Genomic DNA, 72,089 nt, shown 5'->3' on the forward strand with positions numbered 1-72,089 from the left:
GGAGCAAGGAAGCCAGTAATGGCTCAGTCCGAGTCCCTAAACCTCAAAAGTAGGGAAGCTGACAGTGCAGCCTTCAGTCTGTGGCCAAAGGCTGAAAGTCCCTGCCTGGTAAACCATTGATGTAAGTCCAAAAGTTCAAAAGCTGAAGAATTTAGAGTCTGATGTTCAAGGGCAGGAAGCATCCAGCATGGGAGAAAGATGAAGGTGGGAAAACTAGGCAAGTCAGCTTCTTCCTGTTTTTCTAGCTGCACTGGCAGCTGATTTTATGGTGCCCACCCACATTGAGGGTGGGTCTGCTTCTCCCATCCACTGGCTCAAATGTTAATCTCTTCCAGCAATGCCCAGAAACACCCAGATACATCCAGAAACAATACTTTCCATGCTTCAATCCAATCAAGTTGATACTTAACCATCATAGCACCTATTAAAAATGACAAGTCATGTCAAAGAAATGGAGAATTTTTATATAAAAGGCTTCCCAAATAGTAACTCTTCTTGAATAGGAAACATTTTGTTCTCTTTTATAGCAGAGTTCATTTAGGATGAATATGAGGATGTATGTGAGAAACAGACAAAAACTCAAAAATGAGTTTTTAACCTATGAGCTGCCCAGCTGTGGAACAGGGACAGCCATGGGAAAAACATGACCATCCGTTCAGAATTCTGTAGAAGAGGATTGTTTGTCTGTATCTGAGCAACTTGTTGTCAGGGAACTCCCAAGTTGTAAAGTTCAGTGATTCTGCTAACTGGTAATAGTGTTTCCCAAGCTTGGGAGATTTTATTTGCCTGCCCTCCAACTTCCAAGCTAATGTCAAATTTACTCTGAGTGCATTAAATAACTTTTGTGTTGCAGATTTCATGCTTGCTATTTTACAGTTAAATAGTAATGAATCCATATTTTTTTTTTGAGTATTTTTGTAAGAAGCATTTGAGAAGCCCTTGGGGCAGTATAGTATGTGCTTCTGTGGTCACAGTGATAATATTATAATCATTGCTTTGAGATCAGAACTTTAATCAATAAAATGAGTGCTCTTGAAAAATTTAAAATAAGAGATGTATAAACCACCAGAATCGTCAAGTCTTTAGCATGCGATATTCCATGACTGTTACAGGAAAGGGGTCCACATCCAGACCCCAAGAGTGGGTTCTTGGATCTTGCACAAGAAAGAATTTAGGGCAAGCCCATAGAGTAAACTGAAAGCAAGTTTATTAAGAAAGTAGAGGAATAAAAGAATGGCTACTTTACCGGCGTGGTGGTGCATGCCTATAATCCCAGCTACTCAGGAGGCTAAGGCAGGAGAATCGCTTGAACCCAGAAGGCAGAGGTTGCGGTGAGCTGAGATTGAGCCATTGCACTTCCACCTGGGCAACAAAAGCGAAACTCCATCTCAAAAAAAAAAAAAAAAAAAAAAAAAAAAAAAAAAAAAAAATGGCTACTTTATAGATGGAGAAGCCCCAAGGGCTGCTGGTTGCCCATTTATATGGTTATTTCTTGATATTGTATAAACAAGGACCGGATTATTCATGCTTCCCTTTTAGACCACATAAGGTAACTTCCTGATGTTTCCATGGCATTTGCAAACTGTCATGGTACTGGTGGGAGTGTAGCAGTGAGACTGACCAGAGGTCACTCTCGTGGTCATCTTGGTTTTGGTGGGTTTTAGCCAGCTTCTTTACAGCAACCTGTTTTATCAGCAAGGTCTTTATGACTATATTTTGTGCCAACTTCATATCTCATCCTGTGACTTAGAATGCCTAACTGCTTGGGAATGTAGCCCATTGGGTGTCTGCCTCATTTTACTCAGCCCCTATTCAAGATGGAGGTGCTCTGGTTCACACACCTCTGACATGACCTCCAACAAGTTGTGAACATTGGTAAGAATGAGGTCTAGCTTGTTATAAGAAATATCTTGAATTTAGTGCACTTTGGGTCAGATGTCACAAAAATAATCAGAGATTTGGACGAAACAATGTCTTTTATCCAGGAACCATAAGTTTACCTTAGGAGTTCATTTAGAACTTATAAAGACCATAGAGTTCATTACCTTCTTTATCTCCTTTATTTGTACACACATACACAACAGCATTTTACTAGTTTCATATAACACATTCCTCATCTCTATTTTGCATACATTCTGGTATATTCCCATAAGATTAAATTATTTGAAATGTTGTGCTATTTGTCAATATTAAACACTATTAGGCTCATTTTGGTTCTCAGTAACAGAAAATTAGCTGAAGCAAAATAGGGAGATTAAATTTAGGATATGTGTGTGATTCAATGACCCACAAAGACATGACCTCAAAAGTGAGCTTAGGACCTTCAATGTTGTGAGGAAGATCTCTCTTTTTCTGTTGTTTTTTAGTGTGATTGGTTGGTTGGTTGGTTGGTTGATTTTGCTTTGATCTCATAGGTATGTCTACTTCATCCATGTCATACTTTCTTCAGGTCAGTTTTATATATCTCCAATTCACTTGGAAACAAACAAAAAAATAAAAACCACTGCCAACAGGCCACAAATCTACTCATACAAATCTAACAATTCAAAGAGAGCCTTACCTCTCTCAGACTCAATTGCAAAGTTTCAGGAAAGAAAAGCAGATGGGCTAGATTGGGAGAAGCCAAATTGATTCTGGCCAGAATGATTCATGTTTTGCAAAGATGGCTTCTAGGAGCTACAAAGTAAGTACGTGGGTTGGAAAATAAGGCACAATTCCCCGAAGACCCACAGAGGTCTGTCTAGACAAACCAAGAATGACAGACAGACAGCATAGTGCAGTAGTCTTAAGCAAGGGTTGTATAGACATACTGCTTGAGTTAAAGTCCCAGATCTGCTACTTAATAACTGTTGTTATGGACAAGTTATATAATCCCTTTCTTCCTAGCTTCTACCACTTGTCATATGCAAATAATAAATATCTACCTCATAAGGTTAAATTAATGAATATATGTAGAATGCTTTGAAGAGTGCCTTTCATATAGTACAGACATAGTGAACACAGGGTAATGTTAGCTGTGATTCATCCCAACTTCTGATGGAGAGAACACATCCAGAGATTGTCTTGCTTCCCATAAGATTGGGTCTGCTGGTAAATAGTAGGCCCCCCCCAAAATAAACAGATTCTAATGTTAAAAACTGTATTTAAATATAAATATCTCAGTCATTCTTTGCTCCCTCTCCCCTTCCTTTTTTTATCTCAAGTATAAATTAAAGCAAATCCAAGAAAAAAATTCACAATAAATCTGGCACACAAACATTCCCAAAATGCTCATTTTCAATGTTCCCTGCTGTAATTCAACCATAGATTGAAATAATTTATGTGGCTTTAATTCCAGGATAAATATAATTGTTTATTCAGCTTCTCTTCCACTTACATCAAACATTTTTTTCATGTTACTTCATTTTAAGGTTGTTTTAATGGTTAAATGATATTTTAAAATGTTAATTTATCATAATTTTATTCCATTTTTCATTCCCCTATTGGAATATTGCTGGATATGTGTACATTTCTTTTTGTTATAATGAAGATATAATGGTCAAATTGTTTTCTAAGACAGGGTAGGAACTGTATAAATAATCATTGACTCAAAATCAATCAGTTTTTGCTAATTAAAATGTTGCTTTCACAAGTAAATTGAAGAATCAGCTAAGAACAGAAAATTTGAGGAACAATACAGACAATAATGTAAATGATAAAGTTTTTTTTAGAGAATTCACAGAATTTTTATGTAAATGTGAGATGTCATAAAATGCTCCATATTATAAATATCTGCTGAAATTTATTATTATATAAAAAACATGAGCTTTAAACATCAGTTTCACTGATGTGGATTTGTGTGAGTAAGCCTAAATAATATTTATAAAATACGTTTTAACTAAATTTATTGCTTTCAGATACCTATAGCAACCAATTATAAATAGTGCTTCGGAGCAAAAACATGGTGGACCATAATTACTTGATAACTAGTTATAAATAAAAGTCCTTTGCATACAACCAATTAATGAACTTAAGTCCTTAGAACAGTTGATTCTTTTTAGTAGGTTACATATATTTTTATACAATGCCATTTATACTAGGCAAAACTTAGCAAAGCTTTTCTTCTTATTGAGAGTCAAAAGTAAATTTAAGCCCAAGCTAAATCAAATGAGGACTAACTTCCCAATTATTACAGTGTGAATTAATGTAAATTTTTTGTGTGGTACCATAGGTGGAGAAAGAATGTATAATTATTTGCTTCTGAAGGCACTTTTCCTTTTTAAAAATAAGTAGTAAGTACAAGGTCTGATGCTGACTTGAACCCTATTGGGGTTGGCAATGACTCAGATAGCCTCTGCTTCTAAAATCTAGACTCATCAGGTCATCTTTATATAATTATCATCTCATAAATGAATATAAATATTTCTTATTAGAGTCAATGAAGTTACAAACAGATATTGGGGAAAAGACAGTTGGGTTTAAACTCACAGGGTCTCTTAATAAATCTAGAGGTAGTCTTTATTCTCTTGTTAATTCGAAGCAGTGATAAAGATTTTCTTATTGAGGCTATTGAACATTCTCAGCCCTGACCTTCTTGGGTAGTGATGCTAACATGTTTTGAAAATGTGGCCCTTTTTTTGCACATAGATACATTATGCCATAGTAAAACGGATCCAGGAGTAAAAAGTAGTCTCAAAATGTGTGCCACACCTTCCCAATGATGATGAAAATGATGATGATACAAACAATACTATTATTATGTGCTTACTGTCTTCACTGACATTCATCTAATGGCATTGTATGTTTTTCGTTCCGTCAATGAGGTTAATAATGTTTTTATTCTCATTCTACAGATGAGGAAACAAGCTTAACCTCATGATTATCCAGATATTATGTATTAGAGACTGGATTGGCTCCAAGGCAGTCTGGTTTCAGTGTCTACTCTGCTTTTCTGCTATTGGTAGAAATTAACCATGAAACTACCAAGTTGTCTGAAAGTGCTGAAAAAAAGTCATTTCACTTAGCACTTATCAACTACTTATAGGCTCAGCATTCAGTGTATATGTATAGAAGTCTTAGAGAGACAAGTCAAGCCACAACACCTGGTTTTGTTTATACAACTGTCTTAGTCTGCTTGGGATGCCATAACAAAATATCATAGGCTGTGTGGCACAAACAGCAGAACTTTATTTCTTACAGTTCTGGAGGCTGTAAAGTCCAAGATTAAAGTACTGCTAATTCAGTTCTTGGGAAGGCTCTTTCTCTGGCTTGCAGATGGCTGCTTTCTCTCTATATGCCTGTATTAGTCCATTTTCACACTGCTGATAAAGACATACCTGAGACTGGGCAATTTACAAAAGAAAGAGGTTTAATGGATTTACAGTTCCACATGGCTGGGGAGGCCTCACAATCATGGCAGAAGGCAAGGAGGAGCAAGTCATGTCTTGCATGGATAGCAGCAGGCAAAGAGGGAGCTGGAGCTTATGCAGGGAAACTCCCATTTATAAAACCAACAGATCACGTGAGACCCACTAAACACCACGAGAACAGCATGGGAAAGACATGCCCCCACAATTCAGTTATCTCCCACTGTGTCCCTCCCACAACACGTGGGGATCATTGGAGCCATAAGATGAGATTTGGGTGGGGACACAGAGCCAAACCACATCAGTGCCCATATATCTTTTCCTTGTTGGATAAATGTGTTTTGTCTCATCTTATAAGGGCACTAAACCTATCATTAGAGCCCTACCATGGTAACTTCATCTAAACTTCATTACCTCCCACAGGCCCCGTCTCCAAATACTATCACTTTGGGAGTTAGAGCTTTAACATATGGATTTGGGGAGGGACACAATTCAGTTGATAGCAACAACATTTGAAACTGTAAACTTCTGTTCTCTTTCTGTCATCATCTCCCAGTAAATTAATCATCTTATCAAGGATGTAATAGAAGATAGTCTGATTTGGAAGGAGTTGGACTCTTTTTTCTCCAAAGTCCTTTTTAATTCTAGAATGTTGTAATTCCATCAAGTTACCTCTCTATAGTCAGCACCTGTGGAAGTTCACCCTTTTGGAGATGTAGATGATTATAACTCTAGATTCTTCTAAAAATATGAGCCTGATGTAGTAACTTGGATCTCTGAAGCCTTTTTGCCATATCTTAGAATCATGTGCAAGCACATGCCTTCTTACTAACATTGCCACTGGTTGATTCTCCAGGAATACCTACTTGTTGGTATATTGGCAAAATCTGTGTACCATTATTTTATTAATTTATTGGTGCAGGGCTTCTTTAAGGGTTCCATGGCACAGTTGAATGTAGGATTAAAGACTATTAGCTCTTTAATAAAATGGTGAAATGCGAACCATAGAAACATAGCACAGGTTAGGATATCTTTTGTGGACATATGAGATGAAAATGTCATTCTTGAACTTCTATTGCAAATTAGTGCACAAAACAGTTTCAATTTGTAGAAATTAGATTTATATGTGTCCCTTCAAGAGTACAGATGCTGCAAAAAGTGAAATATGCCTATGTCAATAAGGCAATGGTTGCAGAAGAATTTAATGATGTCAAAATCTTGTTGTGCTTTGAAAGTCTTCATGATGATTTGATGTCAGTTTCTCAATACAGGCCTGCCCAGAGACTCAGATTCTGAATAGGCATAATCAAGAGTCCAAGGGAACATGACCTTTGGCACATTTTTTTACTTCCTTTAAGTCCCCTTATATTTTTATGTAAAATAGACAAATATTGTTACCTTCTTGTTGCACCAGCCACAAACCTTAGGTTCTTTTTTCTTAGATTAAAAATAACCCTCTAAGAAATGTGAAATAGCAGAGATCAAGGAACTAAGCCAACCTAAACTAATACCTCTGTGTGAATTAGAAAAGATACCCCCTTCTGGCCGGACAAAGTGAAAAACAAAAAAACAAAACAAAAGGTATTCTCTTGGAGTTTTTACTGCCCTGACTGGAACAGGGCTATTGGAGAACAAGGCTGGATTCACCTTCTACATGCTATCTTGGTCTGAAAGCGCAAGCAAAACATACACTTTACAAACAAATGTTATGGCTTTATACAGGATTACAATCTTGCTACTGGGCTATAATGAAGCCAGTTCAGAGGAAATTCTACTACATATAGTGACATGTACTGAGTATTCCATAGTAATTAGGAAAAACAACTATTCTGTAAACTCAAAGTTCACCTCTGTCTCCTTTTAGATGTTCCAACTACTCCTTGCATGAAATGTTCATGCAAGACAGAAGAAACAATTGTCCAGAGGCAGGGTACTGTTTTTCTAGTGATTGGCATAAGGCAGTTAGAAATTCTCCAAACCAATGGTACAGGTCTGTTTAAGAATAGAGTCTCAAGTGCCAGCTCCAGAAACAGAGCAGGCTCTACCAGGTTCTTATATTCTGTTTTGCAAGAGACGGGGAGAATCTCTGTATTTTAGCTATTGCATCTATTGAAAATTTTCATGGCATTGATGAAAGCCTACTTCTAACATTTGTTATGTCATTTAATAAACTTATAATTTTGTCAACAAAGTCTACTTCTGAAATTGCTAATTAATGAAGCATTTAGTGTTTTATTGGATATGAATAACAAAAATGTTTGGAGTAGTTGCCTCTGAAGCATAAGCTTCCTGATTAGATGGCTAGCTCACTACTGCCAGAGTATGTATTCCCATTAAAACCAACTAAACCTAAGTTGCTGCTTAAGAAATAACCATAGACACATAAAATCAAAAACATTCATGCACACATAACGCACTGTCATACTCAACGACACAAACTACAAAGCAAGTGATACCACTCAGACTGTCCTAGAGGCAGAATTTCATATCATTTATGCAAAGGTTTACCATGGTTGCTAGTAAAAATAAGAACTTGAACTTGAGATGTTTTCATATTTCACTGAATAGAAAACATTTATTGTAAGATGCACCATTATTTTATATATTTTAGAGAGAAAACCCAAACTGCCCAAGATGAGGAAGTTAGTGAGAAAGTGGTACCTGAAGCCATGATACCAAAGAGCTCTATGCTTCTTGAAAGGGTAAGCAGAAATAAACCCACCATGCAGAAAGGGATCACAAGAAAACATGCATATCTCAAACTTGACACCAAGTAGAAGGAGCGGAAAGAAAAATCTCCACTGAGTATTTTTTTTAACGAAGCGTGTACTCATGCAGGTTTAAAGTCTGAATGCAAACTACCAGTACAGTTCCAAAACCTTAATTTAATTTAAAGTGATCTCAACTGAGCAGTGCCCCTAGCTAACTGACAGCAGCCAATGTAAATTCTCTCTGTAAAAAACAATTTCTGTCCCAGCAATAGAAACAGAATTGATTTTTTTCCTTTCTTTCTTTCTTTTTTTTTTTGAGACAGGGTCTTGCTCTGTTGCTCAGGCTGGAGTGCAATAGCATGATCATATTTCTCTGTAGCCTCAAACTCCTGGGCTTAAGCTATCCTCCTGCTTCAGCCTTCCAAGTAGCTGGGACTACAGGCATGCACCATCACTATACATGTAGTGGTACGGCTGTATACCTACAGCCTGGAGTGGTGATGCACACCTGCATTCCAGCTACCTGGGAGGCTGAGGCAGGAGGATTTCAGAGATATTAACATCCTAATTTCAGAGATATTAACATATAAAAAAAGTGCATATTATAGCCAATGAAGATATGGTTTATTTATTTATTCCTTTGTATACTTACTGCATTGAAGAGTCTGTAGACAATGGGTTTCCTTTACAATGGCCATTGAAATGCTACAGAGTAGTTTTCTGGGTGCAGTTAAATATTATTGGCTATACTATAGTGCCAAAGGAATTATGATGAGTGTTGTGGACGGAGATAATTTCAAAGCTGTATTCTATCATCTCAGTGGCATTAAAAGTCACCTGGCTCAAAGAGAAAGACTTTCCTTTTGCTGACTTCTCATCAGTCTTCTCTAATGGAAAAGAAACCCTTTGGAGAGAAGGCCTGTAGGAAGCCTCTTTTATAATATTAAGTTCTTTTAGGCTCATCCTTTGATTTTTTCAGTAGATCTCTAGCAGATAGTTCTGTGCCTCTGAAGTACAGTTGTTGGGAGTTTTAACTTGATTAAGCTGTCACTCAAAATTGTTGTTTATATTATTGATCCAACATCAAAAAGCTGCCACGACATGGATCTGATGTCAAAAAGTTTCAGAGTGACAGCAGGAGCAGATGGAGTGTTAGAGCTTGGATGCTCATTTCTAAACCTCTCTGAGGTTCCCTCAACTACCTGTGGGAAACTCAGATGCTAGATTAACCTCAGGACACGTACAGAGAAAACTGAATGAAGTTTGAGTTGGGAGATCATTTGAACTGGTAGGCTTCTCATCCTTATATTTGAAAAAATAACTGGATATCAAAATATTTTTTGTAATAAACCTTCTATGTTGTAATAATTTTAGATTCAGAGAAAAGTTCCAAAGATGATTGATCTCTCATTTACCCCTCATCTAGTTTCCCCTAATGGTTTCATTACCACGGTACATTTGTCAAAACTACGAAACCAACATCCACACATTTAAAGCCTTTGAAAATAGTACCCACTGTGAAGCTCCACTAATACATAAATACAACAGAAAAGCTATAAAACAGCCAAGCTTCTTATGTATGCTAAGCTCTATTTATTTCTCACTTTGTTTATGCTAGTCCCCTCTCTACCCACTTCCTCCTACCTAACATTTAGATAAAGAATCTTACTAAGGCTCAATTTAAGACTCAGCTCTTCCATGCTCTACTCTTACTATCAGGGACTTACTGTTCCCCAAACTCCTCTTCTGTATATGGAGTCCTACACAAATTCACAACTATTTTATTTTTGATTCATATAAACATGTTTTCATTCACAAATATATTCTAAGCTGGGAGTTTGGGATATATTCTAAACCTGGGTTTTTATCCTGATTCCTCCATCTCCCATAGCTACATAATCTTGAGCAAGTAGGAATAGTATTACTGCCATCTACCTGATAAGAAATGTTAATTTTTAACTCTTACAGTGTTTAGTACTTGGGACATAGGATAGGGCCAATAAATGTTAACTATACCTACTAATACGGTCATTACTACAATAACAGGGTTCAGCAAACTATGATCCGTGGGCCAAAACTTTCCCACTGTTGGCTTTGCAATAGTCCATAAGTTAAAAATGGTTTTACATTTTTAAGTAAATGAAAACAATTTAGAAGAAGAATATTTGGTGACATATTAAAGCTATGTGAAATTCAAATTCAATGTCCACAAATAATTTTATTTCAACAGAACAATGCTCATTGGTTTAGGACATTTTTATTGATGTTTTTGAGCTACAAGGACAGAGCTGACTAGCTGCAACAGATACCACATGGCCTGCAAAACTTAAAATATCTACTATCCAGACCTCTTCAGAAAAAGGTTGCTGCTGCTTGCTTTATAAGCTTTGTTTCCTATGTTCCTCATATTGATATCTGTAGAAGAATAATGATGTCTTATTGGTTTATTTACTTTGTAATCTCTGGACACTACCTGTCTTAGTCTAATGGGGCTTCTATAACAAAATACCATAAACTAGATCACTTAGAAACAACAGAAATTTATTTCTCACAGTTCTGGGGGCCAGGAAGTTCAAGATTGTGGTGTCTATAGATTTGATATCTGGTGAGGGCTCACTTTCACCTTCTGCGGTCTCACATAGTAAAAGGAGCAAAACAGCTCTGTGGGGCCTCTTTTACAAGGGCACTAATCCCATTCTTAAGGGCTCTGCCCTCATGATTTTGTTACTTCCCACAGATCCCACCTCTTAATGCCATCACATTGGTGATTAGGTTTCAATATATGAATTATGGGAGGAAACAAACATTCAAACCATAGCACTACTTAAGGGGAGCATAACTAGATCACAGCACCACTCTGAACCAAAGTTTCTTCATCTTAAAATGGAGGCAATAATAAATATCACCTGTCTCACATAATTAATGAGGATTAAATGAGAATGCACGTGAAGTGCCTTTCAATGTTTCAATCACAAAGTACTCAAGGAAAAGAGTGTTTTTCTTTAAACCTCTCCGGGTGACTTTCCTAGATAATGGAAACCCCTTAGAGCTATTTATGATAAACCCACAGCCAATATAATACTGAATGCGCAAAAGCTGGAAGCGTTACCTTTGAAAACCAGCACAAGACAAGGATGCCCTCTCTCACCACTCCTGTTCAACTATAGTATTTAAAGTTCTTGCCAGGAAAATAAAGCAAGAGAAAGAAAGGATATTCAAATAGGAAGAGAGCAAGTCAAATTGTCTTTGTTTGCAGACAACATGATCCTATATCTAAAAAACCCCATCATCTCAGCCCAAAAGCTCCTTAAGCTGATAAGCAACTTCAGCAAAGTCTCAGGATACAAAATCAATGTGCAAAAATCACAAGCATTCCTATACACCAACGACAGACAAGCAGAGAGCCAAATCATGAATGAACTTCCATTCACAATTGCAACAAAGAGGATAAAATACCTGGGAATACAGCTAACAAGGGAAGTGAAAAACCTCAAGCAGAGCTACAAACCACTGCTCAAGGAAATGAGATGGGACACAAAGAAATGGAAAAATATTCCATCCTCACGGGTAGGAAGAATCAATATCATCAAAATGGCTATACTGCCCAAAGGAATTTATAGATTCAATGCTATTCCCATCAAACTACCATTGACATTCTTCACAGAATTAGAAAAAACTACTTTAAAATTCATATGGAACAAAAAAAGCCTGTACAGCCAAGACAATCCTAAGCAAAAAGAACAAAGCTGGAGGCATCAAGCTACCTGACCTCAAACTATACTACAAGGCTACAGTAAGCAAAACAGCATGCTACTGGTACCAAAACAGACACATAGACCGATGGAATAGAATAGAGAGCTCAGAAATAAGACTGCACATCTACAACCATCTGATCTTTGATAAATCTCACAAAAACAAGCAATGGGGAAAGGATTCCCTATTTAATAAATGGTGCTGGGAAAACTGGCTAGCCATATGCAGAAAACTGAAACTGGACCCTATCCTTTCACCTTATGCTAAAACTAACTTAAGATGGATGAAAGACTTACTATAAAACCCCAAACCATAAAAACCCTAGAAGAAAATCTAGGCAATACCATTCAGAACATAGGCATGGGCAAAAATTTTATGATGAAATCACCAAAAGCAATTGCAACAAAAGCTAAAATTGATCTAATTAAACTAATGAGCTTCGGTACAGCAAAATAATCTATCATCAGAGGGAATAGATAACCTACAGAATGGGAGAAAAATTTTGCAATCTACCCATCTGACAAAGGTCTAATATCCAGAATCTAGGAGGAACTTAAACAAATTTACAAGAAACAAACAACCCCATTAAAAAGTGGGCAAAGAACATGAACAGACACTTCTCAAAATAAGACATTTACGTGGCCAAGAAACATGAAGAAAAGCTCAACATCACTGATCATTAGAGAAATGCAAATCAAAACCACAATGAATACCATCTCACGCCAGTCAGAATGCTGATTATTAAAAAGTCAAGAAACAACAGATGCTGGCAAGGCTGTGGAGAAATAAGAATGCTTTTACATTCTTGGTAGGAATGTAAATTAGTTTAACCAATGTGGAAGACAGTGTGGTGATTCCTCAAGCATCTAGAACCAGAAATGCCACTTGATCCAGCAATCCCATTACTGATGTGATGGGATTCTCAGGAATATAAATCATTCTATTATAAAAATACATGCACACATATGTTTATTGCAGCACTATTCACAATAGCAAAAACTTGGAACCAACCCAAATGCCCATCAATGATAGACTGGATAAAGAAAATGTGGTACAGGCCAGGTGCAGTGGCTCACACCTGCAATCCCAGCACTTTGGGAGGCCAAGGCAGGTGGATCAAGAGGTCAGGAGATTGAGACCATCCTGGCTAATACAGTGAAACCTTGTCTCTACTAAAAATACAAAATATCAGCTGGGCGTGGTTGTGGGCACCTGTAGTCCCAGCTACTTGGGAGGCTGAGGCAGGAGAATGGCGTGAACCCAGGAGGCAGAGCTTGCACTGAGCCGACATCACACCACTGCACTCCAGCCTGGGCGACAGGCGGAGACTCTGTCTCAAAAAAAAAAAAAAAAAAGAAAGAAAGAAAATGTGATACATATACACCGTGGAATACTATGAAGCCATAAAAATGAATGAGATCATGTCCTTTGCAGAGATATGAATGAAGCTGGAAGCCATCATCCTCAGCAAACTAACATGGGAACAGAAAGCCAAACATTGTATGTTCTCACTCATAAGTGGAAGCTGAACAATGAGAACACATGGACCCAGGGAGGGGAACAACACACACCAGGGTCTATCAGGGGTGGTGGGAGGTAGAGCATCAAGATAAATAGCTAATGCATGTGGGGCTTAATACCTAGATAGGGGTTGATAGGTACAGTAAACCACCATGGCACACTTACCTATGTAGCAAACCTGCACGTTTTGCACATGTATCCCAGAACCTAAAATAAAAATAAAAATAAAAGCTCAAATCTCAGACAGTTCTTTCTTAAGCTGATCTCCATAGCATGTCGAATGCCAAATGATCAGTGTTCAGTATGTATAGGGTCCTAATATCTACAAACACTAAAACACATTCAATATAGCTCATAATACAGTACTGCCACTGAGGACTTTTTCAGTTACTGCCCGTTGATTAACATTCTCATTTCCAAGTGGCTTATCAGAGACTAATTGGTAGAAAATAATTACTTTTTATATTAACTGAAGTTAGTATGGTTCTTGTTTAATCTTGATCACACACCTAACACATTTGCATTCATTGAATCCTGGACTTTTCAGAATCAATCACGTGTTTGTTATTTGAAATTATTCAATGAGTGCAACACTAGGCATAGTACTATTTGCAGGGGATAAAATAATGAAACCAAACAGACTCCATAGAATTTACAGTCTAGTGAGGAAACAGGCATTACTGATATGTCATACATGGGCATACTATATCGTCCCTGTGTTAAATGCTATGAAAAAGAAGTATAGGAAGTTATGAAAACCTTTGAATCAGTCAGAGATAGGAATGAAGGATGACTTGGAGTGACTATGCTGCAGGAGATGAGATTTAGAGTAGAAATAGCATTATATACAAAGGCCCAGTGGTTTAAGGGAGGACAGAGAACATGAAAAGTGCCAGGCTGAAGGACAATTAAAAGGGAACAACCTAGCACTTTGTCAAGTCTTCTTTGGTCCAGTCCCTTGTTTCTTCTCCAGTCGCACCAAAGAACTTGACCAAGTGCTAGGTTGTTCTCTTTTTTTTTTTCACTGTACACAGTATGTTTAATCCTTACCACAGCCCAATGAGGAAGGTACAATTATTACTCCATTTATACAAGTGGAAACTGAGGATTAGGGAGATTCAATAATTTGTCCAAAAACTCACAACCAGCAAATGGTGGAGCTTGGGCTGAATATTGTGGAGATAAAGAGATGAAATGAAAAATTATTCTGTTCAAGGTTATAATCGTTTATAAAAGGAGATATTTGTTGGTCTGGAAGAATTGGGAATATTTTTAGAAGTGTGACTTTTACTATCCCTAGAAATGGAAAGTGAAGCTGAAATTTTGCTTTTCTGGCCTTCCTGAGATATTATGTCTCATTCCTAAAGGAGTTGGAGATTTAGTTGTTACTCTGTTAAGTTAATAAGACCCTGAATCTTTAAAAATATCCAAAGCTAATTTACTCATGATAGGAAACTCAAATAATTGAATTATTTCACAAAGGTAAAATTACATTTCCTTTAAGAATACCAGTGTTTATTATTCCTTTTTGGAAAGGAAAATAATTAGATATGTAAGACATCGACTTTAGAAAATAAGATAAAAAATAAATAATACTAGCAAATGTCATTGTTTCATCAGGAAAAATACAAGCCTCCCAGGAAAAAAATAACACAAATTTTTAAATTATCAATAAAATATTAAGTGTAAAGCCTACACATATGCTTAAATATTAAAAAAGCATTTAAAATTGTGTTTATTAAGATTTTTATAAACTTGGGGTAATATGCATTTATGTTTTTTTTTTTATTATACTTTAGGTTTTAGGGTACATGTGCACAATGTGCAGGTTTGTTACATATGTATCCATGTGCCATGTTGATTTCCTGCACCCATTAACTCGTCATTTAGCATTAGGTATATCTCCTAATGCTGTCCCTCCCCCCTCCCCCAACCCCACAACAGTTCCCGGAGTGTGATGTTCCCCTTCCTGTGTCCATAAGTTCTCGTTGTTCAATTCCCACCTATGAGTGAGAACATGCAGTGTTTGTTTTTTTATCCTTGTGATAGTTTACTGAGAATGATGTTTTCCAATTTCATCCATGTCCCTACAAAGGACGTGAACTCATCATATTTTATGGCTGCATAGTATTCCATGGTGTATATGTGCCACATTTTCTTAATCCAGTCTATCGTTGTTGGACATTTGGGTTGGTTCCAACTCTTTGCTATTGTGAATAGTGCCGCAATAAACATACGTGTGCATGTGTCTTTATAGCAGCATGATTTATAGTCCTTTGGGTATATACCCAGTAATGGGATGGCTGGGTCAAATGGTATTTCTAGTTCGAGATCCCTGAGGACTCGCCACACTGACTTCCACAATGGTTGAACTAGTTTACAGTCCCACCAACAGTGTAAAAGTGTTCCTATTTCTCCACATCCTCTCCAGCACCTGTTGTTTCCTGATTTTTTAATGATCGCCATTCTAAGTGGTGTGAGATGGTATCTCACTGTGGTTTTGATTTGCATTTCTCTGATGGCCAGTGATGATGAGCATTTCTTCATGTGTTTTTTGGCTGCATAAATGTCTTCTTTTGAGAAGTGTCTGTTCATGTCCTTTGCCCACTTTTTGATGGGGTTGTTTGTTCTTTTCTTGTAAATTTGTTTGAGTTCATTGTAGATTCTGGATATCAGCCCTTTGTCAGATGAGTAGGTTGCAAAAATTTTCTCCCATTCTGTAGGTTGCCTGTTCACTCTGATGGTAGTTTCTTTTGCTGTGCAGAAGCTCTTTAGTTTAATTAGATCCCATTTGTCAATTTTGGCTTTTGTCGCCATTGCTTTTGGTGTTTTAGACATGAAGTCCTTGCCCACGCCTATGTCCTGAATGGTATTGCCTAGGTTTTCTTGTAGGATTTTAATGGTTTTAGGTCTAACATTTAAGTATTTAATCCATCTTGAATTAATTTTTGTATAAGGTGTAAGGAAGGGATCCAGTTTCAGCTTTCTACATATGGCTAGCCAGTTTTCCCAGCACCATTTATTAAATAGGGAATCCTTTCCCCATTTCTTGTTTTTGTCAGGTTTGTCAAAGATCAGATAGTTGTAGATATGCGGCATCATTTCTGAGGGCTGTGTTCTGCTCCATTGATCTATGTCTCTGTTGTGGTACCAGTACCATGCTGTTTTGGTTACTGTAGCCTTGTAGTATAGTTTGAAGTCAGGTAGCGTGATACCTCCAGCTTTGTTCTTTTGGCTTAGGATTGACTTGGCAATGTGGGCTCTTTTTTGGTTCCATATGAACTTTAAAGTAGTTTTTTCCAATTCTGTGAAGAAAGTCATTGGTAGCTTGATGGGGATGGCATTGAATCTATAAATTACCTTGGGCAGTATGGCCATTTTCACGATATTGATTCTTCCAACCCATGAGCATGGAATGTTCTTCCATTTGTTTGTATCCTCTTTTATTTCATTGAGCAGTGGTTTGTAGTTCTCCTTGAAGAGGTCCTTCACATCCCTTGTAAGTTGGATTCCTAGGTATTTTATTCTCTTTGAAGCAATTGTGAATGGGAGTTCACTCATGATTTGGCTCTCTGTTTGTCTGTGATTGGTGTACAAGAATGCTTGTGATTTTTGTACATTGATTTTGTATCCTGAGACTTCGCTGAAGTTGCTAATCAGCTTAAGGAGATTTTGGGCTGAGACGATGGGGTTTTCTAGATATACAATCATGTTCCCTTTTAATTATAAGAGTAATAGATATCAAGACACTATCACCATCGCTCTGGGTGTCTCTGCTGCAGAGTAAAACAATTCATTTATTTAGTAAATATTTGTTAAGTACCTACTATGTGTCAAGCATGCTCTAAGCACTGAGGGTACAGCAGTGAAAGAAAAAAAAAACAGGCCTAAATTCTTGTGCTTACGGAACTTAAATTCTAGTGGATTCCTACACAAGACTTAGGAAAGGATTATATCGCACCATGTTTGTCAACGTATTTTTTTTATTACTATCCCCTACCCCCAGCACACATACAAGGAGCCCTTGAGACATTTTTTTACCTGATTATTCCCTCCATGAAATTTTAATACCAGAGATATACGGTGTATCTGTTTAGGTATTATATGTGTTTCTGTGTTTATACGAAAAACAAGTAAGAGATTTGGCCCTCCAAGAATCAATTTTTACTCCCTTGAAGGCAGTATCACTTGCATGAAGAAGGCATGATATACAAGTATGGGCTTATGATAAACAAAGAAATTTCTATTTGGTAATAGCTGACCAGAGCTTATCTATGAGGCCACTTGACTAATATTAATTCTGTATATTTGTCACTGCCTTGATTAAAAATGATAAATTAGTAATGTTTGTATTAGCTCCCTGTTATTGCTCAGTTTGTTTTCCTGACCCATTTCCCTATTCTGTGTATGTCTATTTGTCTCAGTATCTCAAAGCATCCCATCATCCTTGCTTCCTTAGTCAAAACCTTTTTACCCTTAGCACTATCTACCTAAAGACCTACTTTCAAATTATTCTTTATTAGGATAAATTTATAAAGTTTAGTGATTCTATAAATAATTTTATGTCACTAGTCTAATTCTATGCCCCAACATCTTCATTTATTTTATTTAGTTTACATTATTATTAATGAAAATAACATGTAAACAACAAGACTATGGGTGGTTTAGGTGATAAAGAAAATTTCAGGACTATGGGTAGTTCATTTGTATGCAAATATGTTAGTCACTGTGCATATTTCAGTGAAAAATTAGTAAATGACTTCATAAAATGCAAGATAATTGGGAAACACCAAAACGGGTGAATTCTAAATTGTTTTGCAAACTTTATATAGATATGTTGAGCAAATCATATTTTAGGCTGCCAGTTTTTAGTGCTGTAAAATGCATTACAAAGTGCTGGCCATATATCTTGGATTTTGTTTTCTCTTTGTAGAATTTAATTCCAGATTTGCTTTGATCTCATTCTTGTATTTACATCTTGCTCCTTTGTTTAAACTGTCTTCTTTTATTTACAATATGCAGACAGGGAAGCACGTTTAAGTCCAATTACCATAATTTCTGCTTGACTTATGTGCACTTAAGCAGTTTAAATCTTGCTTTGGTGACAGGAGACTTTTCCTTCAGGATTCCACAATAAATCCTTCCAAACTGATGAATAATTGGATTCACAGTCCGTCCCTTCAGTGCACAAAATACTTAGGTTCCTGGGTCTCACTAAGTTTGAGGAGCAGGCCTTGCATCTGGAACACAAGTCAACAGTAGAAACATCCCTTGGCTGTGCCAAGTCCCTAACACATCAAACTGCTATGCACAATTCCCTTTCTCTCTGAAAATATCATGAATTCTCAACTGCTGAATCAAGTGCAAATTCCTTAGCTTGAAATTTCTTAAGGTTCTTCATGAAGTGGCTCCTCACTTTTACTGACTCCTGTCGTATTACCCTCAGATCAAATGTTTGGCTTCAGTGGGGTCTTTCTCTATTCCATCTCCACGTGCTTTCCTGTACTGTTCACCCTACTTGGTTTACTATTCTGCATCTCTCTACCCAAATCCTACTCATCATTCAAGGGCAAGCTCACATTTAAATCTCCCTTGGCCACTTCAGCTCCTGTCCATCTAACCCTTCTCTAACTCTTATGGAAGTTTATTGATATTCATTTATTTTCACCAAAATCCTCACATAATTTTGTTTTATTATTATTAGAATGTGCATTGTGAGTCTGTAAAGGCAAGCAGTGCCATTATGCAAACTTGAATCCAAAAAGTCACCTGTCATAGTTTTACTATGTATGCACAATTCTTTGGGGCTCTTGTCTTCAAAAGGTGAAAGTAATTCCCATCCCCTTGAGTATGGCCAGATTAATGACTCATTTCTCATGAGGAGGACATGGTAAAAGTCAGTGTATGTGACTTCTGAGGCTAGTTTATAAAAGGTTACTGCAGGATCTAGGCTAGTTTATAAAAGGTTACTGCAAGATCTAACTTGCTCTGTCTTTTGGATCACTTATTCTGGAAAAAACAGCTGCCATTTTATAAGGACATTCAAGCAGCCCTATGGAGAGGCCCATGCATGGAGAAATAGGAGGCCCCAGCCAGCAGCCATATGAGTGCACCATTTTGGAAACAGATCTTCCAGCCCTAGTCAAGCCTTCAGATGGCTGAAGCTTCAGCTGATGTCTTGAGTGTAACCCAGCTGAGTGCACCCAAAATTCTAACCCATAGAAATTATGATATGATAAATGTTTGTTGTTTTAAACTGCTATGTTAGGGGGTAATTTGTTATGCAGTAATAGATAACAATACAGCATCCTTTACTCTTCCTCTCTTACCTTGCTACATACTTCCTACCCATCATTAAGGCCTGCCTAGTTTTTCTCCAATATATATCTATAAACCGTGAAATTTTCTTCACCTCCACTGCCAGCATCAGCTCTCACTATGGCATTATCTTTCCGACTGTTATTCCTGTTTCACTATTTATTTTCTCTCACTACATTTTACTCCCCAACCCCTAGTAGATCCTTCCTACTGCATTCAGAGAGATCTTTATGCAATCCAGTTGTATAAAGTAGCTGTATTTTGCAATGGCTGAAAAGCATACTGAAATACGTAGGATTCTAAGATGACCCCAAAGATACTTGTCCCCTGGTATATTGCCTTGTATGATCCTTGCGGTTTGAAGGTAGCTAGGACAGTGAATATGAATATGGCTGTCACTCTTGTGATTAAGTTATATTGTAGGAGAAAGGTAAAGGGATTTTGAAAATGTTATTAAGGTCCCAAATTAGTTGAGTTTTCATTAATCAGAGGTAATTATCCTGGGTGGGGCTGCCTGAATCAGGTGAATCCTTAAAAGGTACTGAGTCCCTCCTAAAGGGAGAGATTTGAAGCATGAGAGATTCTTCTGCTCAATTTGAAAAAGTAAGCTACCATATTGTAGAGCGAATCATGTGGCAGGAAACAATGGGTGGCCTCGAGTTGCTGAGGGCCTCCATTCCTACAATTAGAAGAAGCTAAAGGCTGGGTGCAGTGGCTCATGCCTGTAATCCCAGCACTTTTGGAGGCCGAGGTGAGCAGATCCCTGAGGTCAGGAGTTCAAGACCAGCCTTGCTAACATGGTGAAAGCCCGTGTGTACTAAAAATACAAAAATTAGCCTGGCATGATGGTGGGTGCCTGTAATCCCAGCTACTCGGGAGGCTGAAGCAGGAGAATCACTTGAACCCAGTAGGCGGAGGTTGCAGTGAGCCAAGATTGCACCACTATACTCCAGCCTGAGTGACAGAGTGAGACTCCATATCAAAAAAAAAAAAAAAAAAAGAAAGCAGCTAAATTCTGCTAACCAGTGAGCATGACAAGGAACTTATGCTTAACATAAGATCATAGCTCCAGGTGACCTCTCCATTTGAGCCTTCTGAGATCCAGGCAGAGAACCCAGCTGTGCTATACTTAGCCTGCTGACCTATGGAAAATGTGAGACAATAAATTTGTCTTGTGAAGCTGCCAAATTTGTTATGCACCAATAGAAAACTAATGGATGTATAGAACCCATCACCACCCAAAAATACACAAGTACATCAGTAATCCGTTGGCGTAATTCTTGATTCATATATTGGATCCAGCAATTTCTTATTCACATTACTGCACTTAAGTCTAACTTGAAAAGGCATTTATCACTCAATTCTCACATTCTTCACAATAGACTGTATATTTATTTAAGAAGCAATTTTATAGATCTTACTATGTTCTAGGCACTGTCTAAGGGCTTTAGAACTATTACCCCTTTTAGAAGAACTAAACTGCTGAATCAAGTGCAAAGAGATACTATTATTATCCCTATGTCAAAGATGAGGATGCTGCCATACAGCTGTAATCTCAGTTACAAAGCTCTGGGGCTGAAAAGAGGCTCTTGTTCGTTAAGAGCCACTATTTATTTAGGGAATGAGGGTGTCACTCCTTTCTGGTAGTAGGGATGTGGCTGAAGCAGTGAAATAAAGAAAATTGAGAAACCTGGAAGATGTGAATCTAATAAGTTCCCACTTGAAATCTGAAAGTTTTTTTCTTCAATACATTAAAGATAAAATCTGAAATCCTTATTTTGCCTCCATGCCAATGCATAATCTTGTCTTTTCCTCTTCATTACACACAATATAATTAGCAAATTTCCGTGCCTTAGTTATATTGACAGATCTCTGTATACAGAGCAAGTGTATATGGAAAATTTACTATGTGCTAAATCAAAGGAATTCAAGAATTATGACATGGCCCCTACTCTCAAGCCGTCAAGTAGAGTGGATAAGCACATAAATGCTTACGGTATCGATTGATAAGCACAAGCTGGAGAAATGCGAATCTCTGCAGAATCAACTTTGGCACTTTATATTCTTATTGGTCCTAATGCAAAAACAGAAAGTTTGTGATAACTTTTCAATCAGTGTTTTTTATACTCCAAAAAAACCCCATAATTCTCAGTTAAAAAAAAAAAAATAGAGCAGCTATCCTGGTTTCACTGAGAATCAGAGGTTACCCGGGAAGTGGGACTTTCGGGGCTAAAATCAGGATAGTCCTAGGCAAACTGAGATGTTTAGTCATTCTGCATTTATACCACACCGAGTCCATACACATACATTCAAACATATTCCATATGTTTCTACTTACATGGATATAATTGGAATACGTTTTATCAAACTAATTATTCTTACAGCATGTATTAAATTCCAACATTTTCCTTTCCAACATTTTCTTTTTTAAAATGATCTTCATGGCTTACTAAATTAATTTTTATAATATCTTCCTTGATTTTGATTTGAAATTTGAATAAAAGAGTTCTCAAAGTTTTGAATTTGTTATTTTTGTCCCCTAATTTATAAGTTACTTGTACGTACAGACTGAGCATTTCTATTTTATTTTTTTTCCATGGGGCTTGACATTGCAGGGTTGGATTTATTGAGGTATAGTTCACATAGAGTAAAAATCACACTTTTTAGTTAAACTATGAGTTTTAGCAAATACATAACAGTCATGTAAACACCACCTCATATCAAGATATAGCACAGTTCCATCATTCCCCCACCTCCATAAATCCTCTATTTATTTTTTATCTTTCAAATGTATTGCATTATTTTTCTTCATTGCACTATTCTTAATATATATTAAGTGCTCAAGAGATGTTAACTGTTGTCTTTGTTTTTGTTAATTAGCCTTTGTTGTTAATTTTACTGCAAATTACTCTCTGTTGTTAATCTTGCAAAAACAAGGGAATGAATTGTTGGTTGAGCCAGTAGCAGCAATCAGGCGTGTATCACTGTTACGGTCTTTTGTAAAAATTAGGCTTGGTTTTTAGCAGGAAAGAGGCTAGAATTTTGAAACTGCCACCAGAGATTTATTGCTGTGGCACTGCAGGGCATTAGTCCTTCTCCATGTGTTGGTGAATGTCACATTCAGAGAATAGGATCTTCACTAAAAAAATACTAGATTTTGCCGGGCGCGGTGGCTCACGCTTGTAATCCCAGCACTTTGGGAGGCCGAGGCGGGCGGATCACGAGGTCAGGAGATCGAGACCACGGTGAAACCCCGTCTCTACTAAAAATACAAAAAATTAGCCGGGCGTGGTGGCGGGTGCCTGTAGTCCCAGCTACTCGGAGAGGCTGAGGCAGGAGAATGGCGTGAACCCGGGAGGCGGAGCTTGCAGTGAGCCGAGATTGCGCCACTGCACTCCAGCCTGGGCGACAGAGCGAGACTCCGTCTCAAAAAAAAAAAACAAAAAAAAAGAAAATACTAGATTTTTATTTACAGTAGAATCAATCCCAAGTATTTCCTGTGGGGTACTATGGCCCAGCACCTCACCTAGGTGCTCCAGAGCCGCCACAAAATAGCATTACCAATGATATTTTATCCTCAGTTTACAGACACACCAAGAATACAAGGGTAGCATACAAAAGAGCAAATAATATATGGCCCTTAGTTCAAGATGTTCTGAGGAGAAGGAACCATTGAGTATGAGCTGGAAGAATCAGAACAAGCTTCTTTGGAGTGAGGTTGAAACTGACTGCACCAGGCATGGAACCCTTGCCCTCTGCTTGACAACATCCCATTTAATCTTGGTATCAGTAACAATTCTCTTTAGCAGCATACAGCAGCAGACTTTTTAGACGCCTTTTAAATAAGAAAGGGGCTTGTTTTTTTCCTCACATAATAACAAATCCATAAGTAGAAAGTCTAGGCAAGTTGTAGTACCTCTAAGATGTCATGAGGACCCCATCTTCTGTGTTTCTTGCTCTGCTATAATTTACATGAGGCCTTCATCCTCATGTTCTCAAGTTATTTGCTGCTTCCACTCCTAGGTATTTACCCAAGAGAAAGAAAATATATGTCCATGCAAAAACTTGTATACAAATGTTTATAGCAACATCATTTATAATAGCCAAAAAGTGAAAATCAATCAAATGTCCACTAATTGATGAGTGAATAAATAAAATATAAACTATCCACACAATGGAATAGTATTCAGTCATCAAAGAAAATGATGCATTGATGCATGCTACAACATAGATAAATCTTACAAATGTACTTAGGAGGCCAAGCATGTTGGCTCATGCCTGTAATCTCAGCACTTTGGGAGGCTGAGGCGGGAGGATTGCTTGAGGCCAGCAGTTACAGACTAGCATTGGCAATATAGTGAGACCTCACCTCTACAAAAAACATTTTAAAAATTAACTGCATATATGGTGGTGTACACCTGTAGTCCTGGCTACTCAGGAGGCTGAGGCTGAAGGATCACTTAAGCCTAGCAGCTCAAGGCTGCAGTGAGCCATAATAGTGTCATTGCACTCCAGACTGGGTGACAGAGCAAGACCCTACCCTTAAAGAATGAGATCTTCCTTTTTTTTTTTTTTTAATATTACTTTAAGTTCCAGGATGCACGTGCACGTTTGTTACATAGGTAAACATGTGCCATGGTGGTTTGCTGCACCTATCAACCCATCACCTGAGAATTAAGCCCAGCATGCATTAGATATTTTTCCTGATTCTCTCTCTCCCTTCAGGTGTGTTGTTCCCCTCTCTGTATCCGTGTGTTCTCACTGTTCAGCTCCCACTTATAAGTGAATATATGCGGTGTTTGGTTTTCTGTTCCTGTGCTAGTTTGCTGAGGATAATGGCTTCCAGCTTCACCTGTGTCCCTGCAAAGGACATGATCTCATTCTTTTTTATGGCTGCATAGTATTCCATGGTATATATGTACAACATTTTCTTTATCCAGTCTATTACCGATGGAAATTTGGGTTGATTCTACTCTTCACTATTGTGAATAGTGCTGTAATGAACATATACATGCATGTATCCTTATAGAATGATTTATTATTCTACTATATTATAAATATAATATATTCCTTTGGGTATATACCCAGTAATGAGATTGCTGGGTCAAATAGTATTTCTGGGTTCTAGATCTTTGAGGAATTGCCACACTGTCTTCCACAATGGTTGAACTAATTTACATTCCCACCAACAGTGTAAAAGTGTTCCTGTTTCTCCACAGCCTCGCCAGCATCTGTTGTTTCTTGACTTGTTAATAATTGCCATTCTGACTGGTGTGAGATGGTATCTCATTGTGATTTTGATTTGCGTTTCTCTAATGATCAGTGATGTTGAGCTTTTTTTATATGTTTGTTGGCTGCATAAATGTCTTCTTTTGAGAATTGTCTGTTCATGTCCTTTGCCTACTTTTCAATGGGGTTGTTTGTTTTCTCTTGTAAATTTGTTTAAGTTCTTTGTAGATAAACTTATCCACTGTTGCAAACATTTTCTCCTCTTCTGTAGGTTGTCTGTTCACTCTGATGATTTTTCTTTTGCTGTGCAGAAGCTCTTTAGTTTGATTAGATCCCATTTGTCAATTTTTGGTTTTGTTATAATTGCTTTTGACATTTTCATCATGAAATCTTTGCCAGTGCCTATGTCCTGAATGGTATTGCCTAGGTTTTCTTCTAGGGTTTTTATGGTTTTGGGTTTTACATTTAAGCCGTTAATCCATCTTGAGTTAGTTTTTGTGTTAGGTATAAGGAAGGGGTCCAGTTTCAATTTTCTGCATATGGCTAGCCACTTTTCCCAGCACCATTTATTAAATAGGGAATCCTTTCCCCATTGCTTGTTTTTGTGAGGTTTGTCAAAGATCAGGTGGTTGTAGATGTGCAGTCTTATTTCTGAGTTCTCTATTCTGTTCTTAAAAAACACCCAAAAATATGTAAGGGAAAGAAGGTAGACACAAAGGTCATATATTGTGTGATGTGATTCTATTTATAGGAAATGTCCAGAATAGGCAAAGCTATAGAGACAGAAAATACAATAGTTGTTGCCCAGAGTTGGGGTCAGAAGTTGGGGAAATGAAGAGTCACTGCAAATGGGTTCAGGGTTCATTTGGGGGTGATGAACATGTTCCCAAATTGATTACGGTGATGGTTTGCACAACTTGTGAATGCACTAAAAACCATTGAATTGTATGCTTTAAAGGTCAGTAGTATGGTATGTGAATCACAGCTTAATAAAGCTATTACAAATATATGGTAATATGAATAAATATGCACATATATATTAATTGCAAAATTCATTTTCATAATTGAAATAAACAGAATATACAATAGTTTTTTTAAAAAGATATTTGCTGTATCTCTTATCATTATTTTCACCCTCTGGGCAAGTTTAGTGGAGTAAGGGAAAAAGGCACATCCAGCCAAGTCTGACCCTTTAAGAAGCTTTCTGAGAAACCTCACCCAGAATCTTTGACTTATATTTCATTGCCCAGAAGGAGGTCATATGGACACTCCTAGCTGCAAGGGAGTCTGGAGAATGAGTGTTTTAGTTGAGCATACTGTCATCACTTTTCTTTTAAAAGGAAGGAGAGGCCAAGTGTTGTGACTCATGCTTATAATCCCAGCATTTTGGGAGGCTGAGGCAGGAGGATTGCTTGAACCCAGGAATTCTAGACCAGCCTGGACAAGATGGTGACATCCTGCCTCTATTTAAAAAATAATTAAAAAAAAAAAAGAAAAGAGAGAAGAGACATTGAGAAGACAACTAACAGTGTATGCCACAATCCTCTAACCAGATAAAAATCTTGAAAAATGTCACAGCCAGGAAGAGCTAAGGAGACATATGATAATTGAATGTAATGTTGTACCTGGATGAAATCCTGGAACCAAAAAAAAAAAGGCTCTTAGGTAAAAACTAAAAAATTCTGAATAAAATATGGATTTTAGTTAATAATATAATATGTGTGTATGTATATGTATATGGAATAACATATAATATCATAAAACAATATTGGTTCATTAATTGTAAATATGCACTATAGATGTTAATAATCAGGGTACTCTCTGTGGGTATATATGTGAACTCTACTATTTTTGCAACCTTTCTGCAAATCCAAAGCTATTCTAAAATAAAAACTTATTTTTAAAAGCAGTCAGAAACACACTCTGATGTCACTTTTATTGCCTCCATTTTACTGTTGCAAAAACAGACTCCAAACATTGAAGAGGTTTATCAAGGTCAAATAGCATAGTGGCTCATGCCTGTAGTCCCAGCTACTCAAGAGGCTAAGGCAGGATGATCGCTTGATCCCAGGAGTTTGAGGCTGCAGTGAGCTATGATCATACCACTGCACTTCAGCCTGGGCAACAGAGATCCTGACTCCAAAAAGTAAAATAATAATAATAACAATTTTAAAAACAGCAATTAAGAGCAGGATCTAAGCGTAGTCTCAGTGTATTACATTGCTTTATTTTCTTAAGAAGAATCCCTCTTGAGAATCAGGGCAAGTTCTCATCAAATTGCTAGAGTCCTCAGTGGATGAGCTGATTTCTCTTGTGACTGCCCCAAGTGTTTTAGATGGCAAAAGGCCTGTACCAAGCTTGCCTTAGAAACAGGTGCTAAGGAAACCTAGGAAATCCAAGCCAGAGTAATTTATAAGAGAAATAAACATTTACAACAACAAAGTTCAGAGCATTTAAGGCATACTGCCTGCTATTAGATGTTTGCTAACACTGTGAACTCCAGGAGGACTCTGAAATTTGGATCGTGACTTATACTCTTGATAGTACCCACAGCATTTATTACAGATTAGACACACTTAAATGTGCTCATTGATTGAACACATCCGTCCTAAACACCATATCGGTAAATCAAATACTGAAATGTACAGTGAGAGAAAACTCAGACTGAAGTCCAAAGATTTCATGTTCTATCTGAGATACTGAGTGCTTAAACTTCTTTGGCTGCCTGCTTCCTTCATCATACATTTAGGCTGTCACATTACAAATAAAATCTAATTATAATTTTCTCATAAAATAGTGCCTTTTGATTCTTTTCTATAAAGAAGCCAGGATATCAATTTTATTATCTGCTGCAGAGCACCAACTTTTCGTTATGGGGAAATGCCTGTCTGAAGTGGCTGCTCTCTTGAGGTCTCCTTGGCCTTTCCTGTAAAAAGAAGCAAGTTTTTCCATGTATTCTAGCAATGATCATGTTATTAAAAAAAATTAATTAATTTACAGACAGGGTCTTGCTCTATTGCCCAGGCTGGAGTGCAGTGGCATGACCACGGCTAACCACAGCCTTGACTCACTGGGCTCCAGTGATCCTCCCACCTCAGCCTCTTGAGTAGCTGGGACTACAGGATGCACCACCATGCCTGGCTAAATTTTAAATTTTTTGTAGAGATGGGGTCTTGCTATGTTGCCCAAGCTGATCTCGAACTCCTGGCCTTAGGCAATCCTCCCACCCCAGCCACCTAAACCACTAGGATTACAGGTGTGAGCCACTGCACCTGGCCTCGACAATCATTTTCTGACTGCTCATTCTGCGCCAGGCTCCATGCTAGGCAGTAGAGATAGAATGGTGAAAAAGATGAAGACTGCAGCATTTTGCAGGGCAAAGAGACAATTCACATATGTTAGACAAATAATGATATCAGTGTCACTGTGACAAATGCCATGGTTGAGAGGGTACTATGGAAGGCTTTGAAAGCTTGTAGTAGATAGTATAATAGGCTGGCATGTTGTACATTTAGGGAGCACATGGAATGAAACCCTCTCTCTCCTGTGCTCGTGATTAATTGCAACTGAGAGGTAGAAGAGTCATAAAGATGAAGAATTTTTTTAAATTACATTTAGTAATAAAAATATCAGAGCTGATATGTGGCTTCTGCAGAAAGGTAAGTCCCAAGCAGTCAGAGGGGAAAGAACGGTTGAGCCACAAGTGTCCGGTTTCTTTTCCCAACTTTCCCAATCAGATAAGTGCATCCTCCTCTCTTAGGACAGGATGAGTGAGGCCATAGAGAAGTGAAGAACAGAATTCCAGGGAATGAAAGCTGAGGAGAGGGCAGGAGAGAAAAGGCTCACAGGAAACTCAGTTACGTTGTGCATGGGAGCTTGAAAGGCATATGGGCAGCAAGACCTGATCAAACAAGGTTTTAGGTCTTAAGAAAACAAAACAAGGTTTTAGGTCTTCTTCTTAAGAAAATATAATTTTTGACTGGGGAACAGAGTGCACATCTTCAGATTTGCTTTTAAGATGTGGTTCTTTGGTGAAAGAATAGAAAATTTTGACTTTTTTCATGGTACAGTGAGAAATGATGGTGGTTTGAACCAGATGATGACTGTGAAGATCAAGAAAATTTGTCAGCCTTGGAAATTATTTACAAGGAAACTATAAAGAGTAGTTTATTGGATGTCAGTAGACTGGTGAGGACAAGAAATGTACTAAGCATGGCATCTGGGACTTTAAGCAATAAAGGGAAAGGTGTTTCCATTTATCAAGGTGGGGGCCACTGGATGAAGTCTGGGTATAAAGATGTGAGTTTTGATTTTGACTGTTTAGCTTTAAGTGCCTTATGCTATCCAAGGAAGATGAAAGGTAGGCAGTGGGTTATGCCCATCAAGATTTTGGAAGACCCATTGCTGCTTCTTGCTATTGTGAATTTCTGGGTTGCCTTGCTATCCTCTATTTGTGTCCTTTGTGCTTTAAGCACTTGTGTAACAAAATCAATGTATTACTTTTTTTTTGTCCAAAGCTTTTATTGTGGTTTCTGTTTTAATGTTTGGACCCTGGATGAGGTTCAGGTTTGAACACAGAGCTGTCTCCATAAAAAGCACTAGGTGTAGTGGAGAAAGTCAGAAGACACTGAGAAAGTCTAAAAGAAGAGCGAACACTTTGTTTGTTTTCATGGACACTAAGAGAAAGTACTATTTCAATAAGGGAATAGGTAAATGTATTAAAAATGATGATGTAGAATGAAAATGCCCTAAGTTTGGTAAGATGGGTGTCATTGGTGATCTTAGCTGTGACAGATTTGGTATGATGGTGAATGCAGAAGCCAGATTTAGAATGGAAAGAAGGCCATGGGAAAGGAAGTACAGGATGTGTATATTCAACTATTTTGAGTAATTGTGCTATAACAGGAGAGGGAGAGAGACAGAGATTGAGACTGCAGGAGAAATAATGGAGGGAAGGAGAGAGAGGAAGAGAAGCAACGTATAGGGTCTGGGAAGGTTTCTTTTGGTTATATTTGTGTTTGGGTTATTTCGTTTCGTTTGGTTTGTTGGTTTGATTGTTGATTAATTTTCAGTTTTCTGCTGTTACTAATTACCACAAATTCAAACCAATAAATTACCACAAGCTCAATAAACACAAATTATTATGTTACAGTTGTGTAGGTGAGACAACTAATGCGGGTCTCACCAGGCAGAAATCAAGGTATCTCTAGGGCTGCATTTCTTCCTGTAGGCTCTGGGTAGGATGCCTTCTTCCTTGCCAGCTTCCTAAGGCCACCCACGTTCCTTCGCTCGTGGTTCCCTTCCTCTATCTTTGAAGCCAGCAAACTCACGTTGAGTCCTTCTCACAGTGCGTCACCCTGACCTCCTCTGCTACCTTTCTTGTCCACTTTGTAAAGAACCTTTACAGCTATGTTTGGTTCACCTGGATAATCTAGGATAGTCTTCCTATTTCTGGGTGAGCTAATTAGCTAGCAACTTAAATTCTACCCACAACCTCAATTCCCCATTGCTATGTAACTTAATCTATTCACCATTTCCAAAATTATGAGCTAGCTATTTGGCAGATGGGGGGAGGAGAATTATTCTGCCCGCCACAACAATTTTTATGTGCTGGATATAAAAATAAAAATCTCATCTGATCATTTATCTTTTTTCTTTTCATGAACAATGAAGCCAAGCCATTGACTGAAGGAGAAAGGTGGAGGGAGGACTCGGATGTCTGAGGGGTGTAGAGAAAATATGAAGTTGTCATTTAGGAGAAGCTTAAGAGACAGACGGAGAACAAGCTACAAAACACTGAAGTATGCTAAGGGTCAAATAGCCGATTCCAACTAAACCTCAAAACTAGAAAAATAATTTTATAAATTCCTTTTTTATGTTCAATATTTACTTTTGATATGGACCAACCTAAATTATATACAGAGTGCATCTTAATTTTGTGAAATGCTACTAAAATGTAGAAGAAAGAACATTAGAATAAAATGAACCTCAGAAAAAAATAAAAATGAATTATTAGGTAGAAAATGAATATTTCCAGATGTACTAGATAGTTACCTTTCTGGGAAAAGGGAATGAATAAATAGTCCACTGGCATTACAAAAACATATATGATGCCACATAATTATAAAAATTGAAATAAAAAGAAAAAAACACAAATGTATGCAGGAGGGAAGAGGGTGAAACATGAAAAGATTTGAACTTTATTTTTTAATGTTTGCCCTGTCTGAGCAAGTTATGATCCGGAAATCTGATTATCCTCAAATACTATAAAAATGCTTTCTTTAGGAGTCCAAGGAAAGGTGCCAGGATATGCTCCACCAGGATCTCCCCTTATGTGCTCTCTCTAGCATTCTCCTTCTCCTCTAACTGAATTCCCTTATAAGCTTCACTCTCAGTGGTGACTATGGCCCATTCGACTACGCTCACTTGAAAGGAATGGCTGACCTTCTTGATCACTGAAATGAGCGTTGCCTAAAAACCTTGATCTGTAGACAGGCTTGGCCTCAAATCCACATAAATAGCGGTAAGAAACATCAGCTGCACGCCACTGAATCTTTCATCTAAGAGAGAATAAATTGTTTTAATACCAGGAATGCAGAAAAAGGGACAGAAAAAAAGAAGGTATTTGAACAGAAGGCCAACAAAAGTTCCTTTGATGCAGTTCCTGCTGACACCCTGGGCAAGATGCTCACGGTGTAAGATAGATCACAAAATGCATTAAGAGATATTATGCCATACACTCCAGTTAGCATCACCAGTATCCTTTTGCTGGCTCACTGTCCAAAAAATTAATTTTATTCCTTCCAGAACTTTGAACAAACTCATATAATCCTTCAAGCAGATGTACGAGGCATTAAAAACCACAATTACATTACTTCAAAGCCATAATTAAAAAGTTTGGTCCTCGTTCCAGGCCTACCATTGATTTCTAAGAGAAACGTACTTCAGATCTGATGTAAGCCTTAATAAATTACCAGCTTTGAGCAAAATAAGTTTAGCTTCCCATAAAGAATAAAACAGGGTTTTATTGTGGGAAAAGGGGAAGACTAAATGATTGTAAATTTGTATTGCATTTTTATAACCACTTGGGTTTGAAGTCAAATATAATTTGACATTTTATTGATATTTCCAGTGTTTAAAACTGACAAGAAGTACATTAAATTTTACCATGTAAATCTGATATGACAATAAAAATCCTTTTGCACTTCTCATTGGAATTGTTGCAGTAAAAATGAAATAAGAAGCACCATCCAAAAATAATTTTTTTAAAGAAGGTCTGAGCTGTCAGGAGTTCAGGTATCCATTTTTTGGTAGGAATAGACTTTTCCTCCAAAGGTGTGACACTTCCAACACTTATAAGTAGGCCCCACAATTTGCCTTACACCTAGCTCATCCCTCGGTGGCTCTATTCTTCTTCTGATAATAACAATAAAAATTGTAACAAACTGTATTAGTTTCCTAGGGGTGCTGTAATGAAGTGCCACAAACTGGGCAGCTTAAAACAACAGATTTTTTTTTTAGTAATTTCAACTTTTATTTTGGATTTGAGGGGTACATGTGCAGGTTTGTTACATGGGTATATTGTGTGAATGCCAATGTTTGGGGTAAGGATTCTGTCACCCAGCTTGTCAGCATTGTACCCAATAGGTAGTTTTTCAACCCAAACCCGCCTTCCTCCCTCCCCACTCTAGTAATCCCCAGTATTCCCCAGTATGTGTTGTTCATATGTATATATATTTTTGTTTGTTTATTTGTTTGTTTTTTTCCTGAGACAGAGTCTCACTCTGCCGCCAAGGCTGAAGTGAAGTGGCACAATCCCAGCTCAGTGCAAACTCCACCTCCCTGGTTCAAGCGACTCTCGCGCCTCAGCCTCCCAAGTAGCTGGAATTACAGGTGCACGCCACCACGCTCGGCTAATTTTTGTATTTTTAGTAGAGACAGCGTTTTGCCATGTTGGCCAGGCTGGTCTGAAACTCCTGATCTCAAGTGATCCACCCCTGTCGGCCTCCTAAAGTGCTAGGATTACAAGTGTGAGCCACCATGCCTGGCTTATTGTTCCCATCTTTATATTCATGTGTACTCAATGTTTAGTTCATACTTATACGTGCGAACATTCTCTATTTGTTTTTCTGAACAACAGAAACATATTGCCTTACAGTTCTGGAGGCTAGAAGTCTGTAATCAAAGTGTTGGCATGGCCATGCTCTCCCTGACAGAAATGGAACCCTTTCTTGACTCTTCCTAGCTTCTGGTGCTTTGCTGGCAAACTTCAACAATTCTTGGCTCACAGCTGCATAACTCCAATCATTGCCGTTGTTGTCACATGACATTCCCTCTGTATGTCTCTGTCTTCACATTGCTGACCTCTTATGTGGATAACAGTCACATAAGATTAGATCCACCTTATTCCAATATGACTTCATCTCAAGGTAACCAATCACAATCTGCAAAGAAAGACCCTATTTCCAAATAAGGCCACATTATGAGTTACCAGGGCTTAATTTCTCAATATATCTTTTTTGGGGGAAAGTGGGTGTACCACAACCTTTATTGAAAATCAACAATGTAAAGAGATCAACTTCCATTGCAGCACGCAGATATGGTCCTCAGAGAGGTCTCTGCACTACGTATGTGTTGCTGTCAAGCTGTTTTTAAAAGTTATACTCAGTAAAAGGAGAACCTGAGGTTTCTCTTGCCTGGTGTTCACAGCCTGTCACATGGCCACCCATCTGAAGCCACACCAAAAACATCATTTGACACTGATGAAATTAAACATGAAGTAGGAATGTAATGCAATATACCGGGCAGCAGTCTCAACCAGAATTAGCCAGGACGTATTATCTACCAGGGTTGAGCGGGATCAAAAATTAAGCTTATTCCGGAACACAAAGGTAATATTTCCCTCTTACCAAGACTAACAAAAAAAAAATCCTCAATCTATGATTAAGGTTGCCAAATAATATACAGGACATCAGGTTATATTTGAATTTCAGATAAGTATCAAGTAATAGGATTATTTTGTTATCTTTTTTGTGACAGGACATCTTTCTGTCACCAAGACTGCAATCCTCCAAACTCAGCCTCCTAAGTAGCTGGGACTACAGGCACGTACCACCATGCCCAATTTTTGTCGTCATTGTTTTTGTAGAGACAGGGCCTAACTACATTGCCCAGTTTGGTCTCAAACTCCTGGCCTCAAGCCATCCTTTCACCTCAGTCTTCCAAAGTGTTGGTATTACAGGAATGAGCCACCATGGCCAGCCCAAATAATAGGTTTTCAGCGTATCCCAAGCAATATTTGTTTATATAAAATTAAAACTTAAATGGTATTTTTTTTTTAATCTGGCAACCATATCTGTGATGCAATGACTGCCTACTAAGTGTTTTTTAGTTTTTTCCTGGTGTGTATGTAGAGTATGGTGGTGGGTGAGAGGGAGCACATAAAGGAATAAACGTCTGCAGGGTTCACTCATCTTTTGCAATGTTTCACTTCAAAGGTCACACATTTACCAAGGTTGAGGAAAGAAATATAAATGTGCATGTGTGAGTGTGTGTGCGTATGCATTCATATACATGTTACGCACTGAATTGCATCCCCACAAATTCATTTGTTGAAATCCTGACCCCCAATGTGACTACATTTGGAGATAGGGCATTTAAAGATGTAATTAGGTTAAATTAGGTCATATGAGCAAAGCCCTAATCCAACAGGACCAGTGTCCATATAAAAAGAGAAAGAATCACCAGAGAGCTTTCGTTCTCTCTGTGGCACAGGGAAAAGGACAGGACTCCCTAAAAAGAAGCTGTCTGTAAGCTCAACCTCACCAACCCCTGACCACCTTGATCTTGGACTTCCATCCTCCAGAACTCTAAGAAAGTAAATTTCTTTTTTGAGCCACCAAGTCTGTCAGTGGTATTTTTGTTAAGGCAGCCTGAGCAGACTAATACATTAGTGGTAGCCATCAGAAAGACATTATTTCTGGAATACACTGCTTTAAGTTTAAAAAGTACTTATTGATAATCAGTGACATTGGTTTCTGATGTTAACTTGAAATTATTTGTTATATATATGGATAGTTCTTACCTTTTTGTAAGCTGAAGACTTACCTTTTGGGATGGATTAGAATACATATATTTTTGTACTTCCTTATACAATTTTAATATCATCATTTGTCTCCTCACATGAATTTTGTGTTTATTTCACATATGAGATTCATAAAAATATATATTCAGTGGAATGCACACTGGATTAAAGAAGAATTTATTTGTATGTTTAACCGTAAAGATTAGGTATAAAGATTTGGTTTAGTAGCTTTACAGTGGTGGCAATAAGGACCTACTTTTCTTCTGCTAGGTTTTCTCTCATCATTCTTAAACGACTCTCAAAAAATTTTAAGTATAGCCTTCTTCTTCTACAACCCAAGAGAAAGATCAGATGGTTTCAGAAACTCTCCAAAGAGTGAGGAAATTTCCTTCCCCTGAAGAAGTCAACAGACTTCACTCAAATCTTAATAGCCTATCTTTGTATATATCTTCTTACTTGAATCAATAACTATGGCTAAGGGATTGGACTATCTGATTAGCTTAAACTTGAGCTGACTGTCTTGACCTATATCCCTAAGTACAGAAAAATACCAGCTTTGTACAAATGCAAGAGCTATACAAGTAAACTATATGTCCTGGATATTCTCAGCCTTCCTGAGGAGACATATTACATTGTTTTTATTTACCAATATTTTATTGTGAAAATTCTCAAACATAAAGAAAATTTGAAAGAGTTGTATAATGAACACCCATATACCCACTATATAGATTCTGCAATTGATGTTTTGTTATATTTGCTTTATTACATATCTAGCCATTGCTTGAGATTTTGATGATCAAATAAAAGTATTGGTGCTTACAAAATCCAACATATTTCTAAAGTCGATTACATTTATATGAGCTTACGTTTGTTCTCAAACTCCTTTCACAAGATAAGTGAAAGTTAATCATCAAGCTGCACATTTTGCATTCAAAGCTATCTAAACATGTACAGCTTCCAATTTCTCAAGGTTCTGCTTCAAGGTTTGATCACTTTTACTGATTCTAATGGGCTTCAAATATTTGCTCATTCAAAGCTCAATTCAATTTTCACCTCCCCCCATAAAGTTCCCAGCCTTAGGCTAATCTGTCAGCCTGAGTATAATTGTACATTTTGTTATGATAACACTTATTATGTTATAATTATTTGTTTATGAGCCTGTATCCTTGACAAGATACTTTTATTATCTAGCTCTGCCTTTGTGATTCCTGTCACATGGTGGGTTGTCTGTAAATGTTTGTAGAATTAAAGTCAACAGATATATGTTGGATATGGGATTCTTCAACATTTGAAACTAACAAGAAGGAAAGCTTCATACTTAATTACTTTTAAAAATCCCCATTAGATGCTTCACAAATCAAAATCAGTTTGGCAGTATGTCAACTTGTTATAAATATCACTCTTCCTAAAATCATGTAAGAAAAAATTACCCTAGGTATTGTACTTTTTTTAAGCCACAAATGGCATAGAGAATACGATTAATCAACATGGAAAAGTGGTGGGTCCAAGAAATAAAGTTTTAGAGTTCAAGTACAGGCTGTGCTCCTTTTTAGCTGTAAGACCTTGAGCAAATTACTGAAACTTTTGCTGCTCAGTTTCCTCCTCTGTAAAATGAAGATAACAGTATCTACTGCACAGGATTGTTAGGAACGTTAAATTAATTCAGGAGAAATTTACAGTGCCTGACACACAGTAAGTGTCCAGTAGACATTGGGTTTTAAAAGAAAAGGTATGGTAGACAATATCGACTGTTTAAACAACATCCAAACCTCCCAATCCCATTTCTCTCTTCTAACAAAATCCACATTTATTCAGGTGGCAGAGAGCCCTTGAACTCAGGATGGCTGGACTCCTCTCAGAGTATAAACCATGATGGTTCAATCCAGCCTTGCTACCCTCCTAACAGTTGGCTGTGATTTGAGTTGGAGTGGCCAACAGCTAAGTGGGAGGATCTGAGTGTGGCATCAAGGAAAGGTTATTCTTAGTTATTAAAATGGATAGATATGACTGTCCTGGGCCTCTCCCTTTTTCCCTTTCTCCTTGCTGCCTGCATTGCCAAGGGAAGTGACTATGTGGTCACCATGAGGAAGCAAGAAGGAGGAAAAATGTCAGCATTCCAAGAAAGGTGGAGAAGACAAATGGAAAGAGTCTAAGTCCTCAATAACATCGCTGAGCCAGTGCAGCAACACTAGATCACCCACCTCTAGACTTCTTGTTACATGGAAAACAATACCTGTATTTTGTAATCATTGTAGTGGAGTTTTCTAATACTCCTAGTTAATACAGCCTGACTGGTACAATGCTATACAGCCCAGTTTGGTGCTGTGAGACTTTCTGGGTAGTCTATGTATCTTTACATGATAATAACATCCTCAATGATAAGAGATTTTTCAAAAGCTAGACTAGTAAGCCTGGTGCGCTGGCTCACACCTGTAATCCCAGCACTTTGGGAGGCCGAGGCAGGTGGATCACCTGAGGTCAGAAGTTCGAGACAAGCCTGACCAAAATGGAGAAACCCTGTCTCTATAAAAAAATACAAAATTATCCGGGCGTGGTGGTGCATGCCTGTAATAGGAGGCTGAGGCAGGAGAATCTCTTGAACCCGGGAGGCAGAGGTTGCAGTGAGCTGAGATCACGCCATTGCATTCCAGCCTGGGCAACAAGAGCAAAACTCCATCTGAAAAAAAAAAAAAAAAAAAAAAAAAAAAAAAAAAAAAAAGCTATACTGGTAAATACCATGTTTTAAATGCTTTATTTTGATTTTGTTAGAGGTTCATTGGTCATTAAGAGTTCAGTCCCTGCATGATCCCTTAATTTCCCCTCTGCTACAGATAAAAGTGATACCATCAGTCTTGGGAGTCTCTTGTTTTCTCAGCTTGGCCTTTAATTACAATGAACTAGAGAGGAGGACAAAATAAGTGACTTGGAACAGATTCCCCACCCTCGACTGAAAAGATAAATCAAACAAATAGCCTCCTGTTTGAATGCATAAATAGCAGTTTGAAGTACCCAGGAAGACATTTCTAAAGTGACGTAATAAAAAATTTAGGAAATTGGCATTTATGTCAGCCAATGACAAAACCGTAAAACAAATGTGAGAATATTCAACTTCGAAATTTGTTGAATATTCAACAAATATTTACTAGATATGTATTACATGCAAGGCACTGTGAGCAAAACAAACCTCATCTTTGTGCTCACTGAGGTTACTATCTTATGAAGAAGAAATGTGGATTCTAGCTCCATCACCTAGGCTGGAGTACAGTGGCACCATCTTAGCTCACTGCAACCTCTGCCTCCTTGGTTTTTAAGCAGTTCTTCCTGCCTCAGCCTCTCAAGTAGCTGGGATTACAGGCACCTGCCACCACATCTGGCTAGTTTTTGTATTTTTAGTAGAGACGAGGTTTGACCATGTTGGTCAGGCTGGTCTTGAAATTCTGACCTCAGGTGATCCACCTGCCTCAGCCTCCCAAAGTGCTGGGATTACAGGCGTGAGCCACCGTGCTTGGCCAAAGGTTTCTTAGTATAAGCAAGGGACACATTAAGGTTGAACCCTAAGTTATGAGGGAGGCCAAGATGAGGTTGGAGACTAGCTTCTTTTCACATAAATGAAAGACGTGATCATAAGACAAGCTGTTAATATTGATGCCAACAGCAGAGAAAATGTTTGAACCTCTGATAGGAATCAACGTCTGAAACTGTTTCTATTTATAGAATCAAAAGACCCTCACAGAATTTGCTCTCCACCTGCCTCAGTTAGTTATATACATTCCTCCCATTTTTTGGCTCAGTTTTTTGAGTTCAGAAGTATTAAGTCTAGCCAGAACTCTGGCTGGACCTTTAGGGAATTTACAGCTTGAAAGTACAGGAGCTGCTAAATATTACAAGTGCTATTAAGGGGGATAGCAGTGTGTGGCAGGCTGTGCAGGAGGTTCTCCAGTACCAGGATAAACTGCAACTACATAATTTGTAGAATTTTTGGCTTCTTCAAATGCACTTACACTGAAAGCAATATTTTGTTAAGTTTTGTAAAAGAAAAATTATACCAGTCCAATTAAAAGGCAAGGAAGACTTTATTCAAGACTATTGCAGTAGAGGAGAGAGATTGACCTCAACTCCACAGAAATAAAAACTAGTGGTAAAGTACTAAAGGATATTAGCGGGAAGATTGTCTATATGATTCAGCCCCCTCTGTTTGCTAATTGGTGTTCATCAAAGTTATTCTTCTACTCTGTCACAGAGCCTGGGATGTGGTGGGTCTTTTTCTTGATGATTGCATTTGCAGTTGATTTCTCCTGGGTCCTTAAGAAAGACATAATTTGTAGAAGATTTACATTTCAAAGGGGCAGAGAAAGAATTTATAATTTCACATTTTCTAAAGCAAACAGTCTAAGTAAAGGGAAGTTAGGTACTTTTAGTCAGGAAGAAACCTGTCTAAAGTTTAGTCAGTCTGAGGGAACTACTAAACTTAGAAAACCATTTTAAGGATGTCCGGTCAGTTTCTTACCATCATCAACAGAGTTGGTAGCACCCAGCACTGTCCAGTGAAGGAAAGGTATCTTCCCTTTTTATTTATTTATTTATTTTTTATTTTTATTTTTTTTGAGAGGGAGTCTCGCTGTGTCACCCAGGCTGGAGTGCAGTGGTGCAATCTCGGCTCACTGCAAGCTCTGCCTCCCAGGTTCACGCCATTCTCCTGCCTCAGCCTCCTGAGTAGCTGGGACTACGGGCACCCACCACCACGCCCGGCTAATTTTCTTTTTGTATTTTTAGTAGAGATGGGGTTGCACTGTGTTAGCCAGGTACCTTCCCTTTTATTAAGCCACTTGCCCAAATTACTTTTAAACTTATTCATTTTAAAAAAATAAATGTTCATATCTTATCTCTGTTACAAAGGTTTCCTTTCACGTTTTCCTTTACCTTTAAAACAGAAGTTTAAAGCAGGGTAGAGTCAGAATGGAAAAGATATATTGATACATGTTTAAATGCCTCAAAATAAATGCAGACATAGGTAGAAAAAGAAATATCCCCCAAAGCCAGACTTCTTCCTATTTCCTGCCCATTTTCTCCACGTATCTTCAATTGAATTAATTTTGTCTCTTCTATCGCAATTCATTCCCAGCATTTAGAACAAACACATAATTTTGTTCAACAATGTCAATTATTAGCTTATGTTAGGTTACAAACCATAAAACTATAGTAATTAAACAGATGTTTATGTCCTTCAGTTAGGTTTATACAGGATTAAATACAAAGCAGTTTTATAAAAGTTTTCTTGATGAGTATTCTTATGAATCCTTAATTTTCTTCTTGGCTAAAGACAAATAATTCATAGGGATCTCTACCCGTTCTTTGTTCCTCTATTACCATACACCCAAACTGTTGATCACAACATACCTCTATTGTCTGGGGCTTGATCTGACTTTGCTCGCTCCTTTTTTATCCCTCTCTGGCTCCTATTGTATTCTGTTCTGGAAAGAATATGGAAATCTGGGCCAGGCGCAATGGCTCATGCCTGTAATCCCAGCATTTTGGGAGGCCAAGACAGGTGAGTCACTTGAGGTCAGGAGTTCGAGACCAGCCTGGCCTACGTGGCAAAACCCTGTCTCTAAAAATAACAAAAATTAGCCGACCGTGGTGGCACATGCCTGTAGTCCCAGCTACTTGGGAGGCTGAAGCAGGAGAATTGCTTAAACCTAGGAAGCAGAGGTTGCAGTGAGCCAAGATCGTACCACTGCACTCCAGCCTGGGTGACAGAGAGAGACTGTTTCAAAACAATTTAAAAAAAGAATATGGAAATCAGGGCCGGTCGCAGTGTCTCACGCCTATAATCCCAGCACTTTGGGAGGCCAAGGTGGGCAGATCAGGAGGTCAGGAATTTGAGACCAGCCTTGCCAGCATGGTGAAACCCCATCTCTGCTAAAAATACAAAAAAAAAAAAAAAAAAAAAAAAAAAAAAAAAATTAGCCAGGCATGGTGGCACACGCCTGTAGTCCCAGCTACTGGAGAGGCTGAGGTAGGAGAATTGTTTGAACCTGGCAGGTGGAGGTTGCAGTGAGCCGAGGTTGCGCCACTGCACTCCAGCTTGGGCGACAGAGTGAGGCTCCGTCTCAAAAAAAAAAAAAAAAAAAAAAAAGAATATGGAAATCTATACTTGACTGTGGGAAGACTGACAGCTCTATATGTAGCTATTATGAACCTCTATAAACTCAAGGGATTGGAGAGTGTGATGAAAGACACCGTTGCTAATCCTAAACAGGTTTTCTACTACCTCTGTCTCAGAAAAGAGAAAAATCACAAATATAACCTCTGGCAGGGTATCATGCCACATACCCATGCTTTTTTTCTTACAACATCTGCCTTCTGGCAATGCAATTCTCATTTGCATTTCAAAAGCAGCTCCTGTTGGCTTTGACTACATTTCTAAAAATACTTAAGTTCTGTCTCCATTTATCTGTGAACCCAGATGACTCTGCCTACCACGTCTAGGGTTCCTCTCAGAAGGATAATGAAGGGCATATCCCTTTACAAGATAATGGACAAAACATATATTATGCTTCTGTAAAAACATAGAGAAGAGCAGTTAGACTTGCCTAGAGATCAGGATTTTGGTAAAAGTTTAATATGTTTAAAAAGAGTAGTAGGGGGTGTGATTTGCACAAAGGATTCCTAAGAACTGAACTGATCAGAAAAACAAAGACATTTTCTTTTGGTCTCATAACGAGATGGATTTCACAAAAACCAGCCATAGTTGCTCAGGACTATGGAACTGTTAAAGGCAACATAAAAATAGAGCTGAAGCTAGGAACTTGCAAAAGAGAACATATGATAATGAAGATTTAACATTTGGCATGCCCTAGTCATTTCTCCAGAGTATTCACATCTAATCACAGACTGAGGTGATGAGTTCTCCAATACCCTCCAATAGAACTGCCTAACATGTAATTAAAGGGTGTAGCATTAACTTGCTGACAAGAGTCAGAATTTCTCCTTCTCAAGGAATGTGAAATCAGTGCTACCATTAATTCTTAAATGGCTTATGTTTATATTTGTTAAACTATTCATTGGAAAATAACATATATATGTATCTTTGTGGCTTTATAGTAAGGCCACAAATCATAAGCGTACTCATACACTCAATGAATTTTCATAAAGACAACACACTCATATATAACACCCCCCAATCAAGAGATAGAACATTCCGCACACCTTGGAATGGCACCTGTTGTCCCAGGCCAGTCACTACATGCACCACTTTTCTTAAGGCAACTACTAATATCCTGACCTCTCATACCACAAACGGGTTTTACTTGATTTTGACTGTATGTAAATGGAGCCATACAATATGTACTCTCTGTCTGGTATTTTCCTCTCAATGTGACATATGCACATTTCATCCACATTGCTACATAGGACAGTAGTTTATTCATTCTCATTGTTTATATTTTTCTTATAATACAATATATTTATGTATACTACTATCATGGACATTAGTTTTTTTCCCCACTTTGGGGCTGTTAAAATTAATGCTGCTGTGAATATTCTTGTTCATGCCTCTAGTATTCATGTGTTTGTATTTTTGTTAGATATATCCCTAGAAATTGATGATCTGGGTTATAAGGTAAAGCAGAGGCTCCTGGTATTTCACTCATAACCACATGGTTCTTACCATTTCTATCCTTTGCATGAGGGCTTTCTGTGGCCACTGGAGCTGGCTGAACACCCTGCTCCCCAGACACATACACACATATACACACAGTCACACATGCACACGGTGGTTTGAAAGTCAGGTGATTAACATCTCTGGTAGCAGCCCTTAAACAGTGACTGCCTCTAATCCCAGAGCATCTTCTACACTGTCTCCCAAAGCTCTCTAGTCAACTTCAATTGTCAACCCTGGTAATTTGCTTAAGAATTCACACACTCTTTTTAGTTTTCTTCCCTACCGTGTCTACCTTATTCAAAGAAACCTCTTGCAATAGGATCGTCTGTGTTTGATTTTAGGGGAGTGTAATCTAAAACAAAGGGTATGGATATGTTCAGTTTTAGTGATAGTGCTGGTTAATAACCCCACCAGTACTAGAGTGTATGTGAGTTATAGGTGTTCCACATCTTCACAAAATCTTGGCACTGTGTCTTGACAGTCTCTTATATTTTAGCTATTATGATTGTGCCACTGCACTCCAGCTTGGGTGATAGAGCAAGACTCTGCTGCTGAAAATAGATAGAGAGATGAGAGATAGATAGGTAGATAGATAGATAGATGAGAGATAGATAGATAGATAGATAGATAGATAGATAGATAGATAGATGATAAAGTTTAGCTATTTTGGGGGCATATGGTGTATGATTCAGGCTTTTTTTCTTTTCCATATTTGTGTTCATGAATGATGCTGAGATATGTACACATGCATGTGTATTTGTGTGTGTGTGTATGTGTGTGTGTGGTTTAGATATTCTGTTTTGTGAAATGCCTATTCAAAACTTTCTTTCTCTATTGAATTTCTCACTGACCTGTAAGATTTTTTTACATGTTTTGTTTATAATCCATTTTCTGGATATTTGTGTTACAAATATGTTTTATTTTGCAGCTTTTTTCACACTTGGAATGGTGCTTTTGAATGGATAGAAATTTTTCCTTTTAATCTACCTAATTTGTCATTTTTTTAAAGTTTAGTGCTTGTTGTTTCACATATAAGTAGTCTTTGTCTAACTGAAGTCTTGAACATATTCACTTTTATTACCTTCTAGAAGCTTTATTGTCTAATTTACACCTATAATCAAGTTGGAATTGATTTTTTGTGTTGTATGAGGTAGAGTCAAGAAGTATGTTTTCCCTACTGGTATCCTATTGACCCAGCTCCATTTATTTAAGAGGCCACCCTTTCCCAGTGCTAGATACTCTCCTCTTGGTATGATGTCCCATTGGTAGCATCATAAATCAACCAATTATATGAGTGTGATCTATTTCTGTACTCTCTATTGTGTTCCATTGATCTATTTGTTTATCCTTATGAATGCAAGTGTTTTAACTATAGCTTTTCAATGTCTTAGCATCTAATAGTGTGTTCTCTTTTTTTTGTATATCTAAAAGTGTTTTCATTTAACCTTATTTTCACTACATAAAGAACAATAGGCAAATTATTATTTTCTTTAAGCATTTAAAATTGTTATTTTCTCATGTTTGGTTTTGTCATTTCTATCAAACTCAATCAACTGCCAGGCCTATTCTTCTTTGAAAATAGTATATCTTATTTTTCTCTGTCTTCTTCAACTAGAAGTAGAGAGAAAAAGTCTCTTTTTTCTTTTCTGATTGTCTTTGGGTTCACTAGTTTTACTCTGATTTTCTTAGAAATGGCTTTGCTTATTTTTCTCCCTTGAGGTTTGTAGCACTACTTAACTATGTACCTTAGTCTCTTTCAATCTATTCAAAAATTTTTAGTCATCATCCCTTCAAATATCATATTCCCCCATTCTCTCTCTACTCTTGTCCTGGGACTCCTACCACAGCTTTTCACCACATCCCACTTGTCTTTTATGCTCTTCTGTATTTTCTGTCTTTTTGCTTTTTTCTGTTTTCATGATTCAACTTGGACATTTCTATCAGTCTTTCATCTAGTTCACTGATATTCTCTTTAGCTATGTCTAAACTATTAAACGTGTAAATTCTTCATTTCAATTACTATATTTTTCAGTTCTAAAAGTTCCATTTTATTATTTTTATATATCTCTTTTCTCTGTTGAAATCTCCCACTCTCTCACATATTTTATGAAGATATAAATTACTGATATTATAAATCTATGTCTGAGAACTCCAGTATCTGGATTGTCGCTGGATCTGTTTATATTGAGGACATTTTTACCTGTTTTTCAGTTGTTTAGTTTTATCTTATGCTATACGTAGTAAATTGCTTAAATGATGAATATTTTATATAAAAATTATAGAAATAATTTAATACTCTGGATGATATTGTGGTCCACCAAAGAGGATTTACTTTTGATTATTGCAGACTGATAGAGAAGGCATAGGTCAACTTACTCCAGTCTGGGATTGGGCCGATTTAGAGCTGGCTATAAGTCTTTATAAGGGCTGCCCTAATTTTGGCTGATCCTTAGGCCCTACTTTCCTAATGAAAGCTATGGTACCGCTAAAGTATTGTCCAGAATCCTTCACTATAGGCCTTAACCCTCTCTCTATACAGATAGATAGATAGATAGAGAGACAGATAGATGAGAGATGATAGATAGAGTTGATAGATGATAGATAGAATATAGATAATACATTATACATTTACATATATACACAGTCATCCCTTGGTATCCACAAATTTTGCATCTGTGGATTCAATCAACCACAAATAAAAAATTATTAAAAAATACAGAATAACAATACAATAAAAATAACACAAACAATGCAGTATAACAACTTTTTTTTTTTTTTTTTTTTTTTTGAGACAGAGTCTCACTCTGTAGCCCAGGAAGGAGTGCAACAGCGTGATCTCAGCTCACTGTAACCTCTGCCTCCTGGGTCCTGGTTCAAGCAATTCTCCTGCCTCAGCCTCCCGAGTAGCCATGCCCAGCTAATTTTTGTATTTTTAGTAGAGACAGGGTTTCACCATATTGGCCAGGCTGGTCTTGAACTCCTGACCTCATGATCCGCCCACCTCGGCCTCCCAAAGTGCTGGGATTACGGGCATGAGCCACTGTGCTCGGCCAACTATTTTCATAGCATTTACAATGTATTAGATATTATAAGTAATCAAGTGATGATTTAAAGTATATGACAGGATGTGCATAGATCATATGCAAATGCTGTGTCACTTCATATCAGGGACTTGCGTATCTGCAGATTTTGGAATCTGCAGGGGTCCTGGTATCAGGCCCTAAGGCAAATGCTAATGTATACTTCCCTTAGTATTTGCCCTTGCAAATACTAAGGGAAGATGGTATATGTATACATGTGGAGAGACAGAGAGAGAGATCCAAGACTGCTGTTATCTCTGCTAAGTTTTTCAGTTTCTTAGCTGATATTATTTGTTGGTATTGTTTGTTCCTGAGAAGAGATATCTAAGGTTAAAAGGTACCAAATATTAGGTTCACCTCGATGGGATTCGGCTTTCTCTGTAACAATAACCCCCAAGTCCTGGCTGTCTGAAGCTCTGGGCTACAATTTTTGTCTTCCCAGCTGAAACTGTTGACAAATTATTGGTTTTCTCAGTTTCTTAGCAACTGCTTTCACCTTGATTTCTTAGCCTCTTGGTTCTACTTCTCTTGGATATCTTGTTCCTTCAAGCCTTGGATCTGTAGTTAGTTCTCTGAGGATATCATGCCTTCATGCATAGTTTTAAAAATTATATTTATCTTGTATAGTTTATCTTGAGAGAACAGTTTCTCTGCTACAAGCTAATCTGTCATAGTTTAAAGAAGATGTTTTTTACAATGTAGTATTTATTCAGAAGGGTCTGCAGTACCTAAATGGATAGCTTCTACTAATTTTCAAACCTGCGTATTCAGTACCCAGATTAAGAAATATAACAACCCCCATGACACAAGTTTACCTATGGAACAAATCTGCCCTTGTACCCCTGAACTTAAAATAAAAGTTAAAAAAAAGAAATATAACATGACTGGAATGCAGAAACCTTCTTTGTGCCTTCTTCATGTCACAACATCCCCCAAAGGACCTTTACACTGACTTCTAACACCTTTGATTCACTTTTCCTGTTTTTGAAATTTATGCCAATGTTATTACAGAATACGTATCCTTTTTTGGTCTGGCTTCTTTCATTCAGTATTAGGGATACGAGATTCACTCATGCTTTTTGTAATATAGAATCATCGTTCGTATTACGTATAGTATTTCATTATATGTTTATACCACAATTTATTTATCCTTTCTGCTAAAGGTAGAAATTTGGATAGTTTCCAGTCATTGGATAGTTTCCAGTTATTGGATAGTTTCCAGTTTTGGGCTAAATCCAAAAAACTATTTCCAGTATTTGGATAGTTTCCTGTTTTTGGCTACTAACAGTTCTGCTTTATTTATGATTTAATAAATGTATTTCGATAGGTCTACATATAAACTGCATTAGTTACACGTCTCTCATTTATATTTGATGCAAAGAAACACTCCTAAGTCTCCTGTTTGCAATTAGTCAAAGAATGCTTCCCCTCAGCTTTGGTATCTGCTTTTATGATTGTATTCCACAGGACCCTATTATATGATGCACTGGTTTCTTCCTAGAATTCATCTAGCATCATGTGAAAGAACCAACACTTTTGCTTGTGCCACTGCATTTCTAATTTGGCAAAATAGTTTAGAACTTCACATATCTCCCTGAAGTGACCACCCCTCTACTCACTTCATCACTTCAGCCTACGATCCATCTCTTCATTATCAGAACAGATGGATGTTTTTCAGAGTGAAACAGGGGTTGTTTTTTAGCAAATCACATCCTAGGGGGTCAGGATAGATATTCTACCTTTTCTACCTGTCCTAAAATATTCCCGACAGTACCCCATATCTGCTAATCCTGAATAATTGTTGTTAAACATCTTGGTCTCATCATTTCTTGACTTTTTCACCTTGGTCTCTCTTCTATGTCTATGTCAACAGCCTAGAACTTATCATCACTGAAGACTGGGACACCTCAGACATTCCAGTCTCATTTGATGAGCCTTTAAATTCTTCCCTTTTCCTTGGGGACTCACTCTCATGAAAATTTCCTTGGGCTTTTTAGTGTCCATAGCTCATTGACCTCTTGATGTTCTCAGGTCCATCAGACTACACAAGGATCATTATTGTTACCACACTCTACACTTGTATTCTTGTCTCCGCACTTCCTTTCTTGCACCCCTGTCCTTTAAACATATATCTCTTGCCTCTTCTGCCACAATCTACATTCAGTATAGTCCTACATAGTCTCTTGGCATTGTTCAGCAAAGGAAATATGTAAGTAAATAAATAAATGGATAAATTAAAAAATTTCACAGCTCCACAGCTCTTCAAATTGCTTCCCTGAATAATTCATGGCCATCACACCAGCCAGGATCCTGACATCACTCAATGATTATTTGAATTATCCATTTCCTCTGCCATTCCATTCAGCAACTCTTTAAAACTTCACTACTTTTCTCAAGTTCCTACTTAAGACCCAGTTCTCTCACTCTTACCAGGTAATTTTTTTCAGAAAATTGACAGTGGTTGAGACAACTAGGAATGGATTTCCTTAATTTACTACAAACATTATATTTATTTTTATTCAGACTATCGTTTAGTCTCAAAAAACCTGGTATCTCTCTTGCAACTCAAGATCAATCTATTGTTAAAGTAGATCTGATCCCATCTTAATTTCTCCATGTCTTTCTTTATCAGCTACTATCATTCTCCCCTCATTGTATTGTCAATATTTTAAATATTTCTGACTCTACTTGGCTATGGAAAAGTTCAAATCAACCTAATAATAATTCTTTTAAATGGTGGTTTAAATTATTTTCTTCACTTTAGCTCCACCTTTCATTTTTCTCATTAACTTCATAGCCATGTGATTTGGGAACATGTTTTGTACTTATTATTTGTGCTTCTTCCTTACCTCTTAATTATGCCTTAGCCAACAGCAATTTATCTTCTGCCCCTAATGATTTCATTGGAACTGTTCTTGTCTATGGAAATGGCTTCCTCGAAACCCTCTCAGCACTCTGGGATTCCATAAAAACATATTATTTTAATTATTTTCCTAGAGTTTTTAATGCCATTCTTTCCTAAGCCATTCTTTTCATTCTTTCTAAATACATCCCTTGAATACTGATGCTTCCCAAGGCTCATGATTGGCCCATTAATCTCATTTCAAACATTCCATGAAACAACTCACTTATCATCAGGACTTTTTTTTCCTTCTTCTAATTATAAAATAATACATACTTATTATAGAAAAAATAAGACATTAATAAAAATTTAATGAACAAACTTAATTAACTGTAATCCTGTCTTCAATAAATAACTGTAATTATTATTTTTACTATAATTTTTCAGTCTTTACAGATCATTCAGGTGTTTTGGATTGAGCAGAGGGAGAAGTTGAGCTGCCATGCAGTTTTAAAGGAAGTCTCAGCAGACCAAGGAATTCTAAGGTTTATCTCTCAGAGTTGTTCCAAGTGGGCTGGGGGAAGTAGGCTTTTATGCTCCCCTATCACTTAGTCATTGGGTGTGGGCCATTCTGGGAATGGGGCATAATCTTGATTGAGGCAGCTCTATTCAGTAGAGGCAGTCTCTGCAAGGAGGTAACAGTCAAGGGATGGGGCTGCAAGTCCTTCACTCCTGAAGAAGATCTGGGCCATGTATTGCAATGTCAGCCACAAAAGCATATAGTCATTTCTTCATGTTTTTTGAAAACCATTGCCATCAAGTTTTACATTTTAAAAGTGAAAAAGTTAAGTACTTTTAAGACATAGTCTTGAAAGATAATTAAGTACCTAGTACTCATTTTAGAAATGGAAGTTCCAGTTACCTCAGTAACCAGTGAAACATTTCAACAATGAAATTATTTCTATTGTGATCCATCATTCACATTTACTCAGCATTTTGAGGTCATTCGTAAAATAATCTAAGAGTGTTCTTTGTAAATGGAACTCAGGAACCCACATCGTTGTTACCAGTGAGAAAATATCTGTTCTTCCTAAACTAAAATGTCCAGATATCCTTGTGAAATCTTGTTCTTTATCTTCCCAATAATTATAATGTTTCTGTTTCCTTATATGCTTTTCTGCTTAGAAATTTTAGAAATTGCTATGAAAGTTTGTATCCTCATTTGTGGAAACATATATAGAGAGTGTGTATTCTTTTTTGCTATGTTCAAATACAGCAAAATGTAATTTGACAATCGTATTTCCTAATGAAGGTACTTACAAGTAATCCCTATGGTGTGTGCATATTTATTTATGTATTTTCTACAAGACTGTAAAAAGGGGAGAAGAGAAAGCTGAGTGAATTTGGGGATGTAATTACTCTTGGCATACCCCTGGGCCACAGCACTTGCTCATTATACACTCAGTTGGGAGATATATAAATAAAGCTGGTATCCCTACACCAGTGATTGCACTATAAAATAAGCCTTCACATAAATTTGCCAAGACTGTTGCACATGTGAGTTACACGCCTTGGCTTTAACCCAACTAAATCAGAAGTGTTTGGTTTAGTCACCAATTAAGTTATATGGGAGGTCCAAATTCATGTATGGCTAACAAAACCATAACCCCTCCCCACTCCAAGGCATCATAAGGATGATGTACAGGACAGAAATAATTTACATTCCTATTTTCTCTTCACTCCTATTCAGCAAATAAAAAAAATTCCATTGAGGCATACAGAAAGTTCCTTCTAACAGATACAGACAAGAGCATTAATAAATTATGACATCATTAGAATTCTTAAGTCAATATTTGCAATCAGGCGTGCTTCTTGTTATCAGTTTTAGAATTAGATAGAAATATTACATATATGGAATGTTAATTAATGAAATTGTTACAGTTGACTAGTTGCCAAAGATTACTAGCAACACAATCATGGTTTAGAAAACCGTCAAGAAATTTGACTTGCAAAATGTCTGTGGAGACAGTTTGCTGCTAATAAATTTGCACATCTCGTGCCCATACGCACAACCCTTGGGCAGAGGGAGGTGACCCTAATTGTTTTTGTGTTTGTGCATAAGCTCTCCATCCGACCCCAACCTTAATCAACTGTGTCTATGAATTCATATGATTATATATGCAGATTGTGCACAGCAAAGCCACATAGGTATAAACTGGGATTTGAAGAACCAGATGAAGTTGTATCATTCTAAGTGCTGTGCAGCTTATAGCAGATGCTGAGAGCTAAAGTTTCTACACAAATAGCATTAGAAAATTAGTGATAGTCACAAATATGACACCAATTACATCAGCAAGCTCCACAATACCAAGCATAAGTTTCTGATATAAGATTTTAAAGAGGCCACACAATCAAATTAACATTTTAGCAGCTTCTGAATCCTTTAGTCTACCGAATCCTTCTTAATTCTAACTGAAGTGGAAAATTTTTTTTGTCTATTCTAGCTCTAGCTATATAGGGAACAATTTTAGAAAACTGTCCGGGCGTGGTGGCTGACACCTCCCAGCACTTTGGGAGTCCGACGTGGGAGGATCACTTGAGGTCAAGAGTTCGAGACCAGCCTGGCCAATGGGGTAAAACCCTGTCTCTACTAAAAATACAAAAATTAGCCAGGCGCAGTGTCGGGTGCCTGTAATCCCAGCTACTCAGGAGGCTAAGGGGGGAAAATTGCTTGAACCCAGGAGTCAGAGGTTAAAGTGAGTGGAGATCGTGTCACAGCACTCCAGCCTGAACAACAGAGCAAGACCCTGTCTCAAAAAAAAAAAAAAAAAAAAGAAAGAAAAGAAAAAAAGAAAAGAAAAGGAAATTGTATTGATGTTTGTATTTATTTATTTATTTAAATTTATTTTTATTAAGGAGATCACGTCTCATTCTGTCACCCAGGCTGGAGTACAGTAGCGCAAACATGGCTCACTGCAGCCTCGAACCCCTGGGCTCAAGCAATCCTCCCGCCTCACACCCCAAGTAGCTGGGACTACAGGCACAGGCCACTATGCTTGGCTGTGTCAATGTTTTAATAAGAAAAAATTATATGGGAAATAATAAACATGCATTACATGAAAGCCACCCATCCCTATCTGTCCTACAAGTACTGAAATGATTTTTTAAACTTTATTTTAAAAATTTTTGTTTTAAAATATGCTGATACCTTTAACTATTTATGATAAGCACTTAAAATATTAAGGGGTTTTGTCTAAATGCATTTTTCCTTGGAAGGATGGTATCTTCAAAGGCTCTTAACAACATGCTGTTATTCAGCCCCTTGTTGTGTCCACGTATTTGTCAAGTGAACATGTAGTTAGGACCACAGTAAAGTGGGCATTATTTACTCAATAAACCTTAATAGCTTTAGGAAAACACTCTACATTTAGCTCTTATGAAATAAAGGTTGTTTAAAGCATGGGAGCTTTGTCTTTGATGGACTTTGTTCTAACAGAAGTCAAGTATCTGTAGCAAAGAGTTGTTTCTGCAACAATTTGATCAGAAGCATAAATTGTCATTCATTTTCGAACTGCTTAAGGAAGTGAGGAGGTGATGGTAGTTTATGGTTGAACTTTAAAGCAAATTCTCTGTCATGGCAGGCTAGATTTTGGCAATTCTTTGAGTAAGATATTAAGACCCTGTTAGACTGCCCTTTTCATGTTAAAATCATTCCCCCTTTCTGGGAATAGACTAATGAAAACATTTGTGCACAATGAAGAGTAACTTTTTAAATTTTAAGTCGGCTGGTGCCCAATTCAGAAATGATGTTTTCAATCGTTGTAAGTATAGACTCAAGTACTATCACCAAGTGCAGTATCACCCTAGCTGTGGGAAGACCAGTACATATTGTGCAGACTCAAGTTGGAGTTAGTTACAAAGATTAAATCTAAAGAGATGTCTCTTGTCCTAGATCTTAAAACTTATTTTGTCCTCCTGTCTGAAAAGTTGTTAAATCTGTCTATATCTTTATTCTAGGTCACTGTGCCCTTGCTCTGTAATCTTTGTCTAATTCTTCCTCTTTTCATTGTATAAAGAAAAGGGCTCAGTCTTTAAGTAAAAGTAGATAACGTGTTGAGGTGCCCTAGCCTTGCTAACAAATTCTATCTTCTTCCTTTAATTGTAATCACCTTAAAGTGAATGGGAGCAGGGAGAGGCTGTTAGTCACTGAAGAGTGGAAAGGGAGAGAATTGCAATAAATTCTGCAGAAGAGAGAAAGAGGTTAAAAAAAAAAAAGGGTGATCACTCCAAATAAAGCGAGGTGGCTAGTAGCAGATTCTTATTATAATTAGAACTTACTGTTTCACCCCTACAATGAAACAGAGACAAAGAAAATCTAAATTTTAAATTTGGGAAGCAATTCAAAAAATACATATCCAATAATGAGTGTTGGATTAATCATCTAATGGAAGTATCTTGACTCATATGATTAATGCTATACTTGGCTAGATAAGAGAAAAATCTGCGTGTTATTAGTGATGCAGAAAATCTAGTTTCACCTTTAGCTAAGCAAGGTTTCATCACCAGTCTTTTTAACTGACTCATTCATTATTCATTCATTCAAGAACATTATTTATTAAGGACCCACCAAGTGCCCAGTATTATTCTGGACACTGTGGGTAATAATAGTGAGCAACAAACTTTCTGCTGTCAATGAGTTTCTAGTTTTGTAGAGGAGGAGAAGACAATAAACCTGTATACAAATAGATGATTTAAATTTTCAGGTACTGGCCAACGCCCTGGAGGCTAAAGTATAATTGGAAGTATGGAGACAACATAACATTATGTGACCAGGGAACACCTGTCTGAGGAAGTGATGTTGGTGGTTAGACTGCCATGATAAAAAGGTGAAAGGCAGGGAAAGAGTGTTCTAAGTGGCAGAAACAACAAAGGACTTGAGATGGGAACAACCTCAATGTGTTTGGAGGTTAGAAAAATGGCCAGTGTGATCAGACCATGTCAGCAAGGGAGGTGGTTTGAGACAGATGCAGAGGCAAGTAGAAACCAAGGCATATAAAGCCTTGGGCACATGGTAGAAATGTGAATTTTATTAAAACAGTGCTTGAAATCCATTGAAGAGTCTCATTTATTCTTTTTTTTTTTTTTTTCAGACAGAGTCTCGCTCTGTCGCCCAGGCTGGAGTGCAGTGGCGCAATCTCGGCTTGCTGCAAGCTCCGCCTCCCGGGTTCACGCCATTCTCCTGCCTCAGCCTCTCCGAGTAGCTGGGACTACAGGCGCCCACCACCACGCCCGGCTAATTTTTTTTTTTTTTTTTTTTTTGTATTTTTAGTAGAGACGGGGTTTCACCATGGTCTCGATCTTCTGACCTCGTGATCCGCCCGCCTCGGCCCCCCACAGTGCTGGGATTACAAGTGTGAGCCACCGCGCCTGGCCTATTTATTCTTTAAGAAGAACATTTTCGCTAGCTGTTGTGTGGACAATTAACTATAGAGAGAGCAAGATTTGAAGTGAAAAATCCATATGTAACAGTACTTTTGAACCTAGGAAAGTCCATGGTTTGAACTATAGTGATAACAACGGAGATGAATAAAGCAGGCACATTCAAGAAAGATGTTGGAATTAAAGTCAGTGGGAAACCCTGGTTTGAGGGGGTTGGATGTGGGGCATGTGATTTTAAAAAACAACAATCACGGCCAGGTGCAGTGGCTCATCCCTGTAATCCCAGCACTTTCGGAGGCTGAGGTGGGTGGATCATAAGGTCAGGAGATTGAGACCATCCTGGCTAACATGGTGAAACCCCATCTCTACTAAACATACAAAAAATTAGCTGGGCGTGGTGGCGTGCACCTGTAGTCCCAGGTACTCAGGAGGCTGAGGCAGGTGAATCACTTGAACCCAGGAGGTGGAGGTTGCAGTGAGCTGAGACTGCGCCACTGCACTCCAGCCTGGGCAACAGAGCAAGACTCCATCTCAAAAACAAAACAAACAAAACAAAACACCACAACAACAATCACATATAACTTGTAGGTTTTAAATCTGTACACTAATTAGTTACAAAGAAATATTACAAAGGAGAAATTAAAGTGCAGATGCTAAAGACATTACTAAAAGTCCCACAGCTGGCTAATATCAGGGCTTGGACTACTACAATCCCCTGAGACTCTATTCCAGTTCATTTTCCTCATTTCAGGTAGCTCTGCAGTGACCTTTTCTTCTACGATTTCGTTCACTTTCTTTTCTCTAGGTAGAAAGAAAAAAAATCATTCTAATAGGTAAACATTGTGTGTTCTCAGCAATTATTTCCTTTACTTCTCTCTCTTCCCCACTTTGTTCATGTTTTGTTCGATTTCCTCTACTGACATTAATCATTTTGCAAGATCAAACTAAGGCTACAAAGGAAAAGAAAGCATTTATATCAAATTTATGGCAAAATATTAATTCACTTTTAATAAATTAGTAGAGCCCATATGCTCAGGACAAGTGAGTCTCACATAGGGGTTTGCTGTATACAGTTCTTTGTCCCAGAAGGATAAGACCAAATTTTCAATCCTGTTTCCTTTGTTTTTGATCACCTTTCTCCTTTACGTGTCTTTCATCCTTTTGTGGTCTGACTCTGCCATCCTTACAAATTAGTAGCAGTATGAGTATAGAAAGCCAAAAGAAATAGAAGGTGTGTTGCAATATTTCCTGTGTCTTCTTTTATCCCACTAAGGAGTTCTTAAGTGAGTGAAGGAAGAACGTAGGCATGCCACTAAATTTATGAACATAATAATGACTAGGGTATGTTCTTAGGGAAGACTTAACCAGTCCATGAAATGTGAACAGTGGCTTAAAATTAAGGCAGTGATTAAACATGCATTTATGTTAAAGATATATAGAATGTTATGCATGTAAATGTAGATTTGGCATGTATTTAGCACTCTTTGGCCTATGTCTACTATAAATAATGTTTTTGAGATACAGTGTTTAACCCATATCTCAAGTCTTCCTTTTAGCACATATCTGTGAAACAAGTTGTTAGACTTTAAGAATTTATGAGAACATAAAACATTTTCAACGAATCTACAAAGTTTTGGGCACTATTCTGGGAGTTAGTATTTTAACAGTGATAGGAAGATGTCTGGTCATAATGCAGTCTGTATTTCAGTATAGGGACAGACAGGAAACATATAAAAATGACTTTTAGAGAGGGAGAAGATTTATCAGTAAAATATAGTAAAAGAACAGAGGGTTCGTCTAGGAGAGCTACTTTAATTAGGGGGGGGTAGGGAAGGACTTTCTGAGCAGGTGATCTTTCAGAGGAGACCTGGATGAGATAGAACAACAAAAGCAATTTAAGGAACCACATTCCAAGAAGAGTCTTTTGGCAAAGTTAAAGCCAACATAAATGACTTTTGGCTGTGATTTTCTCTTAATTGTCTTACTTCACTTTCAAGTACTTCCTGTACTGTATCCCTTAACACTTGTTACTCTGAAATTTGAGTCCACTCATGACCCAGACTTGAAAATGACATCTCCCTCCTCCTTCCTCCTCACGGCCTCCGCACAACTGCCTACTGCCTGAAAAGGGAATTTAATCTCAGGAGTTAGGAGATGGGCTCACTGAGTCTATTTACAAAAAGTTCTAAAGAAACAGAAGTCAACTAAATAACCCTCCACCCTATTTTTAAAAGAGTCTGTAAACACTAAGAAAAGGGTTAACAGATTCTATTGGTAGAATCTGAGAATCTTTATTTTGGGGTGGTGAAAGGAGAAAAGAGGCAGGTTCATGTGTACTTGTCTGGTTATATTGTATTGTGCAGGCGAATGGCTCCTTGATTCCATCTGACTACGCTAATTCCCATTTTTTGAAGATATTTTCCTTTACACCCTTCCAGATATCTTCTGACATGTATTTATTACAGGAAAAAAATGTAATACAGTCAACAGTGGAGGTAAACAGAGTCAAAAAATCCAAAACAGACACTACCATAGTTATTTATGTCCTCTTGAGTTCATTTTATGTATAGATGCTTTGTTTTTACATACACTGAATAAACAAGATCCTTATCTTAAACATGATAATTTTAATTTTTTAATATTTATCTAAAAGTGGTAGGAGTTTTGTTTCAAAGAGTGGCCTCTTTACTGCAACCAATGTGAAGCATTGGATGTCATGCAATTATTTTAGTCTCAGCCAATTTATTGTTAACCTATTGGATGTTTGCTGAACTTAGGCTTAGTTTTAGGCTTTTAAATATTTTTAAATGAATCTTATGGTGTTAACCATCATATCTGATAAGTGAAACAGCAGTGAGAGCACTGAAAGAGTTTATAGGTAAAGCCTGAAATTACAATAGAAATTTTGAAAATGGAGGTGACTCAAGGAGCAAACCTATGCGATGAAGTGTTTGGCAGGAGCTTTGTGCTTGCTCCAGGACTAAGTGTGTTCGTGATCAGTCGTATAAGAAGTTTCCCAGCATTCAGCCCATATGACTGCACTCCACCTCACACTTTGTGCAGATGTCCCCAGGATTTCTGTAGAACAATAATGTATTGGCATTTCCTATGTTAAACGTTGAAGAGTCTGAAGGAAAACAATTTGAGGATCCCTCCTTAAGAGAAAGAATACAAAATTTCAACCACCAAATGTGATACAAATGTGATGACTGAGACAAATCAGAATAAAATAAGCAAGAATGTTTAAAGCTTCCATCGTTATTGAGAGGTTGGAAAAAGTGTTTTCAGTTTTAAAACATCATTGGTTATGCCATGCTCACTTTAGGCTTCTTAATCACGTTTCTTTCATATGTGACCTATAAGATTGCAAGGCACTTTAATTGTTCTTAGGAATGACTAATATTAAATCATCTTTCAATGATCATACTCATTAACCGGTTTGTGAATGACACACTTGTTGTCATAAAGCATCATGAATTTAATATATTCACTTACTTTAGTCATTTATTTTAAATTCGCAATAAACCCAAGCCTTTTTCTTTTACATTTACATGATTCACTCCTCTTCATTAACTGGGTTATCAAACAGTTCAAGAGCTTTATTTATTCATTTAATTACTCTCTAAAATTCCTAAAAATCTGAAAATAAGGTACACACAAAAGCAAGAGTGTGTATAATAGTTACTACATACTATTGAGCCACGTAATTGCATAATCAAATAATTATCATGTTACCTACATTAACTTACTGGTGAATATCTGTGGGAAGTTTTGTAATTAGCACACTTGTTTTTTCAGGCTTTTCCCCTTTGTTGGTAGCAATGTTGTTTGCCTTTTTGCCTGAACTAACAGAATTCTTTTCAGGATAAACTATGTCAGATATGCTCAAAGTCTCATATGTTGGGATACATCAATAATATGGTTACACACAAGCAAACATACTTAGCTTTCGCAGTATTTATGTAGCTTCGTGCCTTACAAACACAAAATTTTGATTATATTTCATGTGACTTCAATAAAAAGTAATAAGCTATGTTTTTAATTGCATATTGTCTACATTATCAAGCATATTTCTTGTAAATGTGAACCCTTGATTGATGAAAACTGATTCTATCACTTATACTTTCACATGTCTAAAGATTAGAAGAATATTCTACAGACTAGCTTCTGGTCTGTACATTTCAAATCTGGTTTCTTTTCCACTATGTATGTGCTTCTAGTGCCTGGCATCAAAGAACATATCATATTCCTACTGTACAACCTCTGGCCCTGTGCTGTCGTGCTACCATACCAGAGAAGTTGGTACAGTGGATGGTAGGAATATCCTTAGAAGCCATTCCTATACCAGAATAACTAGCAACAATATAATTAAACACAGTCACTATAAACTTCATAGATGCATCCCACTAAACCAAAACTAAATGTATCTTTATTTCAACTTTCTCAGTTTAACTATGGTAGCCACTAGAGTCTCTTATGACACTTGGAAAGATCATTAAGAAAGAGATTACATCATTGAACATATGTTCAGAGTACTTTAAATTGGTCTATTTTGAAAAAATAAATAACCCTATTCGAATTTTTCAGCAATAGAAAAGTATGCCAGATTTTAAATTGCATTTAAACTTCTATTTTCTTTTCAACTTATGCGTGTCAAAGACATCATTAAAAAAATAAAAACGCAAGTCACAGGCTGAGAGAAAATATTCACAATGTACGTATCTGACAAAGCCCCTGTATCCAAAATATATAGGACTATTATAACTCAATAATTAATAAGAATACAAATAACTCTAATTTTTAAAAATGAGAAAAATATTTAAACAGACACTTAATGAAAGCAGATATACAAACAGCCAATCAGCTAATAGAAAAGATAGTCAACATCACTAATCATCAGCAAAATGCAAATTAAAATCACAGTGAAATACTAGTAAATATTTACCAGAATGGCTAAAATTAAAATGACTAGCAATACCAAACTTTGGCAAAGATATAGAAGGAGCAACTAGAATTTTCATATTTTGTTAGTGAAATTGTAAAATAGTATGAAAACTTTGGTTTAAAAAATCTGGCAATTTCTTATACAAATAAACACGCCTATGTTATTACTCAGCCATTTTACTCCTAGGTATTTACCCAAGAGCAGTAAAATATGTCTACAAGAAAGATTTTTAAAGAAAGTTCAAAAACTTTATTTGAAAATAACCAAAAGCTGCAAACAATCCAAATGCTTATCAATGGAAGAATGGATAAACAAATTGTAATACACTCACCAATTACAATTCAGCAAAAAAAAAATGAATGAACTATGATACTGGCAACAACATGCATGAATCTACAAGGCCAGTTTGTTAAGCAGAAGAAGGCAGACAAAAAAGAGTACACGCTCCAAGATTCTAACTAAATGAAGTTCAAGAACAGGAAAAATAAACAAAATATCAGTCATGATATATATTAGAAAAGCAATTACCATGAAAGTGTAGGGGTTAGGGCTGACTGGGAAATGGCATAACAGTACTTTCTGGTTTAATAAAAATGTACTCTATTTTGACTTGGGTGGTAGTGACGAGGGTGCATACATTTGTCAAAACTTATCAAACTGTACACTCAAGATCTGTGTTTTCCTATGTATCCATATTATGCCTTAATTTTTTTAAAAAAAAGTATTTGGAGATGGTCAGCCTGAACAGTTTTTAATCTCCTTGAACTCACCAATAAATGCATTGATGCCTTTGAGATCCCAGCCTGCTTCTAAGAAAAAACAAAAAAAAACAAAACTTCTGTTTACAATTTCAGAGGTACAAAAGTGGCAAAGAGAAGTCTAATTTGTATTTTACAAGCTTAAACGTATAATTGCAAAGAATTTGCTATCTAAGCTATGCTATCTAAAGTGGCACCTACCAATAACATTTTAGGCTTTTCTACTAGCTTTTCTCATAGAGGGTTAAGCAATAGAGGGTGGGGGCAGAGGGAATCTGCCCATAGAGGGTGGGGGCAGAGGGAATCTGCCCATAGAGGGTGGGGACAGAGGGAATCTGCCCATAGAGGGTGGGGGCAGAGGGAATCATAAATAAAATCTGCCCATAGAGGGTGGGGGCAGAGGGAATCATAAATAAAAATCACTGGAACACAATACCATAAATCAGGATCTTGTCCTCTATGCAAAATAGATCATGGGGAAGAACAAAGAAAAGAAAATGGCAGAGATAGATTCACATCTTTAAAAATGTCATGAAACACGGAAATACCCTCAAAGTCCTATAGAATTACTTTTGGTAGGAGAATTTTTCTAAGGTCATTATTATGAGATATAGTAACATAGATTTCTCTGAGTTGCCCAATATTCCCCTATTTCCTAAGAGATTTTGGATCTTTTAAGAAATAATCTTTTTTACAAAAGAAATAATCTTTATTGCTAGAAAACCTAGATAGAAAAAGCAGTTTAAAACTGCAGGTAGAATCAGGCTGCCCCCTGTGAAAACAGAAATGATGAACTTAATATTTAAAATTCTGCTCTGGATAGAAACATAATTGAGATCAGAGACTCAATTGTTGGCTAAGAAATTGTTAATGAAGACCTCAAAAAATGTGAGAATGTTGATACACTTCTGAGACAAGCAATCCTGGGCTATTATGATATCTTGTTAGATCAGTAGAGAAAAAGATCAGGTGTATATTTCCATACCTGTTTTCATAGAATTTCAGATAAATTTATATTTATTTTGTATCTTGTAAACATAAGTTGCATTTCTCTCTGACTTTTAACTAAGAAACACAAAGGTCTTAGTTTCCTTAGATAAGAATCATTGACTTTAAACTTAAGATCAAAATTTGTTATAAAAAGTCTCACAGTTATTATGAAGAAAACCATCCATTTATATTAATCTATGCTTTTCATAAGAAGTTGACTTTACTGACCAAAACTTTGGTAGTAATTAAATTTTCATAACCTTATTATCAAGCTCTAATTAATTCAAATATATGTTAAAAAGACTGTACTTAGTCTTTTAAAAACGGTAACATAGCTAAAGGCAGTTTCTTCTTGTATAAATATAGTTTATAAGTAAAAACACAGTGACTCAGACTGAGAATCTCAATTTGCTTTGACATACTCTAGTCTAAATATTGGAACCAATGAAGGTTGAGAGTTGATTCGTTAGTTTTACAGAAATGATCATATTCCCCCATTCAGCCACAGGCTCAGAAGCTGAAGAACTGTATTTCAACTTCCCAACCAGCTCAGCTTTCACCCTTGGCACCATTTCTATCACCTCAAAAGTGACTGCTAACTCCGTGTAAAAGACTCCATTTCCAGTTAACAAGCAGGAAGATCCAGAAGAGACAGGTGGAGAGAATGTGCTGCCAATGCTCAGAACTCTTCTCCCTGTATTACCCACCATTCAAGTCATTCCTCCTCTGTTGAGCAGAAATGAGTCATCGAGAGGGCAGAAACAAGATTTTCATACTTCCCACATGGTACAGTTCCAATTTTATGGACCTGGGCAGGATAACCAAGAAAGAGGATAAATTTTTCTCCATAAAGTTATCTGCCTTAGATGTGTTTCAGAAAATCTCATCTCTCTGTGATACAGACATCTATGGAAAACAGACTTACTTTAAAACTGATAGTGGGAGAGATTGTATTTATATTTTCCAAAATGAAGATTCATGCATATTTTATTCATATTTATTTTGCAAATTATTTTTCATTTAAGCTCATTTAGTTTGCTTTTCCCCAGAACATTCAAAGTGGGAAGCAAACAAGGAAACCTAAGACCATGCTGATTTAATATAAAAATTTTATGGAGCATCTACTATGAAAAAGAGAGAGAACTGATATTTGTAGACGATATTCATTGATTCAAGATTATGCAAAATAACTCCTGTATTCTTTCAGAACTTTGCAAGTTAGAATCTTTTTAATTGTGGGATTCTGGAAAAAAAAGAGATCATTCCTTGTTCAAATGATAACAAAGACGCCAGTGATGTTGGTAATTGAGAATAATAACTCCTGGCATGCTGTAGCAACAAAATTCCTGTAATACTCACATGTGATGGATTGGGGCGATGGAGCAGTGGAAGGTGAAGTACTAGTTTATACAGTAATGCAGGAATGTAAAGACCTTCAGGAATGTAAACATAGTTGTTCTGGAAATCTTAAATAAAGAAAATGACAAGCTATGAAAATCAAAAGACATCCATAGCAGTGTTTGAAAAGATCCATATCTCCCACAGCAAGAGAGCAGACTGGGCTGAAATTCATACCCAGGATTGAATTGTAGAGGTGGCAGAGCTGCAAAGGAGACTGAACATATAACTTAATAGGAATTGGTCTCTTAGGTTATACAGTCAGGGCTGTTATAGGAGGACATAATACCTGTAATCTGAACTGACGACACTTGAGTGACAAGCCTGAAAATCTTAAATTTCCATCTTGCTCTGACACAGGGGCCTAGCAGAAGTAGACCTCATCTCTTTACCTCTTTACCCTGCTTCTACTCATGGCCTTCAGACCACTAATGAAGGACAGGTTTCAACATAACCTGAACAGGAAAATAAAATTCCTGTTTGGAGGAAAAATAGCTTGATTACCAAAATAACTGCAGGGCTTGGCTGATCCAGGGACAAGTGTAGGAGTGGATCATGAGGGTGAAGAGGGGAGAGTATTACATGGGAACATTCTTCTATGACTCAGAATTTAATGTCACAGCAGACACACCTGGAGCCTATTCTAATGTGTTGTTGGGATGATGGCTTATCCAGGAAATGAGGTGAAGACACTGCAACAGCCTCTTAAAATGAATTAACTGAGAGCAAATAAACCAAAACGACTAAATTTCCTAAGAGGGCCCTAAGAACACCTCCCTCATCAAGACAATAAAAAATATAATGGGGAACCACTAGCTACCAATATGGAAGACCTCAACAGTCTTTTTATATCAAGAAAGGGTAAGATTTTACCCTTGGAGGCAAGAGAGAACAAACTATTTACAATTTCAACATTGCTATCATAGATGATACAATTGATTCGTTCTTAAATTAGAAAGTTAAATTTAACCAAATTGGGGGCAGTGGTAGTAGTTAGAATTTAGAGACTTATTCTCAAGGTGAAGGAAAGCTATCAGAAAGATTTTGGGACAATGAATAACATTAGCAGACTGTTTGGGAAGATCCACTTGGCAATGATTATATTCACTTGCAAAATATTGGATGGGTAGATCTTAGAAGTAGGACGATTATAAAATTGGCTTTTGGATTAGCCCAGGCTTGAGGCTTCCAGATCCTGAATTAGAATAGGAAGTGTAAATTTTTTAAAAATTATGCATTTATTTCAAGTAAACCATTTTCCAATGAGTTTTAACTATGTTTAAGACATGATCCAAGATACTAAGATACTATAAGTTGTGCTCTTGATTTCACTCAGATAAATATGTTTATATCTAGAGGTAGTGGTTTATATTGAGAGGTAATCATCTTTTTTTTTTTTTTTTTTTTTTTTTTTTTTTTTTTTTTTTTTGAGACGGAGTCTCGCCCTTTCGCCCAGGCTGGACTGCAGTGGCGCTATCTCGGCTCACTGCAAGCTCTGCCTCCTGGGTTCACGCCATTCTCCTGCCTCAGCCTCCTGAGTAGCTGGGATTACAGGTGCCCGCCACCGCACCTGGCTAATTTTTTGTATTTTTAGTAGAGACGGGGTTTCACCGTGTCTTTTAAAAAGGATTTAGTGAACCTTTATTCTTCAGTGGGCAAAACTACCACTTAAATTATATTTCGAGGTAAATGCATTATTACCTTCATCTCCAATTTCCCTGCATTGATTCTCCAATCTTGAAGTAGAGCCAAGGCAGTCTGAGACTGCTACCCCTCAAAAGACTTGCTTGCAAGGTTGGCCCTTGGCTGGCATCTGAGAACATGGCTCTTGGAGTATTCCCAGTCAAGAGCTAACTAAGAAGGGTGAATCCTTGTGCCAGGCTGTTTGTGCAAACAAATATGGTTTATGCTGAACACCTGCTTTATTTCTGGGCATCTGGAATTTTGGTACATGTTAGGCAGACAGTGCCTTTGGGACCAGCCTCCAATAAAAACTTTGGATACTGATTCTCTAATAGACTTTCCAGGGTAGAAACATCATGCACATGTTGCTGCATTTTCATTGCTGGGGGGAAAAGTGTGCTCTGTGTGACCCTTCATGGGAGGGAGAGAACATGAGGAAGTCTATACGTGGATTCTACCCAACTCCACCTGTGTCTTTTCCCCTTTTGATGCAGCTGTATATCCTTACTACTATCCTGCTATAATAAATCTTAGCTGTAAGTACAACTATATGCTAAGTCCCAGGAGCCCTTTCCAACCAATCTCCAAACGTGAGGGTGGTCTAGTCTTGGAGACTCACAACACAACCCCGTTCTCATGGATTTAATGATTCCAGGCAAGGGCATTTCATCATCTGCTAGAGTGAGCAGTAGCACTTTTTGTATCTAGCTGAAGATCAGCTTTTCTTTTTTAAGTAGAAAAAGAGATACTTCTTAAAGAAAAAGCCAACGTTAGCCAGAAGTACAGAATTTATTTTTTATTTTTTATTTTTTTTTTTTATTATACTTTAGGGTTTTAGGGTACATGTGCACAATGTGCAGGTTTGTTACATATGTATCCATGTGCCATGTTGATTTCCTGCACCCATTAACTCGTCATTTAGCATTAGGTATATCTCCTAATGCTGTCCCTCCCCCCTCCCCCCACCCCACAACAGTCCCCGGAGTGTGATGTTCCCCTTCCTGTGTCCATGAGTTCTCATTGTTCAATTCCCACCTATGAGTGAGAACATGCGGTGTTTGGTTTTTTGTCCTTGCGATAGTTTACTGAGAATGTTTTCCAGTTTCATCCATGTCCCTACAAAGGACACGAACTCATCATTTTTTATGGCTGCATAGTATTCCATGGTGTATATGTGCCACATTTTCTTAATCCAGTCTATCGTTGTTGGACATTTGGGTTGGTTCCAACTCTTTGCTATTGTGAATAGTGCCGCAATAAATATACGTGTGCATGTGTCTTTATAGCAGCATGATTTATAGTCCTTTGGGTATATACCCAGTAATGGGATGGCTGGGTCAAATGGTATTTCTAGTTCGAGATCCCTGAGGAATCGCCACACTGACTTCCACAATGGTTGAACTAGTTTACAGTCCCACCAACAGTGTAAAAGTGTTCCTATTTCTCCACATCCTCTCCAGCACCTGTTGTTTCCTGATTTTTTAATGATGGCCATTCTAACTGGTGTGAGATGGTATCTCACTGTGGTTTTGATTTGCATTTCTCTGATGGCCAGTGATGATGAGCATTTCTTCATGTGTTTTCTGGCTGCATACATGTCTTCTTTTGAGAAGTGTCTGTTCATGTCCTCTGCCCACTTTTTGATGGGGTTGTTTGTTTTTTTCTTGTAAATTTGTTTGAGTTCATTATAGATTCTGGATATTAGCCCTTTGTCAGATGAGTAGGTTGCAAAAATTTTCTCCATTCTGTAGGTTGCCTGTTCATTCTGATGATAGTTTCTTTTGCTGTGCAGAAGCTCTTTAGTTTAATGAGATCCCATTTGTCGATTTTGGCTTTTGTTGCCATTGCTTTTGGTGTTTTAGACATGAAGTCCTTGCCCATGCCTATGTCCTGAATGGTATTGCCTAGGTTTTCTTGTAGGATTTTAATGGTTTTAGGTCTAACATTTAAGTCTTTAATCCATCTTGAATTAATTTTTGTATAAGGTGTAAGGAAGGGATCCAGTTGCAGCTTTCTACATATGGCTAGCCAGTTTTCCCAGCACCATTTATTAAATAGGGAATCCTTTCCCCATTTCTTGTTTTTGTCAGGTTTGTCAAAGATCAGATAGTTGTAGCTATGTGGCATCATTTCTGAGGGCTCTGTTCTGTTCCATTGATCTATGTCTCTGTTGTGGTACCAGTACCATGCTGTTTTGGTTACTGTAGCCTTGTAGTATAGTTTAAAGTCAGGTAGCATGATGCCTCCAGCTTTGTTCTTTTGGCTTAGGATTGACTTGGCGATGCGGGCTCTTTTTTGGTTCCATATGAACTTTAAAGTAGTTTTTTCCAATTCTGTGAAGAAAGTCATTGGTAGCTTGATGGGGATGGCATTGAATCTATAAATTAGCTTGGGCAGTATGGCCATTTTCACGATATTGATTCTTCCAACCCATGAGCATGGAATGTTCTTCCATTTGTTTGTATCCTCTTTTATTTCATTGAGCAGTGGTTTGTAGTTCTCCTTGAAGAGGTCCTTCACATCCCTTGTAAGTTGGATTCCTAGGTATTTTATTCTCTTTGAAGCAATTGTGAATGGGAGTTCACTCATGATTTGGCTCTCTGTTTGTCTGTTATTGGTGTACAAGAATGCTTGTGATTTTTGTACATTAATTTTGTATCCTGAGACTTCGCTGAAGTTGCTAATCAGCTTAAGGAGATTTTGGGCTAGACAATGGGGTTTTCTAGATATACAATCATGTCATCTGCAAACAGGGACAATTTGACTTCCTCTTTTCCTAATTGAATACCTTTTATTTCCTTCTCCTGCCTGATTGCTCTGGCCAGAACTTCCAGCACTATGTTGAACAGGAGCAGTGAGAGAGGGCATCCCTGTCTTGTGCCAGATTTCAGAGGGAATGCTTCCAGTTTTTGCCCATTCAGTATGATATTGGCTGTGGGTTTGTCGTAGATAGCTCTTATTATTTTGAGATACGTCCCATCAATACCTAATTTATTGAGAGTTTTTAGCATGAAGGTTGTTGAATTTTGTCAAAGGCCTTTTCTGCATCTATTGAGATAATCATGTGGTTTTTGTCTTTGGTTCTGTTTATATGCTGGATTACATTTATTGATTTGCATATGTTGAACCAGCCTTGCATCCCAGGATGAAGCCCACTTGATCATGGTGGATAAGCTTTTTGATGTGCTGCTGGATTCGGTTTGCCAGTATTTTATTGAGGATGTTTGCTCAATGTTCATCAAGGATATTGGTCTGAAATTCTCTTTTTTGGTTATGTCTCTGCCAGGTTTTGGTATCAGGACGATGCTGGCTTCATAAAATGTGTTAGGGAGGATTCCCTCTTTTTCTATCGATTGGAATAGTTTCAGAAGGAATGGTACCAGTTCCTCCTTGTACCTCTGGTAGAATTCGGCTGTGAATCCATCAGGTCCTGGACTCTTTTTGGTTGGTAAGCTATTGATTATTGCCACAATTTCAGAACCTGTTATTGGTCTATTCAGAGATTCAACTTCTTCCTGGTTTAGTCTTGGGAGGGTGTATTTGTCGAGGAATTTATCCATTTCTTCTAGATTTTCTAGTTTATTTGCATAGAGGTGTTTGTAGTATTCTCTGATGGTAGATTGTATTTCTGTGGGATCGGTGGTGATATCCCCTTTTTCATTTTTTATTGCATCTATTTGATTCTTCTCTCTTTTCTTCTTTATTAGTCTTGCTAGCGGTCCATCAATTTTGTTGATCTTTTCAAAAAACCAGCTCCTGGATTCATTAATTTTTTGAAGGGTTTTTTGTGTCTCTATTTCCTTCAGTTCTGCTCTGATTTTAGTTATTTCTAGCCTTCTGCTAGCTTTTGAATGTGTTTGCTCTTGCTTTCTAGTTCTTTTAATTGTGATGTTAGGGAGTCAATTTTGGATCTTTCCTGCTTTCTCTTGTGGGCATTTAGTGCTATAAATTTCCCTCTACACACTGCTTTGAATGTGTCCCAGAGATTCTGGTATGTTGTGTCTTTGTTCTCGTTGGTTTCAAAGAACATCTTTATTTCTGCCTTCATTTCATTATGTACCCAATAGTCATTCAGGAGCAGGTTGTTCAGTTTCCATGTAGTAGAGCGGTTTTGAGTGAGTTTCTTAATCCTGAGTTCTAGTTTGATTGCACTGTGGTCTGAGAGACAGTTTGTTATAATTTCTGTTCTTTTACATTTGCTGAGGAGAGCTTTACTTCCAACTATGTGGTCAATTTTGGAATAGGTGTGGTGTGGTGCTGAAAAAAATGTATATTCTGTTGACTTGGGGTGGAGAGTTCTGTAGATGTCTATTAGGTCCACTTTATGTAGAGCTGAGTTCAATTCCTGGATATCCTTGTTAACTTTCTGTCTCGTTGATCTGTCTAATGCTGACAGTGGGGTGTTAAAATCTCCCATTATTATTGTGTGGGAGTTTAAGTCCCTTAGTAGGTCACTCAGGACTTGCTTTATGAATCTGGGTGCTCCTGTGTTGGGTGCATATATATTTAGGATAGTTAGCTCTTCTTGATGAATTGATCCCTTTACCATTATGTAATGGCCTTCTTTGTCTCTTTTGATCTTTGTTGGTTTAAAGTCTATTTTATCAGAGACTAGGATTGCAACCCCTGCCTTTTTTTGTTTTCCATTTGCTTGATAGATCTTCCTCCATCCCTTTGTTTTGAGTCTATGTGTGTCTCTGCACGTGAGATGGGTTTCCTGAATACAGCACACTGATGGGTCCTGACTCCTTATCCAGTTTGCCAGTCTGTGTCTTTTGATTGGAGCATTTAGCCCATTTACATTTAACGTTAATATTGTTATGTGTGAATCTGATCCTGTCATTATGATGTTAGTTGGTTATTTTGCTCGTTAGTTGCTATAGTTTCTTCCTAGTCTCGATGGTCTTTACATTTGGCATGTTTTTGCAGTGGCTGGTACCGGTTGTTCCTTTCCATGTTTAGTGCTTCCTTCAGGAGCTCTTTTAGGGCAGGCCTGGTGGTGACAAAATCACTCAGCGTTTGCTTGTCTGTAAAGTGTTTTATTTCTTCACTTATGAAGCTTAGTTTGGCGGGATAGGAGATTCTGGGTTGAAAATTCTTTTCTTTAAGAATGTTGAATATCGGCCCCCACTCTCTTCTGGCTTGTAGAGTTTCTGCTGAGAGATCAGCTGTTAGTCTGATGGGCTTCCCTTTGTGGGTAACCCGACCTTTCTCTCTGGCTGCCCTTAACATTTTTTCTTTCATTTCAACTTTGGTGAATCTGACAATAATGTGTCTTGGAGTTGCCCTTCTCGAGGAGTATCTTTGTGGCGTTCTCTGTATTTCCTGAATCTGAATGCTGGCCTGCCTTGTTAGATTGGGGAAGTTCTCCTGGATAATATCTTGCAGAGTGTTTTCCAACTTGGTTCCATTCTCCCCATCATTTTCAGGTACACCAATCAGACATAGGTTTGGTCTTTTCACATAGTCCCAAATTTCTTTGAGGCTTTGTTCATTTCTTTTTATCCTTTTTTCTCTAAACTTCCCTTCTCTCTTCATTTCATTCATTTCATCTTCCATCAGCGATACCCTTTCTTCCAGTTGATCGCATCTGCTACTGAGGCTTCTGCAATCTTCGCGTAGTTCTCGAAACTTGGCTTTCAGAATTTATTTTTCTACCTACTTGGGTTGTAAAATGCTATCCTCATTCGCACACAAATGTTTAATTGCTTCAGTAATCTTCCTTGGCAATCTGCAGCCAGTCTCTTGAGTTCATTATAGGCTGTGAAGTTTCCTTTTGTTTGTTTTAAACGTGCAGCTTTTTGATTTACCCAATTGAGTGAGTGCCCTCTTGTTGTTCTGTTACGGGAAAGGGTAAATAAAAATGCCAACTGGACTTCCTCAAACCATCTATCATGCTTTACTACCTGTGTCATAATTCTTTCCTCTTTTCAGTACCTCTGAATGGTACTCAATTCCCTCTCCAGAAAAAAGCTGCTTTCCTCTTCTTCCCTGAATATCGTGACTAGAGATGTTGTAAGCTGTTTCCAGGTCATCATTTGGGTGGCTTCAGAGCAAGCTTTTAGGACAATTATAGATTACAGATTGGCAGTCAAGCAAAGCATCTGGGTACAAAGATACCCTATTAAGGTTAAAACAACTTCTACCTTCCCCTCTTCACCCTTCATCAGATTGCAATCAATTTATTTACCAAGGGTGCTGAAAGCTGACAATTTTGTCCAGGGCTCTCAGAAGCTATAACCAACAAAAAATAGAAGTCCGTCATCTCCACTCTATATTGCTACTTCTGATCATCCCAATACCATTAACAGAATCTTGAAACATTGTCTAAACAAAGGGTGTTTATATATTAGTAATTGTCACATATGTATGTTTAGCAGAATTTTCTACTAAATTTTGAAACTATACATTCTCAGCTCACACTCTCCTGGGACTCTGCTTTTGTACATCTAAAAAGGGACCCAGAAATTTATATTTTTTAACAAGTTCCCCTGATAATGCTCTATATAAAGGGACGTGATACAAATGTAAAAAATCTTAACTGTAATTTGAGAAAAATGTCAGAAAGAACAACATTTCCATGTATTTCTCTTGCTCTTACATGGTAATCTTAAAGAGATGAAAAAGAGAGGCAGGGAGCAAGCTGACCGGCCATGGCTTTTAAACCCAAGACCTTTCTGCAATATGTATGCAGCAGGAAGACACAGAGAAATGAACTGACCTCTTTGGGAATTATCTTTTCTTCCCCTTCTCCTCCCACTCTTCTGTGAATTTGCATAGATTTTCATAATCTCTCAATCTCTAAACAGAGCTGTTTCTTTTTATTTTTTTTCTTAAGCATTAGCGATGAACACAGTTTGATGAGCACTGATGGTAAGGAAGGACCTGGAACGGCAAGTCCTCAAAGGACTAAACCTAAGAAACAATGGGCACAAAGAAATCTAATCTATTTGCCTTCTTGTTTGGTGGCCTTTAAGGGAAACATGCAATGCACAAAACTACTTAGAAATTATAATGCATAAAAACAGATCAGACTTAATCCATCCTGAGCCACAAATGACATGACAAGCATATTTTATAAATACCTCTGCTAAATTAATTTGAGATTCTTGAGACACTAACCTTTCAGAAGTTGGTGCAGATGCTTTCAAAAAGAAGGAAATCTACTTTTTCACGTTTCCAATTGGCCATCTAATGCATGAAGACAGCTGCCCAGGATACACCTCATTTATTTGCAATTGTTGTGGATAAGTTTACAATTCTCTCTGAAATGTGGAGCCATCATTTAGACTCTCATTTGTTCCCACTATCTCTCAGACACTCTTGGTAACCTTCACTTAAGTTGTTTATTTTTCTCCCTATGTCCTAGTGGCTTGCGTGCTCTCTCTCTCTCTCTCTCTTTCTCTCTCTCTGCTCTCAACATTTTGTTTTCTTCTCTCTCTATTATGTGCTCTTCTGATTTTGGATGGAATAATAGAATAAGGGAAAGAGCTGCCTTGACTGTTTGACCTAAGTACAGACCCAGTCTAGATATCCATTGCATACTTCTTCCAGTATCTCTTTTGTTACTTCCATTGCCAGGGAGCTTACTAACTCTTGAGGTATTTTGCTCCACTACTGGGCAAATCTAACTTTTTTTTTAAAGTTGAGTTGAAATATATCTCACTAAAATTGTCAAGGCTTGCCTTGGTTCTGCTGTATGAATAATAAAGATTCGAAAGATAATTAAATAAATGACTTGGTTTAGGCATAAAATAACAAATTATAGTTAAAGTATGGGGGAAGGGAGACTTTGGTGAAATGAAATATGCATTTCCCTTCTAATGGAGCTACCAGCCCCAGTAATTATTATGAAAAAGTGTGGCCTAGAGTCATCAGATTTTCCATTTCCTTAAGAAAGACCAGGAAATTAGATTCATACATTAAAAATCCCAGTTTTTGAATACTGGTAATAAATTCAAATTTGAAACACTATGTAGGCTAATACTACTGGCCAAACAAAGTGCACTGACACCTGGATTTAACCACTGCCATTTCCCTTAAACTCTGGATCTTGTCTTGCCCAACAGCTTTAAAATGTTTGGAAAGACAGCTCTCAGATTCTAACTTCTTTTTTTTTCCAGGCTAAGTTTTGTACCATTTCTTCTGATTATCAATATAAAAGCTCATTTCTAGAACCGTTATTTTCACTGTGGCCCTTCTTGGTCTCTTTTGTTTACCACAATTTCTTAAAATGAATTAGGGCAGATTCAGTACTAATGAGGAATCTGACATGTAACCTTTCTAACAGTGCATCACACTCTGCATTCATCTGGGAAGAATATCTATTA

Source organism: Nomascus leucogenys, chromosome 3 (assembly GCF_006542625.1).
Source record: "Nomascus leucogenys isolate Asia chromosome 3, Asia_NLE_v1, whole genome shotgun sequence".
Lineage (NCBI taxonomy): Eukaryota > Metazoa > Chordata > Mammalia > Primates > Hylobatidae > Nomascus > Nomascus leucogenys.